The sequence below is a fragment of the Hyalella azteca genome, unplaced genomic scaffold (assembly GCF_000764305.2).
Source record: "Hyalella azteca isolate HAZT.00-mixed unplaced genomic scaffold, Hazt_2.0.2 contig13949, whole genome shotgun sequence".
NCBI classification, from domain to species: domain Eukaryota; kingdom Metazoa; phylum Arthropoda; class Malacostraca; order Amphipoda; family Hyalellidae; genus Hyalella; species Hyalella azteca.
The window spans coordinates 16510-88598 of NW_025943851.1; the positions used below are offsets into that span (position 1 = coordinate 16510).

The following is a 72089-nucleotide window of genomic DNA, read 5'->3' on the forward strand; positions in this document are numbered from 1 at the left end:
TCTGCAGCCATCAGTTTTTATACCAAGGAATAACATTTTTGCGGCAATGGAACTTGAAAGAATCTCAAAATGTTACAATTTTCTCAAAGTTAAACAGCCATACAAAAATCAGAAAGCAATGCATGTTCTTCTAATCGATATCTATTTGCCACTTCAACACTTGCAATATCGTTTAGACGCACCTTCTTTAATTGTGAAGGAACTCTATGTGGAACAGTGAAGGGAAGAATACAAAAACAAACGTTACCCTACCCTTTGATACCAACAAGTGGCAAAATACTGCACAGAACGCACAGAAATTAATCGAGAAAGCTAACGATAATATCAATCAAGCATGAGAAACGGGTACAATTTACTGAAACAATTTACTGAAAGCTGACACACTATGGCATAACATCATAACGGCGCGGTATTTTAGTTTTAAATGAAAAAGGATGTCTTACCACAAGCTAGTGGTAGAGAAATCTTTCAATGCTCAAGAGCGCAGCACTTCATTCTCATGATAAAATCTGGAATAGTTGACATCAAACAGTGGGGCATTATATTTTAAATGAGAAAACATTACATTGCGAGAAATAAAACCAAAATACTATCACAGTATTGACCAAAATGAATGGACCAAGGAAGTACTGGTTACTGAAATGAATTAACACTAAAATGTATAAATTTTATTCATGTCAGCTACTTTCGACTAAAAAATTATCGTGAATCAGCATCGTTCTTACACTCAGTAACATAACGATGAGAAACAATAATTGGCACAGCCAATAATAACTAGTTGATATCTAATGAGGTAAATAGCCAATAGCCTAAACAAGCTAGCATTTAACGGAGACGGTGAATCATAAATTGTGAATAGATCGATTGCCACTGAGTACAAAGAAGCAATTTAGTACGTACATCAGCAAATTCGGATATATACCGTTGGTTTTTGACTGCATCACCATCTCCTCTTTGAAAAGAGACCCTCACGATTAGTATTTAATCAAATTCTAGACCTTACATGGAACGTACGAGATGGAATTCGATGAAATTTGCACAGCTTGGATAATGGATACTTACATAAATTTAACTACAGCATTAGCAGGAAAATACGCCAATATTTACTCACCTCATTGACTTAAGTTAAGTTATCTCACACATGGAAGTAAGATGCAACGGCCTCGCATAAGCATATATTTATTGGATGGCGTCACTACGAACTTAAGGCTTGTAGTCAAAATGCAGCGAAGTCTGAGAGCGAGGTTTTCGCGACCATCGTGTAAAATCCTTGATCTGCCCAAAGCTCGGCCAGTCGCTACCCTCGAGCTTGTACTCTTTGTAATATGATATCCTAGCCAGACCCTTCTTCGCGGGAACTGGTCGCTTTCAGGTGGCCGAGGAATGGCCAACGGTCGGCTATAACTAATTGGATAGGCCGACCACTGGCCACGTATTATTCTTCGCCCCTCATTGACTTCGCCTTTACCATGCCACCCGTTGTGAACTGACAGTTGGAGTAATTTACGACGTCTCTTTCCCCTCAAACATTGCACAACGTCTCCATTTGAGCAGCTAGTATGCGGGATTTTCCCTCCGCGTATCAGCAGACTCGATCATAAATATTTTTTGGTGGAAAATATCTATAACAAGGAAGCTGATCAAGGAATGCCGAATATACCATTCAATTGACAATAAAAATTACAACCCGTTTATATCTCGAAAAAAGTGTAAATTCGCAGACTTGATGAACAATAATATTCAAAGTTTCTTGAAATTTCCTCTCATTAAAACTCTTTTACTACAAAGTTTACATATTTTTTGTTACTGGTCGACGCTTATAAATAAATAGCTGGGTATATGGAAAAATCCATATCGCCATCTCATTTGCGAGTGGAGTAAAGTCTATCCTAATTAGTGAAGAAACGCTTAGGGAAGAGCCGAGCCTGTTCGAAGCCTCTTGGCTTTCAATCAGGGCCTTAACACCTTCGCACGGACCTCAGCCTCACACACTCACAACTGCGCGTGCCGTGGTCGACACTGAAACTTATCCGTGTTTTCGGCACGAATGTGTACTTCTCTGGTAAAAATGCTGGTAAGCAATTTAATCTGCTGCAATTTTGCTATTATATCTTGTCTGCAAGTTGACCGGAGGGTATATTGCTCGATTGCTGGTGCACAAAGTTGCCACACCGCTTGATTACTTGCCAGAGGTGCTCCTTAGTTCATCGTTCATTCTATCCATCGCTGAGAGGTTAAGCTGCGGTTCGCGTTCGTCGCGTCCTCAGTTATTCTTGTAACCTCACCACGAGCAAGACGTCGGCGACGCGCAGTGTGAAGAAATGTTACGTGGAGTCGATGATTGATATTCGTAATCCTGAGTTACTAAATTAAGTGCAGTGCATAAAATGATGACAGACAAGCCGTCTAATAATTTATTGTAGAATATAGTTTATATTTGGGTGTTCAAAGCATCAAACGCCGTCATGGGCTCAACAGCAGCTATAAGCATCTTCGCAGCATTTTCGAATATAATTGCAGGAATGTTCACTACGCCAACAGTATATACCACGAGTGTCATGCCTGAAGATACAATCGTCGACTTCATCGTAGGTGAGCTACGCTTGAATGAGACTTGTTTACAAGGTTTTGTTATGAAATTGTTACGGTTTATTGCTTCGGTTTGAACAATATTTTTGAAGCCATGCTTATGGCCTCATCTTTTTCTGTTCGCAAAAATTATTATAAATTTCTATCCAAGGTTCAGCCCAATATTGCGAGGTTTCTAACTCATTGGGCATACATTCACCTGCATATGTGCGATATATGAAATGTTCTCCTCGAATCAATAGTCAGCTTTAACTAAGCGCGTTGGAGTAATACATGTGCTCGGCGATGTATGAAATTAAATTAACTATTAACTCTTTCAACTTTATAAATCAACTTCTTACCGAGCCAACGTAGCGCCAAAATAAGATTTAAAAAAAAAATCTATTACGTAAGCGTACAATCGTGTCGTTTAGAAATGTTAATTTAGAACCGTCGAGCTTCGTGCCTCGTGTTTCTTGTAAATAAACCAATATTGTCGACAGCGTTAAATACTTTCAGACACGTGTACGTTGGACACGTGTCTGAGGTGCACTAAGTACTTCAAGACACGTGTACATTGTACGCCTTACAAGAATGAAAGTATTACTTTCAGACACGTGTAACTTGTACTCGGTGACTATATAGAATGCATGCAGTCATCTCCACGGTGAAGGTGTCATGAAAATACAATGCATTGTGACATGACTTTATGTGAAAGCGATTCTGCAAGTAAGTGTTGTTGCGTTCAAGGTCAACAAACGGGATCCCGAGGCGATCAACTGGCATTCTGAGTAACGGGTCAGGCTTGAGTATACTTTTTTAGTTGTCATATTTTCGGGGCAGGTTTTAACCGGTTACTCTATTGAGATTAGTTTAAACTGAACATACTTTTCCTAAAATAGTTCTCCTTTCCTAAAGTCATGAAATAGTTTAAAAAGCCTACAAGATACTGAGGGAGTATATGAATGGTAAGATTGCTGAGATAAATCAGCTTATGAATTCATAAGGTGTCTCTGAATTCATACTTTGATTTGTATTAGGTTCGTACAAATAAGTTCATAAAAGTCAAAATCGTGCCAAATAACATATGGAGGTTTGGAATCTAAATATATAGTGCAATTTCCAATGTCTATATGTGGTGGATTAAGTTTAAACTCGTTGTGCAATTAATTCAGTTTGATTGTGGTGGATTCGAATCTAAACACACAGTGAATTTTTCTCAGTCGGTGTTACCACTGAGGATTTGACAAATAGAATAAATAATACATTGATAATTAATTTTCGCGCATACATGGATCATACTTTTTCATGGAAAGCTCGGTTAATATTTATCGCGCTCAACATCTAGTTCACTCATTACTTTCAAATAGTAGTATAGTATAGTATAGTATAGTATAGTATAGTATAGTATATTATAGTATAGTATGGTATAGTATAGTATATTATAGTATATAGTATAGTATATTATAGTATAGTATAGTATAGTATAGTATATAGTATAGTATAGTATAGTATAGTATAGTATAGTATCTTCGGCATTAAAGCATAGGCCTGGATAGGCCTGTCGCCGATTCTTGTATTTTTCTTGGCTAGACTGGCCTTTTGATCAAATATTTTCAACGGACGGTAGAATTAAAATCGCTTCTAGATTTCAGTTGTTCCGTAGGATACGAGGCATTTTAAGACTAAACATATGCTCCTGCATGGCCTTGTCTCTTGGTTGAAATAATATGTATTAATTCAACCATGGCCTTGTACTCGGAGCGTCATACTCGGAGCGTGAACAATATCTTCAGGGAGGCTGTTCCACATGTCGGTGACTCGAAGCGAGAAGAAATGTTGTCGCGTGGATAAGTTGCACCGCAGTTTTTTTTTTAGTTTATAGCTGTGGTCCCTGGTGTTGGTTCTTGTTTCAAATTCTAGTAATCCTTCTGGGACCTTGTACAAACCATGAGTATACTTATATACTTGTGTGAGGTGACCACGCAGGCGACGATAACGATAACTCAAATAACTCAAATTTGCTTATTCATACGGGAAATATATTTGCGGAATTAGGCAATTATTACATTTAATTATTACATCAATTTAAATATGCCATTAAAGTAATATAAAAGTGATTGATTTTAGCGTGTTCTCTGATACTTTCATCGTGTATACAATTTTCAGTATAACATGCATTCGTTGAGGCATTTTTGCGACGCTTAAATCAGAAATATCATAATAATATTGTAATACAATTTGAAGCCCTAACTTTGGCAGGATGGCCCAGTGGTTACAGTTCGGAGTATCAAAATTGGAGCTGTGAGGTGCGGGTTCGATCGCAGTTTTGTGCGACAGTTTCTGGACAGTATTGGCTATTAGGTTAGGCGTTCAATCAAAGCCAAATTTGAGCAGTGAGTTGCGTGTTCGAAACCGCAACAAGCTTTGAATGTTCGGCGATTTTAAGAATCGGCGACATGTCTTATGGCCTAATCAACGCTGAAACCGCTATTTATGTAAAATTTCATCTGAGAATGACAGGTTAACGTATAAAAATCACTTTATTGCTTAAATTAATTCATAAAAAATGGTGAATTTTTGGCTGTTTTATTTGCTTTTAAATTCTTGACAGGATAAAATTTCCCATACTTTTCAAGTTCAGAGCTCTGTGCCAATTTAATCAAATCTTACAGGCGCAAACACTGCTGATTAACTTTATTGCATAATAAATAAAATTTGCGATTGGGCGTGGTATTTTGGCCTCAATGTTATTATCTGTAGTTTCGACGTGTAGCGGAATAAAACGAGTAAAATTTTTCTGATAAATTTGACTACTTCCTTGTATCAAAAAAGTTTTGATTCCATCAAAAAATTTTTATATCGTTCCGACGAATATTTCATCGTTATTTTCCTGTGGATAGCATTATAATTACCATCAATGCTGCACAAATTGTAATATAAAGTTACCAGAGGTGGGCAGTAGCGCGCTACATGTAGCGGTAGCGGTAGCGGCGCTACATTTAAGCAATTGTAGAGGTATCGCCCGCTACATTTAGAGCATGTAGCGGTAGCGGTAGTGCCCACTGCATTTAGAGCATGTAGCGGAAGTGGTAGTGCCCGCTACATTTAGAGCATGTAGCGGTAGCGCCCGCTACATTTAGAGCATGTAGCGGTAGCGGTAGTGCCCGCTACATTTAGAGCATGTAGCGGAAGTGGTAGTGCCCGCTACAAAGCATGTAGCGGTAGCGGTAGTGCCCGCTACATTTAGAGCATGTAGCGGTAGCGGTAGTGCCCGCTACATTTAGAGCATGTAGCGGTAGCGGTAGCGCCCACTACATTTAGAGCATGTAGCGGTAGCGGTAGTGCCCGCTACATTTAGAGCATGTAGCGGTAGCGGTAGCGGCCGCTATATTTCAAAGTAGCGCTGCCCAGCTCTGATAAAGTTACTCACTTGAAGCCATCCCTCAGTGGGCTCAGGCTCGGCGGGCAGTGTGGTGGCGGGTCGACTGTCCGAGGTGCCGGACTGGGAGGTGCTGGTGCTGGAGGCTGGCGGACAGCCTCCTGCCTTCACGAAAATTCCAATCCTACAAATGGCCTCCGCGAATCCAAATGCTAATTTCATCAATTTTTACAAGACTCCTCCTCAAAAAAACTATAACCAGTTTTTGGCAAGCAATGTGAGAATGTTTGTTGATTTTAATTTGTTCACTAATTTATGTACTTTTTAAAGATTTAATTGACATTATTAAATCTAAATCAAACAATACTTGTGTTGATATATCATAGCCTTCAAATTCGAATCTTTTCCGTAACATGTGTATTCGTAACAAATGTTTTGCATGTGTCAATCATTGATGGCTATAGTCAATAGCAAATTTTATCACAGAATAGATCCTTATGTTATTTTCAGAACATGAGATTTCTTTGACATGTGTCAGTATTTTACATTCATGTTCCCCCTTTACACGCATATGCCGCATTTGTTATGCCAACGAAAAACTATCTGCCTTTGAGTGAAGTGCAATGCAGTCGGTTTCTTCATCGTGAAAAATATTTATTTCCCCTACATGATTGTTATTAGAAAGCTGTAGATTAATTCTGAGAAAAAATTGAAACGCATTTACGTGATTTTAAAAATTATATATTGTTCCCTAGCAATAAATATGCACAAAAAATTATGCAAATGATTGAATCAAGTATTTGGTTGAATGGATTTCATCAAATTGTCGAGAGCAAGCAGGTAACTAGTTGGGATAGCTTCGTTACAGAGCTAACTGAACTTATATTGAACACAAAATTAGACTTAGTGTGAAATGAAAAACTGATTCATTCAAAATTGCCTCCTGTGATTACACAAGAAAATATTTGATATGTTTTTCCTAGCAAAAACTAGCAATTTGTTTGATTGATTAATGAGCAGTGTGATGTTCTTTCAGGAACTGACATATCCAAGAGGCAGGATGATCGGCGGGACGGGCGCCATTAACCTGATGGTGTACAGCCGCGGCAACCCACAAGATTATGACAATTGGGCCCAGTCAGGAAACCCAGGCTGGGACTGGGAAACAGTATTGAAATATTTCAAGAAATCTGAAGACTACCGGAGTCCTCTGAAGCCAAAAGATGGTAAGATGGTAGAAGCCGAAAGATGGTAATCTTTGTAACTCGATGAATCCTGGACGATAATATTAAAAGGGCATGTGAAGAATAGCATGCCTCATAGAGACGGCTTTCAGTTATAAACTATTTTAAACTCGAATTATGCATATTTTACAACCATTTTTCTTCTATACATCAACCGTTGTCCAGGTCAATCGCGCTCAGTTGCCTGGTTACTTGAGTTACTCTCAGGAGAGAGTTGTTTATTTGATCATACGGTATGTGCGAATTGTTCACTTTTTTACCGAATAAAATAACAAGTGATTAACGTTGTGTACAATTAGATGCAAGACGGCAATTAATGAACTTCGTAATTCGTTGGGTTGTAATTATGACCTCCTTGCAAGCACGCACAGACTTAGTTTTCATGTCTGCAATTTATCGGTCGTTTTCTATCTAGAATTTATAGTTATATACGCCAATTCGACAAGGTACATAATGGTTGCACATAATTTTATTTAATATGATGCATTAATTGATTCGCAGCCCCGTTCCATGGGATTGGAGGACCTCTCAGCGTGCAGAAAGTTGGCTGGATGCCGCCAGTTGGTAAACTTGCCATCGAGGCCGGCAAGGAACTCGGACTTGAAGAAATTGACTACAACACAGACACAAAAATTGGTGAGAATAGGTGCTTGTACACGGAGAAAATGGTGCATTCGAGTACAATATTAAAATGCAAATAACGATTAGATATTATATGTATTACTGGCCTTGTGTAAATGGTTACCGGCTCCTTCTATGCGCACGTGGCCAGTAGCGCGCAATTACACGAAGCCAACAAGACAGTACTTGCGCATGATAGTTTTACTGGCCGCCACTGCTGTCCCCAGTCACATGCAAGCGCCTAAATTGACGATCAATAACGTCTATTCTTCACATTCCTTCCTGACCACTCTGATTACAGAACTGATTGTGCAACCAAAATTTGTGCTCTCAAGTAATGATCAATGCAATAAAAATAATGCAAGGACACTGGCTAAAATAAATGGTTTGAAGAAGATAAGGGGTTCTTAAGATCTCGGCTCTTTATTCGCGCAAATTTTCATAAACCAATAAGATTTCGGGAAAAATACTTCAAAATAATATTTTTACCAAGAGATTACGCTTGATTATCATTAATATCAATAACTACGTTATAATATACGTTAGGAAGCAACATATTACAGCTACCACTTCGTGATGGGCAACGAGTTACATCAGCAGACGCCTATTTGATGCCGAACTTGCAGCGCCAAAACCTGAAACTGCAAATCAACTCGCAAGTGATCAAGGTGAGAATGTTCTCAGGTTTACTGCGTCCTTTAGAAAGGAAACAAGCATTTCAAAGTCTAGGATACTTTATAAAAACACGTTCTCAAACGAAGGAGTTAAGGTCATCGTAGATTTACTTCGTTGAGTGCAATATTTTAAAAACTTATGCAAATGCTGTTCGAATGCAGCATTCAGCAATTTCACATTGCTGTGAAATATATATACAATGTATGTCGTTGCAGACGGAGAATATATAATCAATAGACAAATTTAAACATATACGAGGCATGCTGTAATGTATATACGTGTATTAATGTATTTCAAAGATTTTTAAAAAATAATTAGTCACAATTACTTATTCACTTGAAACCTAACTACACAAACTTGAAAAACATGCGACGTAAATTCAAGGTTACAGAGCGCACATTTTCGTATTGCTTGTGAGTAAAAAAAACTTATCGCCAGGTTTACCACTGCATGATGATTATTGGTTATCTCGAATAATCAATTAGATAGGATCTACAAGATACCTTATAAATGTCTTCTGATTGAAATAATAATCATCCAATGCAGACTACAAAAAACTTCAAAATTTTTCAACTATATCGTTATAAATGTGGAATAAAATATATTAATTAAGGCTTGACGATGAGCAATGATTTTTTTTCAGATCATCCTGAATGATGACAATTAATGTTGCCATCGGAGTAAGATACGTTCATAGAAACAAGGCAAGTGGTTTAAGTGGTAGATCCAATTGGTTCCAACTTGTGAGTAAAATTAACTTACCAAATAAATAATTAACTCCAATGCAAGACTACAATTGCATGAAATTTTTCTGTATCAAATACTTTAAATATATATTTTTAAATTGGCATTAAAGACTAACTGGGAGCTATTTAAAGGATGAAGCAGGGACTAATACAGTTACAACATCGACTAAACTTCAAAAGACTTGCGTATATTGGGCGAGAGAGGTACAGTTCAGTCTAACTGTACAACGTATAGGTTTCCAAAAATCTGTTAAATAGTCTAATTAGGCGCAAAATAAATTCATTATTGTAATATGTATCTGGTAGAATAAGAGTATTTTTCATTTTTCAAAGCGTATTTATCGATGATTTTTCGAAAAAAATGCCTGTGAAATAAACTTCTGATTTAGCAGCCGGAAAGGTATTAAAAAATTCAAGACTTGTCGGATTTCTTGCCTTCTTAACTGCAAATTGATTACTTCTTCATTCGCAGTCTCATATCATTTTCAAAAACGTCTATTCAGGAATTAAAATTCACATATTTATGTGGTCATTTGTTTGATGAATAGGTTACTTTTAATAGGTTATATTTCCATAGCTCGTAAGAATTCGCGAGCAAGAAATTTTGGTAACATTACCTGATTAAGAACAGCTTTTTTCATTACCGAGTCATAATTACTTATCGCTTCCTGATCAGGTGAAGCGAGCGTTCGCGAGGCGAGAGGTTATAATATCAGCAGGCGGCGCTGACTCTCCCAAGCTGCTCATGCTGTCGGGGATCGGAGTGCGGGAACAACTTAATAAACTTGGGGTGAGTGTATCGCGTATATGTAGATAAAAGTTGAACGTATATGTACGTACAAGTTGAACGTATATGTACTTACAAGTTAAACGTATATGTACATACAAGTTAAACGTATATGTACATACAAGTTAAACGTATATCTACATACAAGTTAAACGTATATGTACATACCAAGTTAGACGCTGTCTCTTATACACATCTAGATGTGTATAAGAGACAGTACAAGTTAAACGTATATGTACATACAAGTTAAACGTATATGTACATACAAGTTAAACGTATATCTACATACAAGTTAAACGTATATGTACATACAAGTTAAACGTATATGTCCATACAAGTTAAAATGCTTGAAATTAGGGTGCATGATGATCAGTATCTTGTTATTTACAGGGTAGAAACACTATACTTTACAAAGTGAATAAAAAGATTTCTTGTAATTATAATTTACATAATTACTGATCACACCTCTATATCCGATATTTTGATGGAACCTTAAAATACATTTATATTTCAGATCAAAACTCGTGTCGACTTACCTGGCGTTGGCCAGAATTATCAAGATCATGTTTTACTAGAAGGAATACATTGGACGATCCACCCGAACATCTCGTCGTCCGTTCTATCCCTCATCGGACCGTCAGCGTTGCTACGTTATCAGGAGAAGAGAGAAGGTGAGCTATTTTTTTAATTTTCAAAATTTATTGATAATTTATACTCTTTTGTTAAAGTAATAGGTTATAAGAAAACGCGACATAATGTACAATTATTCCTGCTCTATTGGACTCAAGATTATTATACAGAAAAAAACTGAAAAAAAGCTTTGAATGGTAAATTATATGAATCTATCGAAGTTCCAGTGGATTCTAAATTTGTAAAGTTGCATGAATATGTCATCGAAACCTTTTATCATAAAACGATGTTTTTTCAACCACTTCGCCAAGCAACAAATCTCCAAATTTCGCAGAAATATTATTATTACAAAAAAAAAGAACCATGCCTATTTTGTTTGATTTTATTAAAGCTTTTCAAGCATTCATAAGCACCAATAGACAATGAGGTTTAATGATGACGATCGAAGGACAATTACTACATGATTCATTCCTTGAATTTACTCCCAAACAATGACACAAAATTTATCTAATTAATAACATTGATCTTGACCAATAATTGCTGATTGGTTTCAGCTGCTAACTTCTTTATTAATTTATTATTTTCGAATAAATTTCCCTGTTATTTCGTTTTCGTACATCTAAACAAAGTACAAACAGCCCTTTCTTCGAAAGCTTAGCTTGCAGCACCTCCGACCACGTATCTATAGTTTCTTTACAAGCATTTCTGACCGATGTGTCATTATTGTGTCTATTTTGCGTCGGTTTGGATTGAAAAACTCGTAAAAATTTTGAAAAAAAAAATCTCCTTTGTAACGCAAACATCACGTTCTCGATCATCTTTTTGGCTTAAATTATAACTGCATGCTCACCGAGCTGAATTTCGCAGAGAAGAATTTTCGCAGGAATTTTATTAGTTTTTATTAACTTTCCCCATGTCTCACCAACTGAGATGTTCAAATAAATTCCGGGCTAAATACCCAACCAAGCTTCTATGTATCTGCAGGCCCCATGATCGTTCCGCCTGGTATTGGTGCATCGTATTTTATAAACGTCGGTGATACGGACGAGCCGACCGTTCCGGACATCCAAGTGCTGCTTGCATCGCAACTGGTCGGGCAAGATTACGGCATTTTAACCTTGGGCAAGTTCAAGCAATCAGTAAGTTCGTATACGGTCCCGCGGGCTAAGATGTACATGAAATTATCAGCTTTCTGAAATACATGAAATTATGAGTTTTCTATGACATGCACATTAGTCGTCACTCGGTAACTGCACTTAACTCATCGTTTCTTGATCAAAAAGCTTATAATGCTGAGCAGAATCATGATTTATGTTTTTCAATTAAAGCATTAAAACTGCATAGATGTTTCTATAGTACGAAAAAGTAGTGGTATAGTTGTGCTTTTAAAATAGATCGATTTTATTGCAGGCGTTATATGTTGTGTTGACATAGCGTCTCGTCATTCGAAACCTCATCTTATAAAAGAATGCCACACTGGACAGTGTCAGGCATGCTGATTCTCAATGAACCTTGTTTGCATTTGAATGACGCTGTGCCTGACTTTTCAGCATCTATATTGTCCAGTTGACAATTTAAACCTCATATCATATCATAGTGATGTCTACGCTGAAGAATGGGCCTGATGTGGCCTGTCGCCAATTCATGTAGTTTTCGCGACTTGTTCACAGTAGATCTAAAAACAGGTCCCTTTGATCGCATCTTTCCAACACTGACGATCGTTTGAAATAGCTACTAGAATTCCATCAAGTTCCACTAAACTTCCGTATTGCCTTCCTTTACGATGTATTAAATTTTTTCAGACCCGTAACTTTTCCGCACATTAAATGTTTCAATTATACAACTTTCGGGATTATGTAGTTTCTTTTTATGCTCCCAGGTGCAAGATTATTATAAGCCGACGCTAGGAAGAGATGGCTTCTCCATGAGTCCCGTACTTCTCAGACCCAAGAGCGTCGGGACGGTGACCCTCAAGTCCAAGAACCCCTTCGACCCGCCCGTCCTGGACCCCAACTGCCTCAGTCACCCCGACGACGTCGAGCTTTTGGTCAAGGGTGAGCCACCAAACATTTATTTCAGGCATCCCAAGTTCACTTTAAAGATTGAATTGGATGAGAAACACATTAATTGAGTTGTTTTTTCAATAGAAAATTTATTGTATACAAAATATTTCTTGATTGTTACCTCCAACTTGAATTATTGTATCTTGGTAAGTTGCATGTGGCATAATAATGTGTTGGCAAAATTTATGTCGAAAATAATACAAATTTCAAACTTAATTTCAAACTCTTGTCCCTTAGAAGTATATCTATTTATTTGATGACTCAAATAATTTGGTAAAAATTCATCATGTTTCGTTTTATTACTATAAGTGTCTAATTATTCAATTTCATAACTCTACAGTGACGAGTAAACATTGGCTCTTTTACAGCTTCAAAGGCTTCAGTTCAGTTAGGAAATGCCAAGACATTCCGAAGGTCCCTAGGCGCTGAACCCATCAACAAGGTAAACATTTCCCAGAGCTGGAAAATCAAATTTGCTATAATTTTTAAGATTGATATTATTGATACAGGAACCAAGCAGCGCGTCAGCAAACATAAGCAAACAAAACAGTCATTGAAGAGCGTACATTCTGAGACATTATGACTGATAAAAGTAAGGCCCATGGCATGGTAGCAAAAGCACACTCGGTTTTGTTTGTCTTCATAGCAGATTAGAACCGAATACTAAAACAATATTTTGATATTTCCTTTTAAGTATATTGCCCGCTAATTGGTATGCGGCGTGAATTGCTGCTCGTAATCGGTAGCTAATTATTAATCATTTACAATTGATTGAAATGTTCCATACTACCTATCATCTTTTCTGAGCATTAATGTTTCAAGGAGACCAATAGGGTGGAATAGAAGGTAACACTAATCATCAGAACAAACAAGCATTAGTTAGGTAATTCCTTCCGAGCGACGTTGGGATGATATACCAGAATTTCTTGTTTCTCGGACTTGAATTTATCAAGCTATATTGACGGGCCGCATCGTGACCTATTTTCATGCAATAAAAACACTTGAACTGAACTTCTTTACTATCTTCAGCCATTCCCTGACTGCGCTTACCTGGAGTACCAGTCTGACGACTACTGGAGATGCCACATCCGTGGCATGGCGGGTGTGATGGCGCACATCAGCGGCACCTGCAAGATGGCTCCAGACTCCGACCCCATGGGGGTGGTGACCCCGCGGCTCAAGTCAGACTTTGCTGTCTTTATGGACACCATTTACTTAATATAGACACCATTTACTTTTACTTTCAATGTACAATCATGAAGATACGAGCATTGAGAATATAAAAGAAGAATCCCTTTAAAAATGTAGTGCGTGTTGATGAGCGATACTTGTGCATTCTTATGACTCTTCCACATTATCTGCTCACATTTTGCTGTAGCCATAGAATTCTGGACCTCCTTTTATATGTGTATCTTTAAACGCGCGCATATTAGTTTTCTAACCCATATTTAGAAAGATGCAAAAATGGTCATGTAATTTATTATTTATTATTTACCTAGGGTTCGCGGCGTCAAGAATTTGCGTGTCATCGATTCGTCTGTGATGCCTCAAATAGTTTCAGGTGAGCAGATTGCATATGAATTAATTAATACGGGTCGTTACCGTCGGTTGAATTAACTAGCCATGGATCTTTCTTATCAATTTTTTATTATTATTAGGATTACATGTATAATATATGCATTATTTATACATGGCTTCACTTGTCACATCAGACTAAAAGACGACAAGCATTCAATAGATTGTTATATTATTGACCACTTTAGCATAGGTTAGTCGAATAACAAAATATAAACAGTATATGTTATAAGAACAACAATACAAATATTTGTTTGCTTTCAGCTAACATCAATGCGGCTGTGATCATGATTGGCGAGAGAGGAGCTGATCTCGTCAAAGAAGATCACGGCAAAATGTGACGAGCAAAATTCCCTGGTGCTGCTTCACAACTCTCATGTGCACACCAATTATAATTTTTACATCGTGAATGTACAAATTTCTTCCTACTTTGTAATCTGTAAATCGTAGTAAATTTAGTTGATTTTCACGATCAAAATTAAAATATAATTTTACTCACAACCTCAATCGAAATAGTGAATAGTTTTACCTGGCCGTTTAAGAGAAATATCATATATTTTCCTTCACACGTGATGCATGACGAGGCATAATGTCAACACCCGCATGTCGACTACATCATAGCATACCAACTTTATGTACATTTTCAAAAATAACTTAAGACGAAAAATGAATAATTTCAATGAGTACATGAATGAGAGGAATCATGACTCATTGCCTCTCTTAACCCATCAGTGCGTCGCATATTAATGTATAATCCCTTAGAAGTCCTCTTCGCTATCCATATGTACCTTCAAAAGAGCACCGTTAAAGATAATATTCAGTTTTTTGGCAGGAAAACTAACGTGCATGAGTGTTTACATTCTAATAGATGTAATTCTCAAATCTCATGAATTCTTTTGTGAACGTTCATTTGCGAGTTCGCTGAAGTGTCGAATCGGTTCTTCTCTGAGAAGTTGAGCGCTGCCCTGCATCTCCTCCCCTGCCAGTCCCATCGGCCGGCTTCTGGTGCTGCCCATTGCCCAAGCCCAACTGGGCGGTAGTTTTCTACTTCACGCCGTGCAGGGCGGACTGTGCTACAGCTCTCATTCAGTCCACAAAATTTATTGTTCCGTGTTAATTATTACTAAGTTTTGCAGTTTTTTAAAGATTTTAATTTGGTATTAAGATGTATATTAAAGACACTGCTTTGTTGATGGAGAAATTTAGTAATTTTGATGCAAGCGAAGGTTGAGGTTCAAGCCGTTCAATGTGTATATTTACTGCCTATCGGTTCTTTATCTCGAACTTTACTGCATAGTTGACTTCGCCGTGCGCTGAATTGTGATGCAGGTTCAAAGTTGTTGTTTGTATTACGTAATGAAATTCTTACTAGCTTTGTTATTACTAATTCCATTGAGGATCTCGGATGAGCAACAATTCGAGTAGTCGTATGGAGTCTCGTATCTGGCATGCACTGCTTTAGAACTGCAGCCCGGCGTGTAGGTAGGTGATCGATTGCTGCTCGGTCGGCTTCATTTGAAGGTCAAAGACTTCAGAGGGTTATGAAACTTTTTGGAATTTAAAATAAATTAGCATTATTAGGAAGCTCTTTAAAGAAAGACTATAACTAATTATGTTATACTAAGTGAATCGTTAAAGAGATTGAAAAGGTAGGATTGCAGAGGGTCCTGAGGTTTTATCGGGAGTTAATTTCAAGCATCTGTCTGCCTTTCGCTCTCTTTGGACCATTTTAACTTGGAGGGAAACTTTCTGAAGGAAGATGATTCTTCTTTGCCACGCATGGCACGCAACATTATTCCATTTCTAAAGTTGCGCCAAGTGTAACTTTATTTAATAATGTAACTTGTATTGTAACTAAATGTACGGAATAAAAATAACGCGGCATTTAAAGATTGTTTAAGCGTAGCTGTTTGTCGTACCTACATGTTGGTCCTGAAGTCACGCGTTTCTGAACTTTGTGTCATGACAGATTAGCGTTATATCTTAGGTACAGCTTGACTCAAACTTTTTTTCAGAAAATCATCAGGTATTCAAAGAATTTCTTATATGGCTTTTTGATCGTAACTCTGACTTTTTAATAAATTTTTTTTCTTGTAATGAGCGAGCGCAATTTGACTGCACGAAAGAGCTTTAATTAAGTAGTGATTAGATGCAGTTCATCTTCACTAATGAAATTCTATATCCTGTTATGGGTCAAGTTGAAATATTCTGCACTGATGGGTCTATTTTTAATCATGATTAAGTAGTGACGTTAATCTTTGACACAGCCTCTACGTCAGCGTTCAACGTACACTTGGCACTAGCTCAAGACCGTTGCATATATGCTGTAGCTTCATAAGCGGCTTTCCTTCTCTTATTTAATCGATTATTGGCTGACGTGTTGCAGCCTCTAGGATTGATAACACCATCATCATACCACCAGCAGTTGACATTTTAGGCCTTTTAAATGATCCTATTGCCATAAAAGGTAATTGTTGGGTTAGGCCATCGCTTCGTTATAAATGCCTAACTTGTAAAATAAAGATCTAGTAAGTGAGACAGCTCATTGAGGATTAGATGCACTTCGTGTAGGTTTGGTTAGGTTATACACATGAGGCGCAACGTGGTGGTGAAGTAAAAATTTACTTTACGATCCTCCATTCATGCAAATACGATTGATAAGTTCGAGCGAAAATTAAATAGATGGTGAAGATACAAGCTCATTTGCCTTATATTAGTACCCGTGCGGGCAGGAAACGATCAAGTTGAAAAAAGTACGAAAATAATTTATTACGTGATAATCAGGTTCTCTCAACATATGTGATGACGTCATATTCGTGGTGAGAAACGCATAGGATCTAAATGCCCAAACAGAATATCAATGCATACTCGCTGTACATATGTATGCAGAAGCCTCGATCAGGTCATGTAAGACGACAAATTTAGTAATTAGGTCGGTGAATGTACAATTCCAAGTTTGACATAGCTTTAAAACCCATCGCGAACAGAGCGGAGGTTCATCGTCTAGCCCCAATTTAATAAAATATTGAAATTCAATCACCACTTTAAGTTCATCTTGAAATTTCATGATTTTTTAGCGCAATTTTACATGATATCGCGCTATTTTCCTTCCGTATTGCTATACAGTCTACAATTTCCTTCTTTGCACAACGGATATTCTTCATCTCTGTGAAAGATTCCAATTATAAAAAGATGCTACACTGGCATAAAAATTAATGACGGATTTCGAGTGCAAAACCCGTTAGCTGTCTAGAAGAGATATTGTATGGAAAACAACGCATATATCGCCTGATGATCAAACTGTATTAGTGAGATGAAAATTATCTTTTATATGTTTGAATTTTCTGTAATGTCATTTTGGGTTATATTTCAGGGAAATTCGTAGTGATGATTCAAAGCTAGAAAATAAAAACTTTACTATTGTGAAGGTTTCACAGCGCTGTAAGATATTATGGATGTTTAGTGTTCATCCAATATCTGAATTATTTGACTGTGTGTTTGTCAGTTTTCTTGACGAATTATTAATGTTATTGATTAGTATATATTTTATTTATTCTTGGGAGTGAGTTGAGAGACCACATTCCGTTTTCTTAATTTTGGGGGTGCCTTGACACATTAGCTTAAAATAAGTCTCTAACCGAGAAATAAAACTAGGAAAAAGAACGTTGTTACAGTGGTTACCGAAAGTACACGTCACTTCGTTTATTTTGGTTCATCATTCATCTATTGGAGGTTATCATTTGACAATAAATTGGAGTGTAAATTATTCGTTAATAACCACCAGATATACCCTGTGAGACTCCGTTTACTGATGATCTGACGTGACTTGACTGTAAAAGCTTATGTACGGTGCACTTTCTCTTGTGCACAGGCTAGCTAAATTTATGTGAACTGAACGCTAACAGTGGCGTCAGTTGAGGCTCCGCTATGAGAATGTTAAAAACGTTTCCATCCAAGCTGTAATTGAAGCATCATTCTTAACTTATAATTGCTACCAACAAAATTCTTCAAACTGTTCAATAATTTTGAAGAAAAATTTGTTTATGTCTTATCCTCGATGTCTTGTATAAGGAAAGCATGCAAAATGTCAAAAAAAAATTTTTCTTATCGACACGATTCGCCCCACACTTGTACTTTCCCTAGACATAGTAACCCGAAAATTTCGCTCAAAAATTGTGACCATATTTCTATCAGACTGAATTAATATTCTTCGCTTTAATGCAATTAAATTTGTACCTTAACTTCAGGTTATTTAAAAATGTTTATTTTTTATACGGTATTCGATCACAAAATCGACTACCGTTTATTGAAAGTAATTCGGTCTAGCACTTGGGTGGCTAAAGTCCCAGAGGTACTTAGGGCGCTCGTTACAGAACACTAACACGGAGCAAAAAACACGTTTCGGTGTCTGCTCGACACCTGAGAGGACACACGGTCACAAGAAAATTAAAAAAATTCGCTCAATGAACAGAGGACAATTTTTGTGTTTGAACAAAATTTTTTAAAGCACGTGCGAGCAAAATACATATTAATATATAACAACAGAACAATACATCAAGCCAGCAGTAAATAGCTCAGATAAAACATGAGATGAAAGAAAACACGAAAAATGAACAATTACTTTAACTATAACTTAAATAATGATGAGTCAAAATTTATTCTTTTTGACAGTTCCACATCCATCTGGATGAAAAGCACTTAAACAGCAAGGGTTTAAAATTCAGTACAATTATAACGCCCATAAAACTGCATTTAGTTCTTCACTAGTGATTTTCAAGTATATATGCTCTGTTCTTTCACTTCTGAAAGCTTTTTATGAGCACTGCACGAATATTGTAAACCTCACGGTACGCTATTTCTGGATGGGGCTGGAAGATCTACTCAAGTTCCAATATGGCTGCTTAATCATCCGCTTAAAGTGTCCTATTATTTAAGTGTCGTTATCCACCGAAATTTACATTGGTTCTTTTCTGAACAGGTCTTCAGATGAAAAATGAGATTTAAAAATATCATTAACTAAAATAAATGTCTGTGTCTACACGGTTTGATGGATTAGAGTGCGTGTCTGCAGCTACAGTATTCCTCTAAATTAGGGAGGGTGTCTGCAGCTACAGTATTCCTCTCACTCAATGCTCTGCTCACCGAGCGATCAGATGACAGCCAAGTTCGAAGACCTTCTCTCCCAAGTGGACTCCGGACCCTGGACATGGATGGTGTTTGCTTTGTGTTCTGTCTGTGAGTATTTGCTTATGGTGGCATGCTTCGTATGTGTTCTAACATTTAGTCTATTCTCATGGTGACATGTTTAGTATGTGTTCTAACATTGAGTATATTCTCGAGGTGACACGTTTGTTATGTGTTCTCAATGTCTATTAATCTTGACATGGTTGTTACGTGTACATGCTCCTTTTTAATGTTTATTCTGTGTCTTGTACGCGACGATTCAAGTGTTCTAGTTACGGAAACAAATGCTATTGTTAATCCAGGGGGACTCTTCGGAGCCATGCAGGCGGTGTCAGTCGTGTTCCTGACACCAGCTGTCGCCCACTGGTGCCACGTGAACGAACTTCACAACACCAGCTGGACGATGGACCAAATAAAGAACATTTCCATCCCCTGGTAAGAGACATTGTGCAGAACAGCAGTTGGACGCTGGATGAAATCAACAACATTTTCATAAACTTTTAAGATATTCAGTGCCAAATTATTTTTCGTGGTCTTCATTCAAATCCTGGCTTGGAAGACTTGGTTGGAAACTAATTTTTCCCTTACCTGGTTAGAAACGTAGTGCTCTATTATTTCGCTTGATCGTAATAGACAGTTCAATCCGATTTGGTCGATTATTTAGAAGGTTTTTCATTTCATTTCATTACACGTGCGACGTGCCGTATCCACGCAGCACTAATTGAGAGAAATATACGTAATGTACAATTTTCAAACTGCTCATTTTTGATCATGTGGCACCCGTCAATAAACTTGATAACAAGCATGTACTCAAAGGTAGTTTTATTCAGTTAATTCGATTTGATCAGTTCAAATAGATTGATTATATTTTTAAATAAGTTTTGGATAACGAGAAAATAAAATAAAGGATTTTAGCTAGAATCCTCATAAACAATTGTCGGAAATTTCCCTCCCCGTTATTGGTTAATAAAAGGCAAACAATTCGTTTTGTCGTTTGTTTGTGCTGTGTAAAAAATTCAAACACCGAATCGCCTTCTAAAAGAACACGTGAATTTTTTACTGTTCTGTCGCGATGCTGCAACTCAGTCACGTTTTCTCACTAAGGCCGGCCATGCCGTCACGTTTCTCATTAGCGTAATTTAATTTGAATGCGACTGCTCCATCTTGGACTATTAATTAGGCCTTAGAGATGATAATGAGATTGTCGTAAATGTAGGTCTTCTATTATTCACTATCCCTACAGTTTGGTAAGCGAGAGAATATTAGTCACTAAAATCGTGAATAATATTCCCTAAAATGTTATTCAATGTGCGAGAGATTATTATTCACTGTTATTCACACTATATTATTCACTTAAAATATCGGTTATGATAACCGATATTTCATGATTGATGCCACACTATAAAAATCGTAGAGTCTCATAAATTTAAAGTGTCAAATCGCGCCCTAGTGAAGTCATTCCCATTTTTCCTGAAATACCCATCGACGTTTAAGTACAATTCCAGTGAATAAAGTAATTAGAATTTTTTGTCTAGATTTCATTTGTTATCATATGGCTCAATAATTATCCATCAATACGAGATAACAAACTAAAACAATATCCAAGGAGAGTAATGTCTGATAAAGAGTAGAAAAGGCTTTTTGAATTACAGTTAAGATATTACTGGTTTTTTGAAAAGGATTTTAAAGTTCCCATTTTGACCAGGAACACCGAGACATCCTCTTACTCGTCATGTAGCCAATACAGTAAGAACTACAGTGCACTGAGCGTCTTGCCCTACGAGCAAGCCCTAGTCTACAACGTTACTTCTACCTCCCCTTGTCGTGCCTGGGACTACGACACTTCTGTCTTCCGCTCTACTGTCGTCTCCGAGGTCGGTGCAGGTCTTTTTCTCTGGTATTTACTTAGTTAAATTCTTATTTTTATTCTTATTGTGAGTATCGCGTACATAGTCTAGAATTTCGTCGTTTAAAAGTTATTGTATTATTTAGGAAAATTTGTCTTGTTAATGCATTGAAAACTGTGTTAAAGTTGAGCGTTGCGGTTTTCTTATAGATTATATTGAATTTCGATTTTTGTTAGGTTTTATTGCTAGAAAACTTGGAATAGTGTTGTCACTCAATCCCTTCTCTTGTTCTATTGGAAGTAGGGGCCAATTGCTTGTGAAAATATTATTTTATTTCTTTAATATTTTTAACACCTACCTATGTGACAATCAATATTTTTTTGTTAAGCATTCAGTCTAAATTTATTCCCGAGCTAGGGGGCGTTTAATTTTGATTTTAATACAAACAATCAACTCTCAGGACCCATAGAGTGGCAATAAAATATTTCTGTAAATTTTCAAGTTTTATAATTATTGACATACTTATTAAGCACACTGTCGACAATCAAAAATGTTCAATCGAAATTCAAATCTATTTTAGACACATAGCAAGCAATTGGGTCAATCTAATCTTCGACTCAACACGATTGCGTGCCCGCCAAAATGCAAAGCTCTAATCTTCTCCACGCAAATCCGGATTCGCAATCTCAACCTGGGAGCTCAATGCACTTCCTGCACTTGTCAGGGTTCGCAGCCTGTCTAGCCTGCGCGATGAGGAATACTCGTTTCAGTGGGAATTGTAATTTACAGAGTCCAATGGTACAAACAATTCAAAAAATAAAATCTAAACGCTCTGACGCATTATTTTATTTGGAAATTATGTAGTAGTTATTGTCCTATTGAGGGAAATAGATTTGAATGGCGATCCATATGATGAGTGAGGATTTAAACATTTCAATTTAAAAAATGTTATTTTTTCTTGAAAAAAAAGGTTTTTTCAGAGTCTACATTAGTCTAGATTGCAAAGCTTGATTTGTCGAAATAGTTTTTCAGAATATTAGTTCATATAATGATATTCATAAATGTAAATTTGTTTTGTTCTCAATTAGAATCCAAGAAGTAGACAGTCTAAAAGACAGATCTTTTGAAAACTATGGATAAAATCCTGGACCATTGTAAGCTCTCTATAAAGACCAAAAAGTCACAATAATAATAGGAGTGTTATGGTTATTTAAGTGGTAGAAAATTACTCGCCGTTCGATTAGCTTCATGGTTATTTATCTCATAATCCAGCAATGTCAGGAAATCTGAGATTTAGGATTTGGTTGTTAAAAAGTGATTCAGCTCGCGTGAACTGCGTGGAATTCCTTCACCTGTCGATACAAGACAATTTTTATGATTAATCTTGAAGATCATCGTCATGGTGACGCTCTACCAGACTTATTCCCTTCTTGACGAAATTATTGACAATTCGCTATTCATAGCCAGAGGCTGGAAATTTATTGCAAGAATCAGATGTAACTTCTGATTGTATTGACTTGCTGATAATTGAAATAATCATAAACTACAAAAGTTACCTCGTGTCGCACTTTAAATTAAATGAAGGAACCAAGCTCAAGTAAATTCTATGCTGCTTTTTCATACAGACTTTCATTCTATGAATGATTTTATTATAATATTTGCAGTGTACTGACTTTTAATTTCAGTGGGATCTGGTGTGCGACAGAAGCTACCTTCGTTCGCTTGTACAGAGCGCGTTCATGATGGGAATTTTTGTTGGTTCCCCAGTGAACGGCTTCCTCGCTGATAGGTAATAAATTAGTCTGCATTGTTCTTTTCCACATTGATGCTTCTTATTACCTTTAAAATATTATTTTAGACAGGCATGATATTGAGAGAGATGAGTTTAACAAGGTTCACAAACTTTTTTGTACCAATTAATCGTTTATTTGTGTACCTGAATCAAATATAATGGACTTTGATGAATATTTAATAATTTTTTACATTAATAACTGCTATTCTATTTGATTTGGGAACGGTTGATGGATACGCTGAGATTAATGACCGTAAACAACTGTCTTGTTTACATTCTGGTCCTTGCAGGTTTGGCCGTAAAAAGATACAGTCGGTGTCACTATTTATTTTCCTGGCGGTGGCCGCCCTGGCTGCGGTGGTGAGCTGGTTCCCTGCCTTCCTTTTGTGCCGCTTCCTCATGGCCTTCTCAGGGCACTGCGTTTACCTCACCTCATATATCATAGGTAATAATAATAATGTGATGATAATAATAATAATAAATATTAAAAACAGTAATAATAATGATATTAATAATAATAAGTATAATAACAGTAATTATAATAATATTAGTGTGTAAGGATTCTTTTTGCCAAATATGGCCTCTTTCCAAATTCTTGGCATCGCAGAATTCTCGTAGCTTGCGTGGCTTTGAACCAGAAACTCATCACGCCAAACTTTCTACTCTCAACCGCCCGGCCATCGCGTTGATATTGACCAGAGCTGTCATAGAAAGCTTGGACCAAACCCATAACTCACTGCACCAAGTAATGAACTTTAATCGCCCGGCCATCTTACCGATAATTTCAATGCAATGTGTCTACCTCGCCTCATATATCATGGGTAATGTGTCTACCTCACCTCATATATTATAGATAATGTGTCTAACTTACCTCATATATCAATGGTGTCCGTATACTCAACCTCATATATGATAGATACTACGATTATCTCATCTCAAATATCAATGGTAATGTGTCAGTCTTACTTCATAAACTAGAAATTGACAACTACATTAAACAAGTCCATAGATCGTCGTCCCAATCTAGACCAGCGCTAGTATTTTTTTCATGTGCGCCCTGAGCTCAACTTTCTTACTATGGTAGTGCAAGAAATGTAAAAACCTCACATACGTCATTGTAACTTTTGCTACAATATGCACATCTAATATCCTAAAACAGTCACATCAAATAATTTCGTAGTTCTTTGCAAACTAATACTCACCATTTTCAACAAGTAGACGTAATCGACAATTTATGTGAAAATTAGAAATAGAGGCGATTAGTTATTACTATGAGGTCGTTGAGTAAGTGGAAATATCGATCAAGTTTAATTGTAAACCATAGTTATAAATATAGATACACTAACACTAACATCGCTGCTGTAAAGGAATTATTGATTGAACAAGAAAAAAACTAATTCAAAACGATAATTCTTAGATTTTAATTTTAGTTGTTGAGTCATGTAGTGTTTAAGCAATAATTCTCCAATTTTAGCTGTTGAGACATGCAATGTTTTACCAATGATTCTCTAATTTTAGCTGTTGAGACATGCAACATTTACCGATGATTCTCTAATTTTAGCTGTTGAGACATGCAACATTTACCAATGATTCTCTAATTTTAGCTATTGAGACATGCAGTGTCTAACCAATAATTCTTTAATTTTAACTGTTGCGACATGCAGCGTCTAACCAATAATTCTCTAATTTTAGCTGTTGAGACATGCAGCGTCAGGCACCGAGGCACCATCGGCATCCTCTTCTCGGTGCCCTTTGCATTGGGCGTGATCCTCCTGCCAGGCTTCGCGTACCTCATACGCGACTGGCGCCACCTCTACCTGGCCATCTCACTGCCTGTGGTGCTCCTCATAGCCAACACTATGTTAGAATTCGATCAATTAATTCTTCTTCAAAGTTATTCTCTGTGTGATAAAATGACCTTTATCGGATTGTTCGCTCTAATAAAGCCATACCAACCTTAATTTTTTACTAATATTATGATGTATAAATGAAAGTGTCTAACCTAGTTGTTGACAGATTTGAAATATGTTACTACCCTTACTCGTATGTCGTTCTGAAATGTGTACAGCAATATATTAAGTAGTTGAGTTTCCTAGAATAAAATAGCAGTTCCCAGGAATGCTTCAATATTGAAACTTGATTACATCAAACACTTGTTTCATCATAGAAATTTTGCTGACAGTTTACTGCCTGAGTCGCCTCGTTGGCTGATCCAGAAGGGGCTCAGCAAGAAGGCGGCTGAGGAGCTGCAAAGAGCGGCGCGCTGGAACGGACAGAAACCTTTGGACTCCATCTGGCTCGCAGCTGCCATCGCTGAGATCCATGCCTCTGTGAGACCCAGCTGTCATGATGAAACTTGAATAAAAACCGTAGAAACTTGAATAAAATCATTATAATTGAACTCCCTTTCAAAAGTGTCCTATTAAATTCAGTGAAGATATGCCTGGCTCGCCGCTGCCATTGCTGAGATCCATGCTTCTGTGAGACCCAGCTGTCATGTCGACATCCGTGCCGCCACAAACTTGAATAAAATCATTATAAATGGACTCCCTTTCAAAAGTGTCCTATTAAATTCAGTGAAGATATGACTACTTTTTGGAACATTATTCGCAGGATTTTCATTCATTCGAGTGACTGACTCTCAACAGAGTCAGGAGATCGCGTCTCCTGCAGATGAACACGAAACATCAGACGTGGAAGTTTCAGATCGAGGAAGCTCAATGTCTTTCTTGGCCGCCTTGAAGATGTTGTTTTCAAGTCGCTTTATAATAACAGTTACCGTGATACTGAGCTTCGTGTGGTTCACATGCACCCTCGTGTATTACGGCATCATTTTGAACTCTGGTAATCTAAGGTGAAGTTGCGTAAAGCTCTTTCCACAAAGATCGTTAATTCATCGTAATGCCTCATGATGGACCGATATTTACTGAAAAATCGTTGAAACTTTATTATTTTGATGAAAAATTGTCTCCATATTGAAATTTGTCATTGTGTTTTTCCCTTTCTTTTCCCGGCTCTAAAACTTGCCATTTCCTTGCCTTTCATATTCATACTTTATCTACTTCCGAACCTAAAATTAAATATTCTTTAAGAACATTTTATCTGTTCCTGACACAGTGCCGACCCGTTTGTATATACGGCGCTAGGAGGGGTTGTGGAACTGCCAGGTTATCTGCTTGGAGCCCCCGTCGTCAGGAGGATAGGGCGGCGGCTGACGTTAATATCGTCGCTCTTCATCACATCCGCCGCCATCCTCGGCCCTTTGGTCGCCGCCAGCGGTCAGTGTCGATGATACGGCAATGAACTTTTTTCTAGCTCGTCCTCCATTTTATTCTATAAAATATCCATCAAATTTCCTGATACGTTAATTAGGGAGCCGTTATTTTCAGGTGACAAGACGTCATGGTGGTTCTTGGCGTTGGTTCTGGTGGGCAAGATGACGGTCACGGCAGGGTTCCAGGTGCTCTATCTGTACACCAGCGAGCTCTACCCAACCTGCATCAGAACCCAGGGCCTGGGCCTCACTTCCATGCTGGGCCGTCTGGGTGCCATCCTCTCACCTGTTATTACCAGCAACTTGGTAAGCCTTCTCAGAATTTGCGTAATTTTCGTTCTATTAGAAATTTTGCTCCAAACAGTTTATATGTCTGGATTTAAAATTGTATTCTATTTCTACATGAGTCCTCTTGAGAGCATGGGAGCTCTAACCAATTCCAATATTGCATTTTTTCATGTAGGGCAAGCGACACAAAGGCGTTACCGAGATCAACGTGAAATCTGGAACAGTTTGCTAAAATCACATGAACATTATACGTTATGTTTTGCTGGTCTCTGTGAATGTCATGCGCATCAAGTCCTTTTCATGGATTTTTGTTTTTTGTTTTGTTTGTTTTGTTGCCTACACACATGACTTATATCCTTCACCATATAAACGAACACTAATGAGTTGAGTAACACTACGTGTGTTATATATTTCCTTGTAACGAGCATGAAGATGTAATTTCCGTTGAATTTAAGCTGTTGTGTGAGGCTAAAGTTAATGATATTTATATTGGCAGGGTGCAGTGCACTGGTCCATCCCCAGCCTGATCTTCGGGCTGACGAGTGCAGGAGCAGGTCTGCTGACTTGCTTGCTTCCTGAGACAACGCAGCTCGGCTTGCCCGACACGGTCCATGAAATGGAAACCTTGCATCGTAAAAAGTCAGTTAATTGTTTCTTTTAGTACTCTTGTCATATTTGAAGTCCGACACGGTAATGGAATTGGAGGCCCGGCATCGCAAGACATGAGTGCACGTTAAAATTACGTATTTAATGTTATAAGTATTTCTGTCATGATACAAGTTAGGTAAGTAAATACCCTGTAAAGTTAAAGTAATATTGAAACTCAATTACTAAAACATCTCCATATATTATTGTTTATGAACTTGAACATGGATGACACTTGAATTAAACTGAATTAAACTTTATTGAAGATATAATTTATAATTTCTGTTACTTCATTGTTAATGTAGTGAAAAAAAATTTTTTCTCAGAAGTGGCTGTGACGAAGACCGCCATGTCGACGATACGCTCCTTGCCACTGCCGAACAGGACGTCGGGCAGAGCTTCTCCAAGCGTGATAATGAAGCGTCGGATAGCGTTAATAGTTTATGAGACAAATTCTAGTTTTACACTGTACAGGTCATGATGCATTATCATCATTAATGTAAGAAAACTTCTCCGTTGAAATGTACCTATTAAATGACTGAAGATATTCGTAATTATTCCATTTTATTATATGAATTCTTAAGAGAAAAATTAAGATTTAAGCATATTAATTAAAAATGGAATTAGAAGGGATAGAATTTGTCGATAAATTACCGATAGTATCTAATATTTTAAACAACCAAGGCATGTGCCAACAGATTTTTGGTTCAGAGAGTGGAAAGTTTGCAATTGAACTTTTTTCAATACGTATTTTGTTACTGTTAATCATGTTGTTATTGATCAACTTCCTAGGTAAGATTCAAATTTTTTCTGTGAAATAATTAATGATTCAACAAAATAAAATAGGTAATTACATGAGTGTCTAGTATTGCTTTGTCACTCTTTGATCTCACCAGCATTTTGTACAATATATCCTGCTATTGCCAAAATCAGACAAATATTTACTTCTCATTTCAGTGACATGAATAAAAAGATGTGCTGTGCTTTCAAATGAACTTAAAGAACTTTTTAGGAAGTTTTAAACCGCATAAAATGCCTCTAATATAGGGCCATGAGCTTCCGAATATGTACGTGGAATACTGTACGCCTACACTGTATACATTCGATTAATGAGCAATATGTATTATTCATTCCGATTGATTATTATTCAGATGAGTCAAGTATTAAGTATCCAAGTGGGTCAGGAAGTTTAATATCGTTCATTTACTCATTTTCTACTTACTTGCGTGAGTTATTTTGCATCAAAAATAAATACATGAATTTTTATTTTACAAATTATCAATTCATATTGCGTTACTGTTGCTCAAGTGTCAAACCTGAACTGTTGTTCATGATGTGAGGATTTATTTTTGAAATAAATTCATCTAATTCTGAACAGATTTTTTACAATGATCCTTCCGATGCAAATGTCTCCTTGATATAAAGGCCATGCTGCTTTGGCATAATTATTCTAGAAAGAATGCAAACTACTCAAATATTTCATTTTTCCTGGTAAAAAATTATGGGCGTTTCTCCAGCCTTTGGCCAATTTAGGTGGGGATAGATGCAAGTGACGTTTAAGAACAACCATTTACGCACCGGAAACTAAGTTTAAACTTTTTCATCTCATATAAGGCCCTTTAATAGCCGGTTCGGGGCTATAGGACACTCTTCATATTATTCTAGGCCCATAAACAGCAGGTTCGTGGTGAAAGGAACATCTTTATCTCATGTTTCAGCCTTTAAACATGCAGGTTCGAGGTGCTAGAATCCTCTTCATCTCATTTAAGGACTCTAAACTACAAGTTCGTGAGCTAGGACCTTCCAGTGAGACTTTTCTTTACGGCTGATTTCTGACCGCTATGTTGATAGGCGTTTGCAGTTTCATCGCGTTAGGAGAAAATGCGCTCTCGATAGCCGTCGCGATTTTAACATGCGCGTGTTACGTTCTTTAAAAAAATTAAAAATGTGAAAAATTGACATTATTTATAATAAAAGAAAAATGATCTCGATTGTAAAGGACCCAGGAAATAGTTAGTTTAGTGGCCACATGTTTACTATCGCTTCAGCTAATTAGCTATCTCGCGCCGAAAGCCAAGATGAACATCACCAAAGGGGTGGAAGGTCTCAGTTATCGGAAGTTTCTCAAATAAAAAATCAATCATCACCCACAACGGGCGGGAGGTCTCAATAGTCCCGCCCGCTGAAGCTGGCTCGAAAGAAGCAGCGTTAGCATCTCAAAGAGACGAAGTGACAAGGAGGGACAGGTGAAAAGCAACAGAAACTAAGACACTCGAAGAAGAGGTCGCTTACACGAGACGTCGGCCGCCCGCACGAGAGAGACAGAGAAGGGAAATGTAAGGAATCCTACCTACATAATAACTAATAATAATAATAATATTAATAAGCCCATAATAAGCCCACAACCGAGACCCGCAGTCAGACACCGCGAGGCGCGAGCTCAGCGGTGGGGCGCTCAGGAACATTCCCCTAGGAGCGCGAAATCCCATAGGATTTCTGACGCGCACAGACACACGTCAGAATTCCCGCCTTAGGGGGACCCTGGAAATCGAATAGTAGGTATTTAGTAAGTCAGTGGTCAAGCAGCATTAAATTGAACTAGAAATAGTTATTTTCTTTTATTTGTCTTCAGGAATTAGCCGCATGACTGTAAATATTTAATGTCGTTTACAGTTTGAAACTGCCATCTTGCTGTTCATGTCATATGATAAAAATTTGTTAATCAACTGAGATATCGCCTTCGATAACTCAACGTGTTAATTAATTGAACAGCCTGGATAAACCTGAAGCAGCTAGGAGTATAATTGAACCTACCGTCTATGAGGTACTACCGCTAATAGTATGATTGAAGAACTTACTCTGCAGTTATATTCTATGCAGATTATAATGAACAGTTTTTGATTAAAATGAACAGTTTTAACCAAAGTGCCGAGTAAAGTTTTGATTAAAATGAACAGTTTTTGTCCATCAACATATTAACACTGTTATGCATAGGATGAAGTTCTGGGATTTGCACACAATACTCAATACTGAACAATTATATTTCTAATCTAGTCAGGTAGTTTGGATTCTAGATCTAATTGATTTTCAAATAAATAATGCTCAAATTATTGTATTATTAACAGGAAATATGAATCAATCATAAATTAATGACATCACTAATAAACAAATTCACAACCAGAGGTCTAATGACTTAATATCTAAACATTTTTTAACATGCATATCTACGGACATCATTGCTTTCTAAGAGTTTATTTAATTGACCTACTAAAGTAATTCTTTTCGTTTGTCACTAATTATTTCGGCCTGATGAACTGATTAATAAATTTATTCATCTCCTTTCTACGGAAAGCGAATTTGAAGTGCAGTGAAAGTCTTCTTGAAAAATTAGCTTAGGGAATTCATGTATGAATCAGAGAGTATGAGTAAGAGTATGATTATTCATGAACTAGTTGATCAAATTTTACGGTTTTACATTTTCAAATTTGATCCGCACATATAGGTAAATAACGAAATTTTTTCCCGACGAAACGGTCAAACTAATATCCGCAAATTTCAGAAAAAGATGTTACAGCGTAATTGATATACGAGATATAATAATATCTGCTAATTTGTCTCCGTTGACGAATTTATTTTCTTGATTTTGCTGATAGAACTGGACTAGAAAAAAACACGGTGTACTGCCGAATGTGGTCACTGATAAACTCCATATTTTCACATGACTTAATATAAGGCTGAACTCAAGATGGTTTAAATTTAGAAGGGATGAGTAAACTTCCTCAACCATCGACTACTTCACAAAATATTTGTACCTACATTAACCGATCATTTCCAAATAAACGAAAAATTAGTCAACTTGTTGATTTTTTATGGTGAAAACAATGAGAATATAGACGATTGAAAATAATGATTAACTAAACGATTCCTAAAATATTTTTGTTACAATGTTTGAAGAATATTTACAATACATGATGCTGAAAAATTGACATGAAATAAATTCTACCGAACAATTTGTGCTACTCGTTCGACCCCAATAGCCTAATCGACGCCTTGAGTTTCGTCCTCGACCTGCAGAGGTCGATTAACAAATATAATGATAACATAACAACGATTTCAATAACAGTACCAGTAACACTACCTTACAGAACTATCTAAGTTAATACGAATACTTGTAAATAAATTATAACCTGCATTTCTCGCTATGCCAATTATCGGCATTACCGGAACATGAAGAACTGCGATGCCTTGAATTCATTTATCTCGGTAAGCTAAACGAAGTCGCCGACTATATAATTGTAGATTATTTATTATTACAGAGAAGGTAATTAAATGGAATCAACGAACATCCATCTGTGATTCATGCAATTTTCTCCATTTTAATTCTAAAATAATTGCCCAGAAAAATTATTATTATTTTTTCATGTCGTCTGACGCAATCGATGGAAAGTGTGCATATAATTAAACTCACTTTGCACATCGACGAGCAATGGGTTGATATGGATACGTTAAAATCGATATGAAAAGTGCTACAATTACCGAAAAACCTAAAAAATTCTTTAGAAAAATCTCCTGGTTTATTAGCATGAGTGATAAAAAATTTAGTGACTGGAAGTCGTCGGGAAAGAGTCATAGGCGCGGGAAATATTTCGATGCATTTTTGACGTGGTTGAACGTCGGAACATATCTCAAGCCAACAATTTTGCAAGTGAATAATGAGACGACTAATTAAAGAAATAGGTATTGCATTACAATGCATCTAATTGAAGATGAACTGTAACGCTCTTAGAGAAGTTAAAACGTGGCAGTATGATAAGCAATTATTCTAAGAGTCTGCTACATTTTCTAACGGTCGAATGTGTTACAGTGTAGGAAACTGCTGAATATTTCTTTTATATCTATTGTCTAGCAGCGAAGCTATACGCGATGACTTATCTGGCAACAATCTAACAATTAAAGCTATTGTTGGTTTAGCCAAGTGCATGTCATCAACATCAATTTGGAAAAAGAGGCTAAGCGAAATTGTGATTTGAGTAAAAATCGTTTTAGCTCTTATCTCGTTTTTGGGATGAACATCGAAAAAGACGTCCATCATTTAGGCATCTTAGCCCTTCGTACCATATTAGATTTTTCACACCAGACTTGTGCTCGTAATACCTAAAATTTTACACCAGACTTGCGATTGTAATTCCTGGAACTTCACACCATTTAATTTGTCCTTTCCAGCCTATTAGGCCTCATTCAACAAATCCCTTTCCAATTAATAGTTTCGTTATTCAGGCCCTCCATATTTCGTTTCATTCCTGACCTGAACTCTCAAGGCCTGATTTCATGGCCCAACAATTATTTAAGCTGGAATTCTACAGTAGAAATTCTTTATTCCCTTTGAATTTGTTCATCGCCCACGTTTCACGATGTATTAATATAAAAACTTTACTCTTGAAACCGATATCCATGCAATCCTCTCGTTCTGTGCACCCAGTTAAATATTGAAAAAAACTTTAGTCCTATTAATCTGGCAGAACTGCCAGAACAAGATTTTGCCCTCATCCTTGCCTGAGTCTAAGTTCTAATATCATAAAGTTGCTCATCAGTGACACGAGCATTGAGCAACCTGACATGAGTGGGCAGCAATTCCGGCTTCAGTAGCTATTTTACACTCTGAAAATGTCGTTGTAATTTTGAGCCACGGGATATTAGAAAACAGTAAACTACCAAATGAATATACGAGGCAGGACATGGGTGAAGGACGAGAAATAATGAGACGACCAATTAAAGAAATAGTTATTGCATTACAATTCCTAATTGAAGCTGAACTGTAATGCTCTAAGAGAAGTTAAAAAGTGGCAGTATTATGGTCGCACATGTTAATGTATAGTCGTTGAAAAAACATTAGATATTTCAGTATGAATTTTGTATGGTAGATAGAATTTTTGTTTTTTATTCATTACCTTTCATTTTTTGTATATACGAGCCGTGGAGACTGCACCGATAAACTTTGAAGAGTTTCAGGCCTCGATCCAGTTCAATTCTTGCAGTGATAACTTGAGTGTCTCGTAACAAGGTTCATACCTATTCGAGCACTGCAGTAAATCAACAAGTGGTCATTTAAGTATTGAGATAATAAGGCCAGTAGACGAGGTTAAAGAGCAAGAAGAGTAGAGGTAAGCCATAGCGAGCTGCCTTCTCAGTGTAGTCTTCGTAGCGGATATAGCGCTGAACAGCGGACTCGACCTGCGTCGTGGTGGAACCTTTGTCCTGCGAGAACACTAGGGTCAATATAGGAAGTTTATGCGTAGGTCAATATGAGGCATTTGCAAGTTAATCTGCTAGATGCACAAGTAAATGCATTGCGAAGAATGCACGAGTAAATTTCTGCCCGCTCAGGTAAATCCGAAAAAGGCACGAGAAAACTCGATTTATACACAAGTTAATCAGAAGCATGCGCAAGTGAACTGAGTATCTGTTCGGGGGAGTCCGATACATGCACTTGTTAATGCGAGGCTTTCAACGTTAAATCAGATGCTTGCTCCGGTAAATTTGATACGTGCTCAGGGGAATCTGAGGCATGCTTTGGTAAATCTGTAGCAAGTTTGGGTATATATGAGGCATAATGTGACACGGGTTAATCCAATGCTTGTAAAGTTTTGAATCTAGTGCAGGCTAAAAAATGGGCATCGAATTCGCCGGTCATTAGTGTACAATAACCAATTTTCAAATGGACATTTTCTTCACGCAGGCCTTAGAATCTCGCTTCATGATACCTTTATAATCGCTGGGTCAATAAAATATAAAGCATATGATTCTATCATGATTCTAGTGGAACCTTCTTTCTTCAATCCTCTTTTTCCTCAGACATCTCATGTTAAAGCCAGTCAGGAGTGTGTCGACTATTTTCTAAAGTTTCAAGTTAAAAGTGCAAGCCATCTAATTCAGTGTAGATGTGTTCGTCAGTGATTAAAACTGGTCATTCAAGAGGGTAATAACCTGTCTGCGATAAATTATGCCTAGAATCTCCCACATTAAAAAAATGCTGTCTAATTGCTGTTTAATTTTTTCTGAGAAAACTCAAAAGTTTGTAGTCTGTTAATAACGATTAATTCGAATCAGCTGAGTCAATGGCTAGTCTGACAATAAAAAAACAGATATATGGCAGTTTAAAGTGATTTTAAATTACCAAGCGACTCACATTTGGCTGCACTTGGTTGACTCTGGCAGCGTCCGCTCGTTTGCGCCATCTGGGGGCAGCAAAAAATCTGACATGAAAATACGGCTCTTAAGTGCTTGGATGCCGAATTTTTTAGAGCTCTGACTGAGAAGTGGCACCGTTTGTTCACTAATGCAAACTGTAGGAATAAGAGAGTTATTGTTTGAAACGAATTGCGTTGTGCCCGAAGGCAGTGGAATAATTGGGCGCTTAGTAGTTTTTTAGGAGTTTTTAGGACAAATTTAAAACAGGCAAGCGGGAGTTGACTGGCAAGAAAGCATTTGAACGATTTGTTTTCCTTAGACAACGTATTTTATATTCATCACCACATTTGCGAGTAAAAAAATTCACGCGAGGCTGCTTTATGAAAATAAGCTGGCTGCTTTATGAGAATCGGGCAAAAAAAATTTTTCTAGCAACATTATCTGAGGTTTGGATTAAAACTTCCAATATTCATTGATACACTTCCATCTAATTAAAAAAATTGCAATCTGCTTAGGTCTCCTGCATGCAAATTAAGTATTTAAGCTAAGCAAAAGTTACCTAAAAACGGAAGAATTTGTTCTTCATTCGCGACGGTAATACTGGAGGTAAAGTTACCGAAACTTGTACGAATTTGTTCCCCGGCCAGGAAGTGGACACCAGGGAAAAAATTACTAAAACCTGTATAAATTTGTTCCCTGGACAACAAAGAGACACAAGGGATAAAGTTATCAAAACTTGGATGAATTTGTTCCCTGGACAACAAATGGACACCAGGGATAAAGTTACCAAAAATTGGATGAAGTTGTTCCCTGGACAACAAATGGACACCAGGGATAAAGTTACCAAAACCTGAATGAATTAGTTCCCCGTCCAAGAAACGGGCACAAGGGATAAAGTAAACAAATTTTAATGAATTTACTCCATGGCCAAGAAATGGACACCGGCGATAAAGTTACCAAAACTTGGATGAATTTGTCCCCCAGACAAGAAACGGACACTACACTCACTGGAGGACGACCGCGTACTGGAAGAGCGTCAGCACCGTCAGGAGGATCGTCATGAACATCCACGTGTCGATGGCCTTCACGTAGCTCGTCATGGGGCTGCTCTGCCTGCCATGGTATAATTTAATAATTTTTCGAGAATTAGATATTCAAGGAAAAGATTACATTCGTCATTCATTCCATGTAAACATAATTCGAGTAGATAATTAAATTTTTAATTGCAACCAATTAAGTAATTGGTTTAAAACTGAGTTTAAAATTAATTTATTATTCAACGGTTTAAATTTAATTAAATTTGATCCGTCGCCGAATTAACTTGACTAATCAATTAATTTGTTTAGTAAATTAAATTACATAATTAATTTGGAGAATTCAAGATTTATAAAACTTAAGATTCAGTGTTAATTGGTTAAAATGTTCTATAATATTAAGCATTGAATTACCTGCTAGCGGCATACATGGAAGACACGGTCAGCAGAGAGGTGATGACCAGCACTGTGCGTCCCGGGATGACATCCGCGGGCCAGAAGAACGAGCACCACGACACTCCCACGAACAGGGCAGACGGGATGTAGTACCCCAGCAGGTGTACCAAGTACCTCCTCTCCAGGTACAACTGCGTGCGCACGCACGGCGACCATTCTGGATTCATTATATTAATTATGATAAATCATAATTCCATACAAGCATAGTGCATAAAAGGTCTAAGTTCGCGTAACATAATATTATTGAAGAGACGATGAGACTAAAACGTGCATCGTAGAGACGATGCACTAAAACTGTTCAGAACTTGCTTTTAACGTTATTTAAGACATTAAATGAGCATTGAATTTAATTTTCAGGAACACGTCCAAGAGGTTCTACATCTCTGGAATTCGAAATCTTCTTAAATCCTCTCACCGTCGTAACCCATGCATGATGAAACAAGTGTTGGAAATTAAACACGAACGACTTTTTTCTGTTTCCCCGTCTAAATAATTTTCTTATCGTAAAACAACAAACACAAAAGAAATCATAAGAAATTTGCGCTGTCATGATCGAGCGACGCTACACGACCTAGAAATTCCTAAGCGTATCACATTTTCACAAAAAGTTTCCATGAATTTGGGTTCGTGAGGAAATTGCTGAATGGTCTTGATCATTGTCGGGCGCGAGAGAATGATTTAAATTATCAGTTACATGATCGTGTACTCAGGTAGTGTTCTAATTTATTGCATATTTGTCGATGTTTCTCAGTTTTTTGACATTCGAAGACAAGGAAAGAGCAGGGTAAATATTGGTATTGGAATGTGATTTTCAATTGAGAATGTGACATATATGAGAAATAAAAATTTAAGTAGTATTTAAATTTCAACCTGCCTGTTTTTTTTTTCAAACTGGGCTAATTATTAACTGGATCATGCAGAGAGGGGATCTGGGTTGACGGGATTCGGAATGATAGAATTATAGATATCATGGTACACGATAATGGGGTTTTCAAAGTTTAAAACGCAAAGATCATCTGTCCCGTCAAAGCAAGGTACACAGACTGGTCTGCGATAAAATAAACAATCGTTTTGGAAGGCTTTTTCAACTGAAGGACAAATTCAGTAGTTTCTATCAATATTTCTCTCTTTCGGCTTTCCGCTTTTCTTTGGATCACTTAGAAAATTATCAGGTTGAGTTCATAGCTTAGAAAGGAGCATTGGATTTTCTTAAATATCAAAAGAATTTCAAATTTGTTTGGTCCGTTACTTGGAGCTTGAAGACTGAAAGTTGTCAATTGATATATCTCCCAATCGGGAAATGAATTGATTTTTTAAAATTGAAAATGTTTTGGCTCTGAATTAAGTTGAGCAAATAAATGAATATAAAGTAATATATATGAATATTAATTATGTAATTAATGTTTAATTAGTTAATAGCTACATGCATACATAGTTAATAGATAGGCTTTATCTATTTTTTAGAATGAATTTCTCCAGCTACACGCGTAATAAATCACGAATAAGTATATGAATCATAGCTTACGAGGTACGCATTTCTCGCAGAAACATCGAGTGTCGTTGATGGGCTTAACTTGGAAGTCGTAGCCTGCGAGCAGCTTCAGTACTTCGTCGTCCAGAGTGACGCTCGAGCTCAGCCACTCGAACTGCATCTCGGTGATGGGGTAAAAATCTGAAAAAAATCAGGGTAATAATCAGTGATGGGTAAAATCTCAAAACAGTCAAGGTAAAAATCAGTGACGGGTTAAAAAATAAAACAATCAGGATAAAATCTGGTGAAAATCTGAAAAATATGGGTAAAAACCTGTGGTATGGTAAAAACTGATAAAATCAGGGTGAAAATAAATGATCGGGTAAAAATCGGCGTGATTGTGATGCTCTGAAGACGAAACTCATTCGTGGCATACACGGGTCAAATTGCGGTTTTGACGTGAGTTGTGGGCAAACAAAACTAAATGAAATTTTTCGATAATATTTTATCAAAAATATTTATATTTTATTTATTATTACTAGCTTGAAAATTTTTTGTTACACTAACGAAAATTTTATGGTTACGGTAAAATGAGTGTAGCGAAGATGTTCTTCCAACGGGTAAAGCAAAAAATTTATCTTTAGAATTAAAGGTTGATGAAATTTAATTATAGTTCGAAGCTAACATATTATTATTATGACATTAACTAACCATGGTGACATTATTTTGCTTTAATTTACTAAGTCTACCACGTTATACTCACAACTGCCGATGTAAAGTTCGCATTCTTGCTCGTCGAACGGATAGTTTGTGAACATCATTGAACACCCAAGCTCCAACTTCAGCCTGTTGCGAAAATTCAAACAAATCACGTAAGTAGTGCAGATATGTTCGCAATAGCATCGAACTGATCCGGCTAGAATAGGATGAGGTGAAAATTTAGAGATTTTCTGTTACTTTTTCTCGAACTTGGCGGCCGGCGTCCCTAACTACCCAAGGACGAAGTAAAAAAAGTTTCTGGTTACCGAGCTTTGGATCTGCAATTATCATACTAATATCATAACCAATGTGGTTGTGATTTAGATTATGCGACCTCCACTATTTAAACAGAACAAATGCTCAGAAGTAACTTTCTTTTATCTTTAATTTTCTGAAGGTTTCAGCTACATTGAACGATCAACTGTTCAGAGAAGCACAAATTTACTGTCCTGGTGTAGTGAAGATCCCAGAAAAAAAATTCAAGATAGTATTCTCTGAGAATCTAAAAATATATACTCAGTTTCGTTTAAAAAAATATATCATATAATTATGCTATGAGTTTAAATCGTTCGTTCACTTAGGCAATCGTCAAAACTTTCATCAGCATATTTGAGCAAAATTTTAGTTTTCAGTTGGACATATAATTCACAGCTACATACTCGTCTAAATAAGTACTGTCTCGTGAAACCCAGATGAAAAAATGTCCAAAGTGTGGAATAGCCCAAAAATTTTCGATGCGTGTCCCAACACTTTACTTGTTTACTCCGAACTTTCGGAAGAACCAACTGATTAAAATGTTTTCGTCGGCCGAAATTATTTGAATGTTATCGCAGGTCAATGGCTTCCTGTGCTTTCAAATGGTGGATTCGTACGAGCAAACACGTTCACACGGGTGAGATAAAGGACCGAATAGTTATTTTAGTTGGCATATTCAACTCCAAAAAATAGATTACAGCTAGATTTTAATGAAGAGCTCTTACTTGAATTTTTATTTGTGATGCCAGTATGTTTTTTGATATTTCTTCCTATTTTCCTTGCATTATAAAATCATCTGTAGTATGCAATGTTGCCATGCAACTACATTATGAAATTTTTTCTTGAGTTAATTAATAATGAATAATTTAAGTGGCGTATATTGTTGGACTATATTATGAATAATTAAAATTTTGAATCAAAAATTCTCACACCTTCAAATAATACCACGCAATTCACTCACACCATGGAAGTGTAGATCTTATTATTGCTGTAGATCTTGACTCCTTGTACATCCTGTAGGAGGTGAAAGGTCTTGAGGTCTCTCATCCTCCTGAAGAAGGGATCAGGCACCCAAATCTTGCGCAGGACCTGCGTCGACACGGCGATGGAAGTGACCTCGGACTCTCTGTCGTCGCTGCCGTCCTCGGGAGCTATTGTAGATCTCGAGAAATCGCGGCTCACGTTCTGGTGAGGGTAGATCAGCCGAGGGTCCACCCACGTCACGCGCAAGTTCATTTGGAACGTCACGGACTGAACAAGAAAATTAATTCAAATGGTAGGAGTAAAAGGTGAGAATCCATAATTGTTTCTATTGAATTTTAGTAGCCAAGAAAAAATATTACTTTCTATTAAACGAAATGAGAAGTAAAGCATCGACAGTCTTTAAGGACTATCACCAGGAGCCCATCTGATAAAATTGAAGCGATGACACTAAGATAAAAGAAAACTATAATCGGCATAAATCTCTTGTCATGAATATTTTGCTGTGTTTTTATTTAAATTATCATGGTTATAAAATTCATTTGAAACTTGCGAGGGTAATGACGGCTAAATATATATCGTCAGTGACGAATTAAGAAGTGATCTATTCATCTACCCATAGTTCATAGTCAAACTATCTTTTCATTTTTTTCTGAGTACCCCAATAAAGGCAAGTAGATAAAGATAAGCTTCAAAATAGACTTATTTTTCATCCAGGAACGTTCACGTGTAAAGACGATGAAAAGACACGCATGAAGAGACAGTGAAAGCGACAATCTATTCGCGGGAAGTCGGCGGGTGGGCGTCTTTTGTTGCTGCTCCATTAGACGCGTCTTATCTCTGAGGCCTGTGCCTCATAACTCCGGAGTTGCTGCCTCAGCTCACCCCTCCTTACCTTCTCATAGGCTTACTCCCCAGCGTCTTCCCATATCTTCTATAATCTTTGCCCGTACGACATCAATCGAAATAATCACCATTTAGTATACTATACGATTTTACATACATGCTGTCAGACAGGCTTCTAAATAAATCTCCGGATTATTGACAACAAATTTGATAAACCTCTTGGCAAATATTGAATATAGGTATAACCATTCAACTCACGAGCTTACGGCAACAGCATTACGTAGAACTTGCCCTAGGAATAATGAACCTTTACATTACAAGTATACTGTCTCAGTCCTTCACAGGAAGATACAAAATATATGGTATTCGGCAAATACTATTCCACGTTTATACAATCATTAAACGGATATACTGCCATCATAGAAAAAAATCTACTGCCCAAGTGCAAGTCCCGTGCCACTTCACATTGACTGTTCATCGAAAATTTACCTCTGAAATGCATAAAAATTTTTCTATGCAGAAGACTTTCCAGCAACTTAACTTAAAGTCGTATTTTATTAATCGTTAAATTTGCCACATTAAATTTTCTTCGAGTATAAACCGAGGGTCGAATGGGGGTTCCATGCTAAATGTCCTATGGAACGGTAAAATATTTAAATGGAGTTTATTATTATTTTTAGAAATTAGAAATTATTATTCTTTTGCGGGAAACGGGATGACGATATTTGGAATCCCAGTATGAGGGATAGCGTAATTTTTAAATGACAAGTATTATCTAATTCAAGCAGCGGTGGGCTAACTCTTATCTGCAAGCTCAACATATAACAAATTAGCAATCCTTTCGAAATGTTTTGAAGCAAACATTTGTGCCCGGTGAATCCATTTAATTTGCTGGCTTTCCTCGGGGCTTCTATGATGTCTTCAGCTCCTCTGTAATTACATTCTATTTGTTTACTTAGTCTGAAAAAAGCAAGAACTATTTACTCGATAAAAAAAATGCAACTTAATCTGATGAACTTGAATCTGATGAACTTAATCTGATGAAAAATTTTCATCGTTATCTTTGGGGTTCTGAAGCACGATGCAGTAATTGGATAGTTAGAATTCATTGTGATATTTATCGCAGGAATATAAACACAAGAGATCACAATATTGAATGTTGTGGTAATTTATTATTGAAACTGAATCGTTTAACCTTTAATCTCTATAAATGAAGCATTTAAAGTCAGTTACATGCTTGGCTTCTCCGCTATCGAAAAGAGAAAAAATGTCCACGGTAACCCCCATCTTATTTCTTTTACCTCGTTGCATATATGCACATAGAAATTGATTGCAGGTTTCATTGGAGACCAGGAAATTTTTTCTTCTTGACAGTTTTTTTTATTGTTTTTCTCTATTCGGCGAATTAAGTTTTTGATAGGACTTTAAAATTTAAATATCAGGTTTTCAAGGGACATTTTATTTTAATTTGCGATGTTTCGAAAGCAACTACATTCATTATCAAGTATGGAAGGGTTTTGCTACACTTGAATATGAAATTTTGAAATGACATTAATACAAACATATGACATTATGGAAACAGATATGGCATGGATACCAGCAAATAATTTAGTTCAACTCATCGAAAAAACAAGTAAGAAGATTGTTAATAAAAAGCTCGCTCTGGTCTTCAATCAGTCGTGCTTAAATAGAAATTTATCTGCACAACTGACGAATCTCATTGTTCGCTAGATGCTAACTGCACCGAAATTTAAAAAAATAGCAGCGCTATTCGTGTATTATTAGGAGCTACTATTTCCTTCTCTTCTTGATTGTTGTTCATTTAGGGGCCGGCACTATTTGCAAGCCTCTTCTTTTAATCGACATTCCACTGTCTAACAGAAAATTCCGTTAAAATTAATCCTTGCATATATTGAGAACAATGTTATCGACATTGATCCTAACGACTTGTGAACATCTCAAGTCGGCTTAGATGTTCATCTCTTCACAATCAGTTTTCTATACTTTCCATGGCATATATCATTGCTTTAAAAATGCTGATTAAATACATGTCGGTCACGCAAATAATCATGAATGATCGTCCTTTAAAGCGCACTGTAATAGAAATCATGATTGTGGCATTTCTCGACCCAGCATTCCATTTATGCGTTACTTATTGTCGACGAACAGTCAGGCTTGTCTTGAAAGTCGTTGCCTTCCTGGCATGTAGCCCAGGTTTGAGAGCCGCATGCTCGATCGAGCTCGCATGTACGTCTTGCCATGCAAAACGTAAACCACTTGCTTACCGAAGCCTTCGTCGCACAGAAAAAACAAGCGATGTGGCAAAGAGCCTCCCCAGAGCAAATAAGAAAGCCCCAAACCCTTGCGCCACTGACTGGTAGGATAGTTTCTAGGCGAGCTGCCGTAACCCACGAGTGAAATCTATTAAATCTATTGAAATCTATTATTAAATAGCAGCAACGTGCGATAAAGTGAATTATCGAATTGATTTACTTTACTTAGTAACTATACTTCTCCTCCTCATTGATCGCAGGTCAAAATTTAAGGGTGTCAGAACTGCTGTTTTAACCTTACCTCTAGATAAAAGGACACATTGGGGCCCGTATTCTCACGCTAAAACATTATCATTAATTGACAAAAATGCTCATGTATGTTTGTTCAGATAGAAATTACTTTTATATTTTATACTTGGACAAATTAATAAGTTTTGAATGTTTTTTCTTTCTGTAGAAATTACTTCAGATGCATTGCAAGCTTTGGTAATTTTTTTTACCATGTATAAGTTTTATTCAATGGTCTTAATTACTAGTCTCCTTTGTTCGATATGGAATTTTATTTTGCATCAGTTTAACTAACAAGGGTATCTTGCAAAGAATGAAGAGTATTCGCGCAATTCGTCATCAGGGGCGGTGAACACTGTACGTTTTTGAACGTTTTATTTCTCAGTTAGCAGACTGAGTAAAATGATCATGAGGCGGGCATTCCACTGCACTATAAAAATTCTTTATCAATATCGACCGTTGCAGCGGAGCAACAGGAAACTCCAACAGAACGCCACTCTCAATTTTTATATGAGCAGTGAATTGCTTCACTCACTTAGCCTTAACTTTCTTCCTTGTGACATACGCTCTACAAATGGGTTTACTTACTACTTTTTTGACGTAATTAAATCGGAAGAATATACATTTATTCATACACGGTTTTTTTAAATCATTTTTAATGATTTACGAACAACTACTCGATATGTGGCCTCAATACCACTTAAAATTTTTCTTAAAGACATATTCACCTGTAGGCAGAATAGAATTTTTTGGTACAAAATGACTAATAAATAAATTTATAGGAAATTTCCTACCTCTGTATGTATAAAATCATATACATTGGAATAAAAGCATATATTTTACCTAAAATTAAATTTTACATAAAATAAAGTAAATTCCGAGCAAATCACATGTATGCTGACCATGGTTTCCATGTTGACTTGACTGATGCTGTTCATCTTCATGCTGAAGCCGACCACCACGGGCCCGCCGTTGACTTGTTGCGGCCTGAGGTCTTTCTGGTACCCTGGCGGCGTCATGCTAAACGACGAGCCACACACGGCTGACAAGCTGAACATGAAGGTCAAGGAAGAAAAATATATTTAAAATATATATTGTATGTTTTAATACAGTACCGTATCAATTGTTTACTAAAACAGGATAGAATAAACCAGCAATATAATAAAAAAATTTTTGTTCCAGGTGTTCTTTGCCGCCGAATCCTCGGAACAATTAGTACCTTGACCTTGTTGTCTAATACGAGAATGTCTCTATGGTTAGCTAGACTTCGATTTTTTCAGCATTTTTTAATATGTCTTGAAAAACTAGTGCAGTGTTCGATAAAAACTTACATCACTGAAAAAAGCTCTTTTTCGCATTTGTGTTTTAATACAGATGGTGTAATAAGTACAGAGAAATGTGGAAATCACAACAAATACAAAAAGAAATGCATTGATTGATTCAATACATATTCATCAGATCCGACGTGCACCGCATACCTATAACATTATTTATGCATGTTATTATCCATTTGCTACAAATAAAAATGTTGCTTGATTAAACATACACGAAGGGACGAAAACAATCTATAATGGAAGACATTCCAGACGTTAATTTATTTATTAATTAATGATCAGACGCTAGTATATTGATTTCACTCAGTACTAGTCCCAGCTAGTACAACTCCTGTCAGTCTAGTAATAGAACCAGCTACGAAAACTAAAGTCCAACTGATACAGGTACCACCTAGTACAACTCTAGTCCAACTTGTATTAGCAGCTGTTTTCATAACTTTGGTCTCCATAATAATCTTCTCATTCTGCACTCTTCCGTGCACACCAGACATGACATCCGCCCGTATGTGGTGCGATCAACAGTTGCTTAATGTAATCAGCTCGCTATATATGCACGAGGAAATGCGTCATGACTCAACATGATTTATCTATGACAACATTTGCTCACCGTCCCCATCACGAGATGGGAATTATTTATTGCTTCGTTAGTAGCTTGGACTTTTTTTTTTGTCTGGCCAGTAATTTAGGCCGATTTTGAGTAACAGTAGCTCAGTAAATGAGTAGTAAATTACTTTTTTGCTCGTAATTTTCAACAATGTTTTCAAGTGCTGAAGTTTATTATTCAAGTTGAAGTTGAAGTTTATTATTCAATTAAAGTCTTATCATGCAATATTGCATTAAAGTGCAATAATATTTTCTGCATTAACAAAAAGTGCACTAATATATTATATTATTTGCTCTGATTAAAAAAATTAAATATCATATATTTAGTAATTCCAGTCCATACGAGCTTCTTCCTGTCGTCTATTAGTATTATCCCACAAGCGTCAAAATATTTACTCCAAAGCGCAATCTCATAATGTTTACTAAAAAAGTACACCTCTATATGTTTACTCCAAATGACTTCTTTTTAGTTTACTTAAGTCGCCTGTTCGAACTTTTGTTGAGATAGCAGATGACTGGTAAACCGTCTGTCACTGTCGTGTTTTCGTCACTCCGCTGTCGTATCCGTCACTCACAACCTAATATAGATCAATCAAAACTTAGAGATTCGGGCTAAGGCTAGCTAGAGGATCCAAACGGCTTCTTTCCCCTTCAATTACCTTTCTAAATAAATTTCAAATGATATTAATAATGCATTCCGTGTTTTTTATCTCTATCTTTCAATACAAGTAATGGCAGAAGGGAAGGTCAATAGTCTTCAGTGCTTCGTATCATACCCGCGTCCAATTACAACTAACTCAGCTGCTACAACTAGAGCGTTCTGAATTAATTACAAGACTAATTCGACGCGTACTATACTCAAGAGCCTCCGAATGATTGAGATGAACTACATGTTTACTAATGTAGTCCCTAAGCGATCAAGCGGCTTAATCAAGTGGCTTGAGTCCGACGATTGACGCGCGCTTCAATCAACCCCAACCAGGCCTTCAATCTTTTGATCAAAGTCTTTGCCGCATCAGAAATTAGATGACTTAACACTTGTTATTCCCTAGCTATTCCTTGTGGTTGTATTTGGACCTGTTCTTTTGATTTGGGAGGCAAGCAATGGTTTCAAATACTGATTTGGCCTCCGCCCTAAAAATATGCACATCTTTCTAGCAACCAATTTTAACAGTCAAACTTCTATCAATCACCATCAAGCCTCGCGTCAAGCGTCCAATCTCTTTATCAACCCTATAATAATATCATCAGCAGTGTATAATGCATATGTAGAAAAAAATAAAATTAGAATATGTCTTCTACGAAATTTTAGCCGTATTTAATAATTTTATTCCAATAAAACTTAATTATTCAACCCAGCGATTCAACATTTTTCTAAAACAATTCGTGTTTGCAAATTAGATTCGATTAAATACTGAATATTTTTTAATAGACAATATAGCAAATGCTAACGAGTATTCATTACTATGAGATGCAGTAAAAATTCGGAAGAAAGGAATTTATTTTAATCTCGGACCCTGAATATTTGAGCTTCTTTTCTCAGGCCTCATTCCGCGGAAAAAAATCGTGGCAAGTAACGTTTCCGCAGAAAAATTCTGCGGATGCAAGCCGGAGCTTTACTCCAAATTGATGACCCGGATTTTCTAAGCAAAACGTTTAGCTGGCCGGACAGAATATGTGCTTTTCACGTCGAACAGGGAGCTGTGCGACGTAATTTGTGCACACATTTTGGATAAGAAATAGCGACTTCCTGTTGAGATGAAGTAGACAAAATTTATGCTCTGCTACATGCCGTCGCAGCCGCGATAACAGCACGTGAATAACTCGGCAGCTCGACGCTGCTAAACTTTGAATATGTGCCTGAATCCTTGGTTTTATGGCCCTCACGATGGCACAGATATGTTAGATGCAAATTCATGGTAAATTACATCCAAATTCTAATGGTGATTATTTTTCGTCAAGATTTACATTTGGAATCCTATAAAAAGTAACACTAACTTCTTCAAAACCACCCGCTTATCGCAGCCTAATTTTTTAAACGAATTTGTCGTAAGAAATGAAGTCTTGGCCCGTTGAATATTCCAGTTGCTGATTTATGAACCTCAGTAGTCCATTTGTGAAGCTTTATGAACACTCTCAAATCAAGAGCTCATGTATGAATTTAACCTTCAAAATCATGAATAAAACTTGTTTCTGCGTTGGTAAGGTTCATTTTTCCTGAGTAAGTCATCAACATCAGAGACAGCGATAAATCAGTACATACAGAAATTCGATGTCTAAAAACATCTTGTTATTGTTTATCACTTGAACAAAACTTTGAACGGTAATGAAGATCATTAAGAAGTTCAAAATATGACCTAAGAAATGAAGAATAATAGGATTTTTAATTCGAATGTTGCATGATAACAATGTTTAAAATTCATTCTGTAATCTCAAAAAGACACGATACCCGCAGAACGAAATTGCTAAAAACGACAAAATGTTACGATTGTTGCACTTATGTGATGAGTCCTGCCGTTTGGAGTGCTAGGAAAACTATAGTGAGCTGTTTTTGCAGTTCCAATCTATGACAGCGAACTGGCAGTATTTTAACATTTCAACTTTTGGGCACAATATCAGCTTAAATGATATGCAATATATTCTATATTATCTAACGTGCACGTAGAAAATTCTACAAAAAATCATAGGTATTATGTTAGTAATTACAAGAGGATCTCACCTCATTAGCAGGAGTGGTGCGGCGCTCAGCCATGCAGGCGTGATCAGCGCCAAGCGACCTCTGGGAGCCATTCTGTCGATCGTGAATCGACCGCAATTTACTTTCGCGATGAATCGATTTTTGTTGCTAAGTCGGTCATGGAATAAAACTGGTAGTGCCTCGACGGTGTAATTATAGGTCTATTTCAAGAATTTAACCTGCAAATTTACTATCATTTTGTTTGAAATGAGAAATGTTCTTCAGCTTTACATCGTTGTTCTTGACTAGTTGATTCAAATTCACTCTGTGATGTCGATCTTGAAATTTACGTACAGAATATATTAGAAGTAAAGGTTTTATCAACGACTGTACAGGATGGTTTTCTAGAGGTTAGCATTGATAGCAAAGTTCCCAATGGGGTTTGGTAATCGCATGTTTTGTAAAAAAATCAATGAATGTTTTCGATTTTTTTAAATTAATTCATAAATAACCGGCAACTCGTACACCTACCACTCGTACGGTTGCTATGTATAAAAAGAAAATACAATGGTAAATCTGATGGCTTTATGCCATATGCATAAGGAGAAAAATGATTTAAGTGCTTGTATAAAACAATATTTGGTTCGAGATAGAACATATAAACAAATAATTTCTGTTTTGAAGTGGGACGCTCGAATACTCGAAGCAGCCAATATTTGCGGATGAACGGCTGCCCTCCTCTTAACGTGATCCTCTTCACAAACTTTACTTTGGGGATTTATTATGTAGCGACAAGCTCTGAGATTTTAGCGACAAGCTCTGAGAATTTCTTTCTTCAATAATTTAGATGCGTGGAAAATTTAATACCGTTGGTTTATTGTGGCAAAGTTTCATGCTGAACTATGGGGAGACGAGGCTATAGAGAAGTTTTGATCCCTAACCATTGAGGCTCTGATGATACAACTTTTAGGAAGCTTGAAATCATAAAGTCAACACCAAAGCTTAATTTTCACCTAATTTATAACTGAAATTTCAGGCTATGCTTCAGTTTTGCCCCGCTTTAGTCCATAAACGGAAATTTGAATTGATGTGACTCAAGTAATCAATAATTCAACTGAAATGCTGGATTTAACTCCTTACTGCATGACACCATTTTTCTCAGATAAAGCATAAAGGTTATTTTTATTTTAATTCGGCTGCAGACATTAACAGACGTTTGTTTGTATGAAACAAATAATAAGTAAATCATTCTTCGTTTGCATAGTTGAAAAAAGTAAATTAATGCACTACAACTAATTTTATGTATCGTTGCAACTTAGTGTTGAGACTAAAACATCCTTCAATGAAAAAAAATTTCTAATAATGATTTTAAACATGATTGAAACCATGTGAATATTCTCGCTATATATAACCGAAAACTTGTGATGCGAGGAATGATTTCGAAATTATTTAACCTCAAGTTCAATGAACCGCAGCAACAATGATGACATGCTGCTGAGTATAAAGGCAAGGGTCGCTTAATCCATTGATTTGAGTGACTAATGAATTGATGGGACAAAGATTAAGCGAACTGTTCATAACGTTAAACTCTTAAGCGGATAAGACCTCTAGATGTTATTTCAAGAAATAAAAATATGAATAAAATGGAATTAGTTCACGGTAATTAAACATAAGTAACTAAAAACAGATTTACTAATTTATAGCTGCTCGATCAATTTCGGAACGTTTTCATGCTCCTCAAGCACTCAAGGCATCACCAAGAGCGATGCACGGTAAGGAGAGACAACTCTTACGCAGCAACAGCGTAATTACCGTCACTTCAAAGATAGCAGAAGAGGAGTGAAGCGTCAGTTTTTTTGCGAATGATGACAAGACTCGTGCCAAGAAATGCTACGAAGAACATCTGTAAGCAACGACGCCTGCCCTGCGGTTCTAGGAAAATCTTTAAAGAATTTGAAGTTTTGTGTCAATCACATGTTATAATCACTATCAGAAATTCAGTATTCCGGACCGTCTAACGACAAAAGTGTAATAAAAGCTTCTCTTTTAATAAAAATATTTTTTATCAAGAATGTAAAAATGTCTCAAATCACTACGCTTGAAATTGATTACGATTAAAGCGCACACCGAAACGGTTCGCATTGTAGACGAGAGCTAACGTTACCTATAAACTCTTTTGTTATAATCAATGATTTCAGTTTAGTCCACATAAATTCCAGGTAGAAATTAGCGTCGCTCAATTAATGAGCTCTCATGGTACACCTCATGCATAGTGCGAGGTAAAAACAGAAAAATATCTACAAATAATAATAAATAATAAACTCTTATAATGGTTTGAATCATATGGCAGTGAGGATGTATTATCAGTAAGAAGAAGTGCTCAGTTAAATTCAATACTCTAACACTCTTCTTCAAATTCATGAAACGTAGAAAGATTTAATGGATAGAAATGGAGGAAACAAAATTTGTTTTCGATCATTCCATTAAAATCCTGTTTTCAGTACATTTCGAAACTAAAGCATAAATGTCCAAACATTCGTTAATCCAATTTCTCATAACGCAACACTTTCACGGGTCAAGCAGCAGTTTAGTTGTACATAAAATGATCGTGTACTGCAGATAGCCTTGCTTTACAAGCGCCGAGGCGCTAAACAGCGACAAAAAACTTTAGGGATGGAAAACTGTTGATTACTTTAATATTCCTTGCTAAAATCAACCAAGTTGCAGGTTGAACCAAAAAATTATTTCATGCATAGTAATTTATGCTTATGTGGATTCACTGCGGCAAGACTGCGGCTTTGTTAGCGCAGAGTTAGGATAATTGATTTGAAAATCGTTGAGATTAGTTTGAATTATTAAAATTTGACCATTTTTACCGTGGATGGAACAATGCGGACAAAAAACATAACGGACCTAGAGAAACACCAAAATGTACATTAGATTTAAACGAATAACAATATATGGGGAATGACACTGAAATAACACTTACTGAAGATATGAAAATTATTTTGCATTTAACACTATTCTTGCACTGCTTCTCCTTCCCTACCTTGTATGATTCTCTCGCTCGTTCCTATATGGCTTACCACTGTTACGCATGTATCACTGAATCGGTCACTCATTCAGTCATTCACCGTGCATCAGTCAATCATTCATTCTGCGTCTGATCACTGATTTGCATCCTTCCCTCACAAGTTCCCTTCTTGTTTTTCTTTCTGGCTTCTGACCCCTACAGGTTCTCTTATTGCTTCAATATCGTTCATCCATCAATGTGGTTGCTGATTCCGATCTTTCGTCAATCTCTGCCCATGCTTCTTTTACACTTAAATGTGTGTCGTACCACTTCCTTGCCTCCAAAATTCACCCGTTTTTAGCGCATTTTCTCATTTATGTAAAAAAAATAACTCACTGCAGTGAGTGAGTTACAGAGAGCGCATTTTCTCGTCGACGAAAACTTGAGGTCGCGGACGGAGGGACAGACGGACAGACCTACAGACAGACAGACAGACAGACAGACAGACAGACAGTCGGACATGGCGAACACAATAGTGCATTTTTTTTTATAAATGAGAAAATGCGCTAAAAAGACGCTATTGTGCTCGTCATGTCCGTCCGTCTGTTTGTCTGTGACATCACGTTGCCGCCGAGTATCCATGATACTCGGCGACGAGAAAATGCTCTCTCTGTCACTCACTGCAGTGAGTACTGTGTTATATTTTTTTATTACACCATAGACTTTTATTTGTCATCCAACTCCTGTGCATCCGTCCCGCTCTCGCAACTCACTTAGACTCGTTCTCATCCCTCTCACTGCCGAGCGCTCACGCCGCTGCCCGCAGCTTCCTCTCACCGCCTGGCAGAGCTCGAGCGCGACTGAGGACAAGCTCGTTGGTCGCCCTCACGCCTAACTGCACGATGTGCGCAGCTGCAGATCATCGGTCAGATATTGAATGCTGTGCGCATTCAATATCTTCATTCAAAGCATTGCAGGTATGAGCTACCAGGCAATCTTGCGTGTTGATGCCATTAGTCTTATGGGTCTAGCAGTGGAGTTGAGCCCTATAATGGATAAATGCAAAAAACTATGCAAGTCCAGAAATTTATTTGAATTAGATACACTAATATCATTGGATGATGAAAGCAATAGTTTCATTATACAATGTTTCAATATTGCTACTTAACTTCCATTAATATAAGCTTTAATCCCGTTGGAATATTGCAAGTCCAAGACATTACGCACGTTGAGTTACATACTTCATGTTATACACACACGTAATAATCATATAGCCGCGGCCACAAGAGTAGTACAAAAATAATCATTGGCTTATCAATTATCATGCAGGTAAACTATGACCACGTGCTACGATTCTATTTGAAAATTTTGAGCATAGAGTTTAGATACCGGCAAATAAGTAATAATTTTTTTTATCATATGGAATCATTGATAAACGCTCCACGGAGCTAAATATTATACTCACACATTCGCATTATAGAGTAAGAATCATGTAATTTTTCATTTGAGCTTTTTATATCCGTTACACAATAGGACAGGAGGCGTTAAACACAAAGCTGATCCGTGAAAAAACGTTTAAATAGTTTAAAAATACAGTTCAAAATATGATTCATATATAGCAAAAGTTACATCCAAAAAGCCTCAACGGCTGACACTTTTCTCCAAAAGTTGTATATTAACCTGTAATAATCAACCTCTAATAGATGTTAGAAGATTTGCATTAAATATTTCATGATCCAAATAGAGTGTGCTCATCGAGCTCATTAAATCACCTGGATAGACTGTCTACGCGGAATATACATAAAAGAATGCCAATAAATACCTCATAGACGCTCTCATGGAGAAGAATTCGGTGTTTTTCGGTGCTTCGGCGCGGATCTTTACATGCCTCCTCGTGGCTCGGCTGCTAATCGGCCTGAGACGGGCCACCCTCTTGGCTGGCTTCCAGAGCTAAGCCGTTCACATCAAATTGCATCCCATGCTTACTCGGAAAGCTAGTGTTTGCTTGATGCCAAGCTTATTGTTGATAGAAAATATGTGAATTCAAAAATGGAATAATTATTTCGACTACGTACAGCGTTTGAGAGGAATGTTTAATAATATGCATTTGTTGGTTGTACAAAATAGCTTAACATTTATGATCATTATCGGGTCGATGCTTGCCAATAAAATCTATTAGGCAGTAACAAAAAATCGAGGAAAATCATCCAATTTTTTTATTGGTCCTATACATATAATATTTACCTGTTTTCAAATTCGAATGAAGTCAATTACTTAGCTTGAAATACATTCTCAAATGCAAACTTTTTAAACGTTAACTAACGACGGATATAAAATATTGACAAGCCCACTGGTCAGGAAAGAGTTAATTTGAAGGAGTTGCTTTTTAGTCCAGCAATGATAATATTGTCAGTGTTTTTCAGTTCGGTATTTAGCAAAATCTGGCTTGCCGCCTATTCATGACATCGCGGAATTCTCGCAGCTAGCTGGGCTTTAAACCCGAAATTCATTGCTCCGATCTGGCGCTTGCAATTCTCAACCGTCCAGCGACCTCCCCGATTGTCATCAGAATATTGGATCGAACCCACAACTCACTGCCCTAATCCTGGTACTCTGAAGTGTAACCATTCTGCCCGCCTGCCGAGTTGCCTTTTTTCTATTTACATAATATTTCATACGTTTTCAGCAATTATTCAAACAAAAAACTAAAAAATTTCCGACCAGTTCGGGGTGAACAATTTCCGAGCTCATAAATTTACCACAGTAGCAGCAGGCTTTTTTCAAGGCAGTAAAGTCAGGAATGTACCATTGGGTAGGGAGAACTTTGACGGCAAATAATTATTTACGAGAAATTATCATCAAAGTCAATCAAAAATCTAGAAATTAACTCTGTTTCCCGACAAAGGCAGTTAATAATTCAGTGAATCGTGTGAATTTGGGAATATAATCTCACATGTATAAAGACAAGCAAAATTTGTGGAGGTGATCTTTTAGAAATTGGAACTTCATACAAGAATCAGAACACAACTGCAGCAGTAGCTGGAGCATACTACGGGTCTCAGAAGGACTGACTTCGCATGAACTTTGATCTAGCGTTCGCGCCGCATGTCAAAAGGGCTACAACTTTGACCTTAAAATTCCTTATCAAAAAGTCTCGAGCTCAGAATACAGCCCAACTTTGGACGACCTACGATCATAGTTCTTTGGCGGTGCGATAAGTCTTCGGTTAGCGACCATCAACCGCAAACTGAGTTGTGATTATGACCAGGCGGGTTAAGGGTGGAAGGGAGTATTCAGAGGTAGAAGCGTCTACGTGATGCATTTTAAAATTTCACATAACATTGCAGCCTTGCGTTTTGAATGTTGATGCTAAAAATTCACAGATTGAAGAGGAAATCTAAGTGCATGTCCAGTTTATCATATGCATGTTACCAGTTTGTAAACAACAGCCATGTATATTGTATAATCGATTGAAGTTTATACATGTGAATCGATTGAAGAAAACTGTATTGGATAAAATGACAAGTAATCAGATTATCTTGAGTTAATAAATTTCTTTCTGTGTACGTAATTTCGTCCTGCTGAGGTACCGTTGTGCATCTTTTTCAATGGGCGTAAAACCGAGTTCCTTAATCGGGAAATAACCCCCAAATCCAGAGATTAAAAAACTTCTAAACAATAGCTACAGTTTTTGTTCCTATGGAAGATAACATTTTGTTCCTATGTAAGATATTGATTTTAAATCGCCGAGTGCTCGAGAATCATGTGATATAACCCATAAGTCGAGTATAATTTCGATGCGATTTATCTTTTCCGAAAGGCTGGATGACTCTATCATGGAGCTTGCTAAGCCATTTGGCACATTCCCAGATCTGGTGGACGAAGGCTTGCTTATTTTACTGTAGTAAATGCATTGCTGTACCTCTGACTCACGACAGGGATATGCTTGTTGCAACTGGTCGCCTGAGTGGCATACTGCACTCATAAAGCTTTTGTAGCGAGCTCCAACTTGGCTCTGTATGCTTCCTCACATGCTTACGTGGATTTGTGTTGTTCCTTTGCTGTTTCTATTGTTGGTATGTTTATGGTGTGTGCCAGATAAAAAACTAATATATTGGCCAGGCGTTTCCCGGGATCAATTGTTCCTGCAATTTTGGAATTAATTTATGCCAAATTCTTTGAGTAAGGTTATAATTAACTAATGCATATTAGAGAAAACCCCGTAGGCATTAACCTTTTGCATAGAAAATAGAACTCCCAATTCACTCTCTCTCGTTTCAAACTTTGGAAAAAACTATTTGAGTTTCTTACATTAAATTTATTCATACCAATTATAAATTCATATTCCATTTTGGATCCAATTCATTACTCGCTTTTCTTTTATCCTTTCTTAATCCCTCACTCAGAATAATTTTTCAGGCAGCTTAAGTATTGTGGATGCGCGACTTAAAACCCTGACTTTTTTACGGTACTTCAAAATATGCACGGTACTTTACGGTAAAAATATGCAATGAACTAATCGAGATATATTTTCTTACACATCTCAAGCGTTGTAATTATCTAAGAAATTTCCTTCGAATTTTTTAAATTTTTCCAGTAAGAATTTTGCAGTTTAGGTTTCTATACTCAAATTTCGACTGTATCATCATAAACAATGGATCATGAAAGTAGATTCTAAAGGATAATTCACTGTCTAGTTTTTAAAATGGTATTCCTTTTTCTGATAATATTTTCTTCTTGGGCCGTGTATCAGAATATTTATGAATCATTTTCAGTCGCGGTGGATTGTCTCCATCGATTTAAAGGATCAAGCAGATAGTTATTAATAAAGTAACGCACATCTTTGTTGTGAATAGACGAATGAACTAGAAATCAAATTTTGCTGTGCCGGCTGGAAAAAACTTCCGGAATAAAGTAAAAACTAAAGTTCGCTTATTAAAAAGTAACTAAAGTTTTAGCTTGTTTGGGTCCTGACCGATTATTTTGCTGACATGAAACATCGAAGAGACCAGTACAACAATGCAAACATGTTTCTATGCGATGTATTTCAATACGAATCCATAGCTGAAGGACTAAATTGATGGGAGACAGAGTATTACTTTTCTCTGCTGATGATACATTTTTCGTTATGGCTTACCAGATGTCTGCACTTGTGGACATAAAATTCCTAACTTATATACCTCTTTCTTCTCAGTTCCTAGCTATGAAGCCAGCAGAGGTAAGGTAGCTACATCATGATGTAAACAGATAGCTTACCTCATGATGTATCATGAGACACTCAATTATAAAGTTGTGCATTTTCTTTACGACGCCTTTCTCGAAAGTTTGACATGTTTTCTCGCAGATCTAATGTTTTTCATCGCTCGAAGTTTTTGACATTTTTTCCTCATCTTGGAATATGTCACAGACAAGGACGAGGTTCTGTGCCCCTCACTAAGGAAATCAGTTTCAAACTTAGCACACACGAACAGGTTATGTTTCCGTTAACTTCAGTCTCCAGGAAATTCCCATCAACTGTGCCTGCAGCTGCAGGCTGTGGCCGCAGACTTCGCGATTAGTTATTCGCATTCGCTGAAGGCGATAGCACTCGAGTTTGGCTTTGGCCAGCTTCCACCGAATACGCCCTGCTCCATAACTTAAACGATTTTTACCGTAAATCTGCATGCTGGATCTTTACGCTAACTGATTCTCAATTATGGAATTGTAGCCGATTAGAGCTTAGTCAGAAAATAATGAAGAGCTTCCATTCAAAGTTTTCTTTGAGTCTGCAAATGGGTTTCAGCTATAACTGCACTATAAGAATCGTCGGCTTAAGTAAAATTTGTAAAATTCTGTTATTGGATATGAGCTTCGTCAGGAAAATAAATTTTTATCATAATATTGTATTTTACTAATAATATACTGTATAGTGATTGTAATTGAGCATTATACATTACATCCCGCACGTGATTATGCAAAACCTTCCACAATCCACATGTTCTTGGGCAAAAAGGTCTGCGGAGGTTGAACTAACTATTTAATTATCTATTTGGAGTCTAGAGCAATGGGGTTAAACCTTTAAATTAAAAATAGCAGGCCTATCCTAAAAAATTAATGTAAGATAATTTAACATATCATTGTACTTGTTAAAAAACAACAATGTTCGTCGCTCATTAGAAATAATTTGAGGAGATGGAGCTGTAAGAAACTTAAGTTTACTCAGAAGGTTTTCCTCATATAAACATAGACATATAATTAAAGTGTGTGAATTTTAAACCAAGAAGCCGTACATGCATTAAGGCTCAATTCAATGATGTTAACTAGTTCTCAAATTCTCAAATAGATGATGTAAATTGCATTTGGCATGTATACAAAATAGATCATCTTCCTTATTCTCTTCCCAGTTTACACCACGCTTCACATTATTGAGCGAGTCCCATTTTGGCATTTAAAAATGTAGTTAGTTTGTGCTGTGGGCAGTCTGTTATCATATTGAATGTTGGAAGCGCCAATCTACGCATGATCTGTCTAAATAAATCTTACATACGCTTACAGCGACAATCGATGGTTTAGTCTCAATAATGGTCGCCATTGATAGAATTTTAATTTACATATTATATTCCCTATGACGGAGTATGTGCATATGAGACTAGTCAAAATTTCAGTCAAATTTTGATTGACTTTTCCTTCGGGATTTTTTTGTTTCTAAATCTCATTGTTGATAATGAGCTTTGCCTAATTAGCGCTTGTAAACTTTCAATATGAAGCGCATAAATGAACCTTTTACATTCCATTATATACACTGAATAATTATCCGGGTTTTTAGTCTCATCTAACGTGACCTTGCTTCGTGACCCCACAGAGGCATGAGCTTGCATTGATCCCCTATATTTTTGCTAAACCCAATAAGCGTAAATTATGCGGTGATTCTGGTTAGCGTTGATGTTTTTCGTACATGTGTTGTTCATTAATTTGAAATTATTCGTTGTTGTTACATATGTTGTTTAATATACCGTTATTTCGAAAATAGATCATAATTTGTATCATTTCCATTTCCGCCAAAGAGAACTAGTATATATATAATAATGTAATTATATTGAAAAAAATCCCTTGAACTTTTGTGCCATTTAGTTTTAAAAATGCCATCGGGCAAATGACGGCCCCCATTGTCAATGCATTCAGTTATTCTATTTTGAAGTTTCGTTCAACTCACTGAAGCATATTGGCGATGGTTTGGCGTATGTTGTTCTTCAAACGATGTAGGGTGCTTGGACAGTTATTGTCGAAATTTTAGTCGAAAAACGGGATTGTGTTATAAATTCAAATTTATGTTCACTTTAGGGATTAATATAGGTATAGAAAAAGTCTTATTGAAACCCGAGAGTTATTTTTATTTATAATCTTCTTGTTGGCTTCTTCAATAAGTCGAACTAAATTTTTTTAGGCGGTGTAAGACTGAAAGTCAAGTTTCAAAATAAAATTTTCAATATTTAATGACATTTAGCTTGTACCAACATTAATTATCAAGTTACAAGACGCATTTTGTAATTAAATTAATGGACATAAGTACATAAAAATAATTATACTTATTACTTTTTGAAAGTCATTAGGATAATTCTCGAAAATTGGAGCCCACAAAATATCAGGAAAAAATATCAAAGTTCTAAGCGAGCATTATTTCCATGACGATGTCTTTGCAAAACTACTGTCAGTAGACGGTTTGGCCTCCGCCCTTATTGACGGTCTAAGAGATATGAAAAGCATATTATCCTTTCAACAATGCACGCATTCCTTCACGTGTTGCAATGAAAGAAAGAGTGCAAATAAAGCTATTAATATTATGACATGACACTCGCGCCACGTGCTAAATTATAATTATTGACCCCACACATAGGAAGCAATTACAAAACTTGGACCTTAGTTTCGTGCAAATATCCCATGAACTTGGGAACTTTCCAAAATGAACAGATTACTTCTAAAGTGCAATGAGCATACAACAAAATCTTAATTGACAAAACATTCACAAGGCCATGGAATGCAGTTTAGGGAGTAGATTAAAATCTTTTTATTATTGCCTTTAAGGGACATCCAACAATGCATCGCAGGATCGAACAGCAAAGAGGTTTATATTGGAAAATTTTTTATTCAAGGAAATAAATTGAAAACACAGAATACTTCATGGTTGCATAGCGAACATGGGCTAAGATATTTAAAAATATTTCATGATAGAATATCAAAAGTTGGTGTATAAGTTTTGTGCATCAAGAAAGATGGTAGAATTAAGGCCCAGGAGTGGCTATCCCGGACTACGACGTGAAATCCATGCTCGGCTGACGGTTCAGCAAGTCCCCACTCTCGAGCATCTAATAATAATAATCGAGCCCTTGAGTGGGGTTTGCTGGTCACCAAAACAAAGAACTTTCTGAAGCAGGTTCTGCTGGAGACAGCGACGAGCTCTTGGAGGCTACTTAAAAGGACCGGTTCGATTGTCCGAGCTTCAATTGTATCCTGACCGCGCGCTCTCTGCCTTGGTGTCGGAATGTAACGCTGCAAACTGATGAAGCCTGCCACGACTGTTGTCCGCCAGTAGAATTTTGTTTCACAGTTCCTTTGGGATTTTTTGTTTCGCCGTACATTGGGACTTTTTGTTTTGCCGTACGTTCGGACTTTTTGTTTCGCCGTACGTTGAGACTTTTTGTTTCGCCGTACGTTGGGACTGTTTGTTTCGCCGTACGTTGGGACTTTTTGTTTCGCCGTACGTTGGGACTTTTTGTTTCGCCGTACGTTGGGACTTTTTGTTTCGCCGTACGTTGGGACTTTTTGTTTCGCCGTACATTGTGACGTTTTGTTTCACTGTGCACTGGGACTTTTTGTTTCACCGTAGATTGGGACTAATAGTCATGTTGAGTTAATGATCAACGGAAAAACCATTTATAAGATGAGAAAGGGATTTTAACAAATTATTTATTTCAGAGCTATGGAGGAGTTGGTAATTGATTTTTTGCTCAATCAATGGACTTGAGGATACAAAGTTCTCTACATTGCCTGAAGCGACTATAGCAGGTGAATGAGACACCAATACGTTCAGAGATAAATATTAGCAAATAAAGCTAGTACCGGAGTGAGTATACCGGAGTAGTAGAGTGAGTACCGGAGTAGTATAGTGAGTACCGGAGTATTAGAGTGAGTACCGGAGTAGTATAGTGAGTACCGGAGTATTAGAGTGAGTACCGGAGTAGTAGAGTGAGTACTGGAGTAGTAGAGTGAGTACCGGAGTAGCTATGACGAGATAAGTGTAAAGATCTTTTATGTTAATTCCATAGCAGCTCTGCTGCTGTTGGTATTATTACTATCTACTCATTACGAAGTCGAAACCTATATAGACCATCTGCCGTGACAGAAATGCATGGATTAGTAGATTATTTATCCATAATATCATACTCCACCGATGCATCAACTGGCATTTTCCACCCTCCACCCCCTTCTACTGTAAATTAGGATCGTCCTCGATCTGAATAGAAGAAGCGAACTTTGAACGGTGATCGAGAGCGATTTTCCTGAAATTATTTGTATTACAGAAACACTGACAAAAATCGTGGTAGGAAGATTGTACAGGTTATGTTAAAATAGACAGGTTCTGATGGTGTTCAGAACTTAGGTGAAGATCAGTGCACAGAGGAGGTGTATGGTGGTGCATACCACTAGGAAAGTATGGAAAAACAAGAGGTGGCACAGAATGACTAGAAAGAGCAAGGAGAAATGGAAAAGTCAAGAGGAGGCTGAAGAATTTACATAATTTTGTTTATTGGAGGTGTGTGGGGTTTAGTCGGGAAGGGGAGGAGAAAACCGGGGTTTTGGAAGGTTTGCAGGAGGAGTGATGAGAGGGTTGTGGTTCTATGTTTACAGTGTATAAACATCTTGTTTTTAATAATACACGCGTTTCCTTTTTTCATTTTTTAACTTCTTACTCTTTTCATTAAGGATTGGTGGGGAAAGGATGATGATGGTGACGGTGGTCACCATCAACAACAACCCATCAACACCAGGAACAAACTGCTCCTGGGCGAGTTCATTCAAGAACTCACAACCAGGGTGCAGATTGCTCGATGTGCATTTGGCAGTGGTGTGTGGGGTTAGTGGTTACGTGTCCAGTGATAGAGGTGGAGGATCTAGTATTCTTTAAAATTATCCTATTCTATTCTACCAGAACATTCGTTGTAGCGCTGTCTCCTTGCTACGCTTCTCAACGCAACTGACCCAACGGCAGATCTGCGCAGCGGTTGTCAGCTGTTGCTTCTTCGTTGATACGCGGTACCTACTTGTTTTCACAATAATTAAGTAAAGAGAAAATTTTCAAACAAAATATTGATTCGTGAGTCTCATTTCATTATTCTTTAATTACATTTCAAGTTTTATTTAGCGATTTCAATTAGAAGTTTACCAGAAAATGTCCAGAGCGAGCAATCATTAGATAGATTTATAGTTAGACGGTGGAGCTAATTTTTCCCGCTAAATGTGTTGGAAATACGCTAGATCTAACTAAGAGAAGCTATGTTGGCAACTCTTAATCTGCAATACCCTTGACAATATTGACAATATCGATGAGGTCTACCACAATCTCATTAAGCTTGCTGATAGCATCACCTACGTTCTTTGCATCACGTTCAAGCCAGATAGCATCTAACGTTTGATGATAAATATTCACATTTTATTATTATTATTATTCTTTATTCACAGAGGAGCAGACAAAAAATATACATAACAAGAGACCATCGAAAATTTAAAGAAAAAAATACAAAATGCTTCCTTGTGAATGCCTATATAAGCTAAAAAGCTTCACAGGCGACATAGGTGAAATTACTCTCAATAGAACAATAACATGAATGATATTGAGATAAGTCAATAGGGAACAGAAAGTGCCTAAAGTAAAAACATCCTTATAAACTAGATGCATAGGTTAAAAATGTACGCTAAAACTGGAGCTACGGTGTCAGCTACAAGAGACAATATTCTTGGCTGAAAGTCATCAATCTGAAGTCGCTTGCCCTGGCACAGTCGCAAGATATTTTTTATTTCGAGTTCAGAGGTTGGCAAAAGGAAACAGGATGCCTCGAAGAAAGGAATATCTTGCGCCATATCATTGTTCACAGGTCCTAGGTTGTTGGTAATGCTATCAGCAACAGAGATAAAATAATTATTGAATTCGGTTGCTGCGTCAATGCCAGAAATGAGCTTATTGTGTTTAGACAATTCAATTGGTTTATTCGCAACATTTTTGTCCAGCATGGAATTAACAATTTTCCATAAAACCCTTGAATCATCAGACTCCCGCATAATCTTAGCCGAGTAGTATAGCCTCTTAACAGTCCTAATTAGGGTGTTTAGGACATTCCGGTAGGTAATGTACGATCGATGAAGAATGACGCCAGAACGGGAAAGCTTCAGAAGTTCATGTTTCTTCCTAATGGCCGACTTAATCTCAGCAGTTAACCAAGGAGGCCTTGCTTTTCTTACAGATATAAACTTCACAGGAAAGGAATCGTTATAAATTTTAGAGAGCTCAGATATAAAAGAGTGCATTGGTAAGTTGGGATCATTAATATTTGACAAAATTTCCGATGGGAAGAATCGCATTTTCTCCTTAAACTGTTGAATATTGTTATCATTAATTAAGCGAATCTTTTTCAGAGGTGGAGCGAAAGATAAACCGAAATCAACGTAAAAGAACGACATCAAATGATCAGACAAGTCACAGTCAATTACAGCTGATTCGGGATTAGATCCAAAGGAAAAATTGCACCAAATGTGATCCAATAACGAGTACGGGGTAATAGAATTTTGAGGGGAAATTCTAGTTGGTTTGGTTATGACCGGATAAAAATTATTGGACAGCATGTGATTAATGAAGTTATTAGTTGAGCATAAATTAAGAGGGTTGTATAGGTTTATATTGAAGTCCCCACATACTATTGATTTACTAGTTCCCTTCAATTTTGAAAGAACCTCGACTGTGAACAACTCGTTGAAGGTTCGTATACTGTTAGATGGAGGTCTATAAATGCAATAAACAGAAAGCTCAAAAGTGGGTAAGCTAACACAAAGATTCAATAGTTCATATTCACTTTTCACCCAAGTGAACTCATCATTTACCCTAGCGCTGAACTTGTCGTCTACGTAAGCCGTAATACCTCCCCCATGATTGTTGCGATAAATGCTATACCTGGAATAACCTGAAATATTAAACAATTGATCGGAATTTGGATTTAGCCAGGTTTCTGTAACTAAAATTAGAGTAAATTTAAATTTCACTGTGCTGAGGAATATTAATAATTGATCAAAATTTTTTCGCATACTCCTAATGTTAACACAAACAAGAGAAAACGATTCATTGTTAAAACTACTGGCACGGATTAAAAAAGCATCGCTGTCATAGATTTCACAATTGATATCGGGAATATCATCCACAGAAAAATCCCTTAGAGATACATCAGGATAAGTAATTTTGGCCATCGTTGTGAAGTTGTTAAAATTATGGACAATATGATGGCTCTAAATGGTATCAGGCATTTGAAACAGCGAGAGACTCCTCGAATTTCACCAGGTCACACTCGGAGTTTATGAATGAAACCCTATTGCTCGACCTAGTCTTAGCACACACTTGTCCATGCCATGCGTAAACTCTTTCGATAGAATTGTTGGATCTCTTTAAAATTCTTAGCTTGAATAGGAGAGCAGCACGTATTTTAGTTAAATATTCATTGACAAATAGATTTTCAGGCTTCATCCTCTTCACAGCTTTCAGAATTCGGTTCCTAGCCTCGTTGGTAATGAAGGACACTCGTAGATGTTTAACATCCTTCCCAATGACGACCACGGCCTCGATGTCAGCGACACGAAGAGTTTCCACGCCATATTCATTCATCTTGTCAACAAATTTCTGCTTGAGACGCTCGGTATTCCCAACCGCCTCAGCGCCATTCCCAGTAGTGGAGACGAGAGAAGAATCAACAATTGTCTGCACAACACTACCTTGGCAAGCCATTACCTTTGCAAGCGAGTCCTGTTCAATGGAATCCATGCGTTTCTCAAGACGCAACATGGACGGGCCAACAAGATTAGCATCATCAAATTATTCATCATTACTTGGGACATTTGAAACGTTGCCTGAGGCAGCAGGGCGGGGCCCAGTAATGGATACCACAGGTGAGGGTATGCCGCGTGAGACTACATCAGAGTAACTTGGTACGGAGGCCTGTTTTTCAACAAGATGGTCAAAGTCGCATTTAAGTTTGGAGTGCATAGAGACAAGGTTTTCAATATTAATTAACATTTTAACATTTAGAGAATAAATGGCGTCCATGACTTTAATTACCTTGTCCAAGCTTTGAACATTAGGAGTGGCAACATTGGCTGATCTAGCAGATCTACCCACTTTCTTCTTCTCAGGACTGAAGTTCTTCAGAAAGGACAGCATTTTGTTGACTTTCTCCAGGTCTTCCCTCATCGATACACTGCCAACCCTACCGGATGACTCCGAGGAGGTAGAACTTGTTTCACTTTCAGCATCACTTGCCATCACTTCAACAGTTTTCGTGAACTAAAAGATTTAATCTCATCAGTGGCATCGTAAGATGCTACTGATGAGCGTCTGATTCTATTTTACGTTGAGTTATTGAATGAGCGTTTAACTTTCTGGAAATGTAAACACAACAATGGCAACATGTACGAAAATGTTCCTATTGAATTTATCAAGCTTACATTTACATGACATTTTAGAGACATTAATTTTAAATAAATAGATAGAAACTGAATAATTTAAATCCAAGTTATAAGTAATTGGATCTAATTTATGAACAAAACTGACATAAGTTAGTAGAAAACAATAAGGTTCTCTATCGTTGGAAGACTCGGCTCTAAATTGCAGTTGGTAGTGGGCCTTGACATCATAACGAAATTCATTGCATGGATCATTGCCCCACCGCATCGTTCAATGCTATACGTGCCCAATTTCATGTTAAAAAGCATCAACGATATCCTTGCACTGATAAGGACAGCTTTCCGTGGTTTGTCTCGAGCTATAACGAGAAAGTACAGCAACTCCGACTATCCGACTGAGGCTTGTTCAATAGAATTTAGACCAGAAACTATAGTCTCCTTCAGCTTGTTGTTAAACTTAGACCACCATTCTGCTATCTCAAGTAATTTTCTTCATTCAGTGGTATTTTTGTCGACATTTCTATGATAACAACTGTACGTAAACAGGTTACGGAGCTGGAGCCGATATTGCATATTCGGAAAATAGCAAATACTTCCATCGACAGTTTTCTTCCCGGTCAGAAGAAAATAGAGGTAGCAGCCATAACTTAACTATTTATATACACTGCATCTATAAAATTCCTGTGATTCCGTTGAGTCATTTGAATTTCATTAAAAATGTAATTTTCATCGCACTATTTTGTTTTCTTTTTATTCTATTGTTATTGTAACTGAGCATGTGAAAGAACGGCATATAAAGTATAAGTATCCTGATGAATCCTTTCCACAGTCACATTTCTATCACATGTTGCACAATGGTCAACACTCTACGGACATTTGTCTAACTATTTAAGTATATATGTTTTGACAATCTGGTTTAACCCGTAACTCCCCTACTAAGTTCCTAGTATCAGGCTCAACATGAAAAATTGAGATAGTCCAATATATTACAGGCTTGAAAATAATGTCACCCACAGAAATAATTTGGGGAAATTATGCTGTAAAAATTAATTAGTTTACACTGAAGGATTTCCCCCCAAATCAACATGAATACATGATTACAAATTGTGTAGTCAAACCGATAAATATAAACCTCCGATGCCTAAATTATCAATTACATGAGAATAATTAGTATTTAATGATAATAAGAGTTACATTACATAGATATCATAAATGGTAATGATAACTAGTATTTCAATATGATGAGGTGAATTGCTGTTAACAAGTGTGAGTAATACATTTTAAATTAAGCAAATCGAAAAAATATCTTGCTAATACACTCGGCATGCCACATTATTGAGCAAGATCCACTGATCCATTGATATTGATATGTTATATCAGCAATAATTCATGCATAACCTGTGGAAATAAATCTTACATTCGCTGGCAGCGACAATCGATCTTAATATCGGTAGCCTATTGATGGAATCTACGCTTACTACCAAAAACCGGAATCTGCTTAATTCGGAAAAAATAATTTCTAAGAGATGATTCAGCATCGGTGACCACACATGGTCAGGTTTAAGTCCGGTTCAAGTCTAAATGGTGGGATATAATACTAGGGAAATCCCCAACAAATATTTATTTAAATGACTGGCACACAGATAGTTCATGAACCTAAATGCTGCTACGATCAAACATCTATACATTAGCTTCTATAGTTCAAATTTCAAGGTTGAATATATTGAAGTGTATTCACTTAGTCTAAGGTTTGATAAACTAAAAGAGCGAATGAAACCGCGGCCGGTCAGTCTGACTTCGGCCGAACAAGTGCTGGCGTAGGCGCGATCAGCAGACGTCGGTTACGCCGCTGCCCGTGGTCACGTCTAGGGTACAATTTATCACGGGTCGAATATCGTTTCAGACACTTACATTTAAAATTTCCCATTCTGGATTTTTGGCATATATTTGAGGCGATTGGAACTATCGCATGAAATGATAAAATAACATTTTTACAATATATATTTGTTAAAATAAACATTGATCACTACAAAATGTTGAAAATGTTTGATTTGTTTTTCATTTCATTGATGGTAAGAACAAAATTCAGTAAAATGAACGCAATTAAGCGATGAGGCAAATTTTAATTTCAATTCGTTCTTAAAAATTAAGAATTTTTTTCCAGCAACGCATTCCAGCTGAGGGGTTATTTAGAAGATGAAATTCGTACAGAAAGACGTACTCCTATGAGAAGCTTAGATAGTCCATTGGGATTCACCAGGGCTTGGAAGCTGCAAGGGGAAGGCGGGGAATGGCATTCAGGCCGTGATTTATTTCATGCATTTATTGATGAGGGAAACTGAGGGACCAGACTGGTCCCCTCATTGAGCTTTGATGGGTCAAATGAGACGCTCCGGCCCAAGCTTGTTTCTTCGCTCCTGATTGACCTGTCGGGGCTGGATGAAGCATGGAGACATTAATGGTGAGTGCTCCTTTCAAATATTTTTAACAGATATGACTGAAAAAAACACATGCACTGTCAGCTTTTACGTCCACTTTTTGCTTAGCTAGATGCTCGTAAATCAATATTAAAATTTGGTTTTCGAGCACAATGCCTATTCCATCAAATGACAGATGTTATGAGGTCAATTACTTCTCTTGATTCTACGTCATGTTAGTACATTAACGAGTAAACCGAACAAAATTAATGTCACAATATGTCACTGAATCATTCTCTTTGTTGTATGCCAGGAATTCGTTAATGCGAGACAGCGCGACTCAATCGTACACTTCGTGTTTGTACAACGACAACAAAGCCGTCGTTTGGTCGGGCTGATTGCTTCGCGTCGGTTATTGTGAAGCAGTTATACCGTTTTCAAAAGGTTTCATCGATCGTGTGGACATGAGCTAAATGTTGGATTGTGTCGGGGGCTCAAAACTTTGCATCATCGAAACTTTAGAGGCGCCCAATATTGACAAATGCGTGTAAAATTCTTGCTCATAATGAGTTGTCAGGAGTGCTTGCTTGTCCCAAAGCATTCACGATCCGAACTTGGGATTGGTCACCACATTTTTTAGGAATAATAAGAAAAATACAATCCCTTTCTTTCAAGTTAAATTAGTTTGGGAAAATCAGACGACCCAGGTGTCAAGCTGTAATGAGTTCAATTCCGATACCCTGGACATTATTTTTGAATTCTTTGATAAAACCCAAGAATTTGTTTGTCAGCATATGATAAGTTTTCTCTTTGATTGTTGAACAAATTCAAATATGTTCTTAAAGTTTTTATAATTTATTTTAATTTCCAATTTGACTACAGGTTAATTCACAAGTTTGCTCGCTGATGTCTTTGATCTAATTACTTTGTCTTCATCTGTGAATCAGTCCTAATCAATTTTAAAATATTCTCTCCTTATATTCAGAACTGCCAATAGCTGTAGCTGAATGCACCAGTCAAAGTTATTTGTGACTCTTCTCCCTACCATTTTCAGTGAAAGAATAGCGAATTAACTAAGGAAAAATCGGCAAAGAATAATCATTATCTTAGATAATAATTAATAAATACGTATATCCGATTTGAAACCTTTAATTTTAATTAAGATAAGAATTGAGGTTCACGGCCTCCGACCGCTCATCTGAACTCCCGCAACAAATGAGTCATCAGAAACCCTTGACAGCTGCGATCAACGGAATCATCCGTGTTGATTGTCCTTTAATATACGGCCGGAGAACTGCCGAGTCTTCTCTATTGATTTTATGTAGCGTTTTTTGTTCTAAATTTTCTACTAAAGGATTATTAGTCTCGTAAACAAGAAATATAAATTGACCAATAGCGAAGCGGAATAAATGTTGAATTGTATATTTATATAAATGAGCACCCTGAACATTAGCTATGCCCAAAAAAATCAGGGATGGAATCAATCAATCATTCCAAAATTGAAACGACATGACGATGTCGAGCAACTCAAGACAACGTTAGAACTGAATTATACTTGTTCTCGTACCATAATTATAGATCGAGCAACTATGCGTCTGAAAAAGTTTTTGAAGGAATTGAAAAGCAAAGAAAACACCAAGCAAATTCACCATATCGATATTGAAAACGTTTCGGAGTCCAGCTCCATCATCAGTTCGAAAAACTAAAAATGAATAAAATCATGTTATAAGTCAATATTCTAAGACACATAAAACCTAAACAAGACCTAACATTATATCGAAAAACAGGACTGGATTGGAACAACTTAATCCTATGGGTCACGAAAAGAATATAAAAGCCTAGCGATTCAATATTTCCAGATTATATGAACTAAACGCATTATTGAAACACGGTTTTCGTTTGAAGATATATAGAGACTCCAAAATTCTCAAATCCGAGCAACCAAAAGTGGAACCGAGTTTCCTGAAATCAGTCTCAGTTACAGCCACGTCGCACTGTAGATATCTCCACTCCTCGAGTATCCTGAAATCCTGTGGATTTCAGGGTACTCGGTTCCACTTCTGACTGCTAGGATTTGAGAATTTTGGAATCTCTACATATCTTCAAACAAAAAACGTATCTCAATAATGCGTTTAGTTCATATAATCTTGAAATAACGAATCGCTAGGTTTTTATACCTATTCTTTTCGTGACCCCTAGGACTAAGTTGTTCCAATTGAGTCCTGTCTTTCGATATAATGTAAGGTCTTGTTTAGGTTTTATGTCTGTTTTAGAATTTTGACTTATAATACGATTTTATTCATTTTTAGTTTTTTGACCTGATGATGGAGCTGGACTCCGAAACGTTTTCAATATCGATACGGTGAATTTGCTTGGAGTTTTCTTTGCTTTTAAATTCCTTGTGAACTTGCGATATAAGCCGACTGATAATAAAAGTTTTTAAAATATTGATGTTTACTGAAATTAATCCACTAAACATTCATTTAAGCAAACTGTTGTAATGAGTGTAAAATTTAAAATCTTTTAACTCCAGCAATGATGTTGATGTTTAAAAATATCTTTGCAAAAATTGTAAATTTCATTTCCACTTCATATTATCTGGTTCGGCAGGAACAGAAGATTGGAACAACAACAACATTCCAAACATAGGAGTAGGAGACTGAGTCCTTCCATCTTAGTGTCTGGTTAATACAACTGTTTTAAATCCGAGTGCATCAACTGAGGTAATACAGCCTGAAAATTTTCAATCATAGCAAGAAAATAATTCAAATCTCAACGAAAGCGTTATCTCCGCCGGACCCCGTGGATAAAATTCTGCACGGCAAATGTGGAAAATCTCGCTAGTTGTTCGCCAGTCTCGGCGTTATTCACTTTAGTATATTATGCGTAGGGCGGCTAGGCGTGAACTCATTTTTCGCCTGTTCTCAAATATCCCAAATGGGTCGGCAACCCAGGAGATTCCTGGCCTTTTAACCGTGAAGGCGGACGCTTCTTCAGGAATCGTGCTGAAGTTGATGTATCTGCAATAGCAAGAAAAGATATGGGTGCCGTTTAGTGTGACTTATCTGTCTCGGGTGTTTTTGAAAGCTCGCGAGAAATGCTCGACTTTTGCCTTTTAAAGAAAGACTAATGTTTTTTGTGCTTTCACGAGCTTTAACTGAAGACTGCGATCCGTCTTGCGATGAGCTTCCCTCCAGTAACAAAAGAGAAACGAAGCCTCGCGATTAAGGTTGGACGAAATTGCTGCACAAACATCAGGTGCTATAAATTGGGTTACTCTAAATAGTGATGTTCTCAATTATAGTGCGTATCATTCCTGATGTTAAAGAGTATGGAATTAAGATCGTTTGAAGAACGCTTTCGTGACATTCATAATTATTATAATTTCGTGTCATAATATACAATTACGTATTATAATAAGCTATTGCTAACTCATAGTGTTCCATGCTGCAAATAATAGCTCTATCAATAAAATATAATGCAATAAACCAAATCTTTAGGTTAATTCAACTTTATCAGATTTCTACATTTTTTTAGATTTAAGTTCTACTCACGTAAATATCTGTTGATATTTGGGTTGGTGGAGGTTGGTGCTGCTAAAGTTTTTGCAAGTTTAACGGCTGACTAGTACGTGACTTGTGACCACACGTCTTCTGGCCACCGCTTGTCCTCCCAATAACATTATCGCTCGCTCAGCGATGCTGACGCGGCAACTTCCAGTCGATATAAGCTCTGCAGTAAAGGACTTCCAAATTGACTGCAAAATTATCAAAGTGATGGTCCATAATTTTGAAATTTACAATGGAATATTTTTGCTTTTCGATTGGAGTACGTGAAGCATGATATCCATGCAGCATTTAATAATTTAGATTACCGAAAAGTAATTTTCAACTAAACAAAATTTACAGAAAAAATTTACATTCGTTGAATTCGAAATTTTTTCATATTGAATAGGTAAAATTTCAAAGCTAATATTAAAAAAATATTACCAGTATTGCAACATAACGCTGCATATATCTGGTGCAAACTGTAATTACTCTCCAAATACTGTACGCTGTTTGGACTGTGCAACATAGCACTAAATGTATCTGCTGCAAACTGTAAATACTCTCCAAATACTGTACGCTGTTTGGACTGTGCAACATAGCACTAAATGTATCTACTGCAAACTGTAAATACTCTCCAAATACTGTACGCTGTTTGGACTGTGCAACATAGCACTAAATGTATCTACTGCAAACTGTAAACACTCTTCAAATACTGTACGCTGTTAGGATTGTGCAACATAGCGCTGCATGTATCTACGTAGTGCAAACTTCAAATACTAAAACAAGCATTTTGGCGCCAGGTCTGCCAAAATGCGGACCCGGCGGAAGCAGCCCATGTCGTTCATCCTCCAGAGCGTACACGTAGGATGGCTGGCTCCGGATGTGTCCATCTTCTCCGGCTCGCTGAGTGCTGGTCTGATGATACCTTGCTTTTACTGATGCTGCAGCACCAACTCCTCATAGCCTTATTTCAAGTTTTATTCTAAATTTGTATAGTTGAAGACGAAATAATAGGAGAAGGAAAGGAAACAAAACTGTACTATACATTATAATAAATTAATTTTTATTTTTAATATTTATTTGACGAGTGTATATTCGCATCAGTTGCTCATCAGCAATTATGACTACAATACACACCAGGATGAATAAAAAATATTCAAATAATATATCATGGCTTTCAAAATTACTCTGACGCAGTTACATGGTTTGTTCGGACTCAACATTCGTTCGCACCGCTTCGGTCCACCGCCTGATGTACGAGACGACGAGTGCGAGCATCGGAAAGCTCGGGTCGTAAAGCCTCGCTTTAATAGCAAGAGGCGGCGCCGCGCTCAGCAAAAGCTGCAGTCGAAATGCCAAGGAAATCTTAGACATTTGGCGGTGCCAAAATATTCTTGGTTTTCGAAAGAAAACGGGATAGGCTACTCAAACAGTGGACTCTTACCGCGCTGTATCAATTACTGTTCGGAAACTTTCAAGATTACAGAAGAGTATAATAGTGCGCCATATAAAAGATTACCTCAATACATTGTACGTGACACTTACATGCCGAACGCGTTTAACATATTCATTTATGGATTATTGCATTAAATTTTCCCTTTTTTATCTCTCTATAAAAGAAGTTTATACTGTTTCTTCAGTCTTCCAGGACACCCTCTCTGATAACGGAGCAAAAATTAAAAGCTATTATATTGATTATTAGAAAACTTTGCAGCAAGTACAAAAATAAGTTATGATTTTTATCACTTTGTAAGGGGACTTGAAATTTTATTATAAATATTAGATTAGTAATTTCTCTTTCAAGTTTTTAGTCACCACTGACGTGACCTCACTTAATAATATGCTATATCTTGTCATTCGTTTGTACGATTCCACCACAGAGGTACGTGGTTCTTTTAGTCGTGCTTATTTTTAGTGTTGACAGTGCTCT

General features: G+C 37.0%; 4 protein-coding genes across 4 annotated transcripts; 3 read left to right on the top strand and 1 right to left on the bottom strand.

The window, feature by feature from the left end:
- Positions 1-2286: 2286 nt before the first annotated feature.
- LOC108672283 (glucose dehydrogenase [FAD, quinone]-like) lies at positions 2287-8455 on the top strand. The gene is made up of 5 exons (XM_018159925.2): positions 2287-2592; positions 6019-6227; positions 6987-7176; positions 7696-7830; positions 8379-8455. The coding sequence occupies exons 1-5, from the start codon at positions 2466-2468 to the stop codon at positions 8390-8392; spliced, it is 675 nt and encodes a 224-aa protein (XP_018015414.1). The 5' UTR covers positions 2287-2465; the 3' UTR covers positions 8393-8455.
- LOC108672282 (4-pyridoxate dehydrogenase-like) lies at positions 8420-18275 on the top strand. The gene is made up of 10 exons (XM_018159924.2): positions 8420-8483; positions 9134-9194; positions 9913-10026; positions 10538-10694; positions 11638-11792; positions 12533-12707; positions 13085-13158; positions 13746-13897; positions 14216-14277; positions 14556-18275. The coding sequence occupies exons 2-10, from the start codon at positions 9144-9146 to the stop codon at positions 14630-14632; spliced, it is 1017 nt and encodes a 338-aa protein (XP_018015413.1). The 5' UTR covers positions 8420-8483; positions 9134-9143; the 3' UTR covers positions 14633-18275.
- A 971-nt stretch (positions 18276-19246) lies between these two features.
- LOC108672281 (organic cation transporter protein) lies at positions 19247-28710 on the top strand. The gene is made up of 12 exons (XM_018159923.2): positions 19247-19526; positions 19778-19910; positions 21181-21349; positions 23008-23111; positions 23405-23559; positions 24807-24975; positions 25297-25444; positions 25763-25968; positions 26232-26392; positions 26504-26694; positions 27173-27315; positions 27648-28710. Exons 1-12 carry the CDS (start codon positions 19421-19423, stop codon positions 27766-27768), a joined length of 1806 nt encoding a protein of 601 aa, XP_018015412.1. The 5' UTR covers positions 19247-19420; the 3' UTR covers positions 27769-28710.
- Positions 28711-30343: 1633 nt separating this feature from the next.
- Positions 30344-47836, bottom strand: LOC108672284 (glycine receptor subunit alpha-2). The gene is made up of 9 exons (XM_018159927.2): positions 47529-47836; positions 43775-43922; positions 39446-39735; positions 38234-38316; positions 37525-37671; positions 35958-36156; positions 35518-35622; positions 34508-34556; positions 30344-33576 (listed from the first exon to the last, which is right to left on the bottom strand). The coding sequence occupies exons 1-9, from the start codon at positions 47597-47599 to the stop codon at positions 33427-33429; spliced, it is 1242 nt and encodes a 413-aa protein (XP_018015416.1). The 5' UTR covers positions 47600-47836; the 3' UTR covers positions 30344-33426.
- Between the last annotated feature and the right edge of the window lie 24253 nt (positions 47837-72089).

Bases quoted from the DNA above. Each gene is read 5' to 3' on its own strand.
- LOC108672281 (XM_018159923.2), top strand. From the start codon at position 19,421: ATGCTCTGCTCACCGAGCGATCAGATGACAGCCAAGTTCGAAGACCTT. The intron at 21,350-23,007 runs GTCGGTGCAGGT...TTTTAATTTCAG, and splicing joins GCTCTACTGTCGTCTCCGAG to TGGGATCTGGTGTGCGACAG. The intron at 27,316-27,647 runs GTCAGTTAATTG...ATTTTTTCTCAG, and splicing joins GAAACCTTGCATCGTAAAAA to AAGTGGCTGTGACGAAGACC.
- LOC108672284 (XM_018159927.2), bottom strand. From the start codon at position 47,599: ATGGCTCCCAGAGGTCGCTTGGCGCTGATCACGCCTGCATGGCTGAGC. The intron at 36,157-37,524 runs GTAAGCTATGAT...TAATGAATCCAG, and splicing joins CTGCGAGAAATGCGTACCTC to AATGGTCGCCGTGCGTGCGC. The intron at 34,557-35,517 runs GTGAGTGTAGTG...TGCTGCCCCCAG, and splicing joins CAGTACGCGGTCGTCCTCCA to ATGGCGCAAACGAGCGGACG.
- LOC108672283 (XM_018159925.2), top strand. From the start codon at position 2,466: ATGGGCTCAACAGCAGCTATAAGCATCTTCGCAGCATTTTCGAATATA. The intron at 2,593-6,018 runs GTGAGCTACGCT...GCCATCCCTCAG, and splicing joins AATCGTCGACTTCATCGTAG to TGGGCTCAGGCTCGGCGGGC. The intron at 7,177-7,695 runs GTAAGATGGTAG...ATTGATTCGCAG, and splicing joins TCCTCTGAAGCCAAAAGATG to CCCCGTTCCATGGGATTGGA.
- LOC108672282 (XM_018159924.2), top strand. From the start codon at position 9,144: ATGATGACAATTAATGTTGCCATCGGAGTAAGATACGTTCATAGAAAC. The intron at 10,027-10,537 runs GTGAGTGTATCG...TTTATATTTCAG, and splicing joins AACAACTTAATAAACTTGGG to ATCAAAACTCGTGTCGACTT. The intron at 14,278-14,555 runs GTGAGCAGATTG...GTTTGCTTTCAG, and splicing joins GATGCCTCAAATAGTTTCAG to CTAACATCAATGCGGCTGTG.